Below are 71,765 nucleotides of genomic sequence, written 5' to 3' on the forward strand. Positions count from 1 at the left end.
GAGTTTTATACTCATGCTTTGACATAATTTAAACTCAATTCAAAATTAGATGATTAAGGTTAAAGAATTTGATCCGTTTAATTAAATGGGTCAGATTAAGATTGTTCATGATTCTATATAATTAATTATCAAATCCAAAGAATTAGTTATCTGAACCAAAATGGCTATTGGGTGACGGTGGTTCAAGGCAAGTGTTATTGTTTGTTAAAAAGAAAAACAATAAGGTAATCATAAAAAAACAATAAAGAAAAAGTAATGAAAATAAAATAAATAAATAGTATAGGAAAATATAAACGAATCTATTATGAAGTTTATTTAAATAAGTAAAAGGTAGCTTGATTCCTTAAATTTAGATTGAAACTTTGAGAAACTTCTGTGAGTACTCATATCCTAAACTTATCCAAATTAGTTTGCTACAAATTAGGTTTAGTCCTAGAGTATCTAGATATTGCACTCTCATCGCACCTTATTTTCATTGGACTGATGCAGCAATAGCTATCAGCTTTTTTTTTCTTTTTTTTTTTTTTTCTTTTTTTTAACAATGGTTGATGGACATTGCTACATCAACTCATTGAGATGGAGGTGTAATACGTAGTGTTACTCTTAGTCTTAAGCAACTGAATATTATATATAATATGGATGGACATTTTAAATTAAGTTGTCCGAATAACATAGAAATTTAAGGGTCAAGAAAGGATGTTGCAGGGTTAATCTGGCTCGACAGTCTAAGATACAACTAGCCATCTAGAGGAGATAGACCTAACAATTCTTCTTTCTTAAACTTTCCAAATTTCTATGTTATTTAGACAACGTAATAACAAGCATGTTTAAGATACACCAAGGAAAAAGGAAGAGTTTTTCTTGCTTCCTAGTTCCTACTAACCATTCTCTTTTTCATTTTCATTTTCTATTATGCGAGAAAAATATATTACTAATAAACGCATCTTTCAATCAGATTGCCGTTAATAATTAAACGCAGTAGTTGAGTGAATGCATTTACTACTTCGGTCATTTATTTTAGTAAATGCATTAATTATAAATCCATTTTTGCCAAGTGGTCTAGAGTTTTAACAAATAGTTTCTTAAAGTTTTAAAAATTGATCAATCATTTTTTATGGTAAGAAAAAAATAACAAATTAATAATTATAGTTAGAAAAGTTGACATAGTCTGTTAATATGTTAAATTGGAGTGACCGAACCACCCCATAGTCATTAGGCGGCTATGGAGTTAATTAGTTCGGCTATCTAGAAGTAGCAATAAATAAAAAAAATAATAAAAAAAATTGAGGGGTGGTTCCAATGGCCATTAGTGTGGTTGGCTACTCCCTCTGACCAGCCTGACATATACTGATGTGAAACATTAACAAAATTTATTAACTTTTCTAATAAAGTTGACTAATTTGTTCTTTTTTGCTTATTTCGGGAGTGATTAATTACTTTTTAAAACTTAGTGTACTATTTGTCAAAATTCTAAACCACATTGACCAAAAAGGCATTTATCCATTTTTAAACGATGATTGATCCAATGACCAAAAGGATCTACCACATAAGCCTAATAGTGTATAAATATATATATATATATATATATAAAGTGGAATAAGAATGAAGTTTTAGCATTACTCATAACCAAAATACAACATGTGCTATGAATTCAATTAATTCCACCATGTTTGTGCATGCTCACAAATGCTGCAAATATTCAATTATGATATGTAGGCTTTTGTTTATATTTATTTTTCTTACTTATCAAGGTTATTGTTTAAGCTAAATATGTGACTGGGTGTGCATTGTCAATTATTGTTGTATAATTCAGTTGGGTAAATTTCATTGAGTGCCCCAAGTTTGACAAGGCATGTGAAAATTATAAGTGTTATAAAACCTGTATAATTGGTCTGATGGAGAGAGAGTTTCATCCTTTTCACAACCAAAAATAAAAAAATAAAGAAAAAGAAAGAAGCTTAGGTAAAGAGAAGAATCTCCCCACATTTGAATGGGGCCAACAAACATAAGTGCATGTTTGGGTGGAGTGAAGGACAAGGAAGCAATATAATTGAGAGATTTTTGTCAATTAATTATTTGAGAAAAGTATTATAAAATCATATTTAAAGTGAAAAAAAAAATAAAAAATTGATACTTGAAAAATAAAAGAAAGAAAAGAAAAGAAAAATTCTATTAAGTTAAACATGTATCTAACACATAACAGAAACTCAAGCTCCATCTACCAAAAACTGGACTATTGGAAAGAAATGATGAAGATTGAAGCAACTGTTACAGAAAATTTGGTCCATTCCCAAAATACTGTGGGTGACAGCAGTCACTAGTGGTGGCCGAACAGAAAGAGACTATTATGAATTGGGATTGATTGTAATTTTTCAACGGAATTGTAATTATGATTGATTATAAGAGCATTTGTAACAAGCTCGTCAAAGTGACGAAATCACTAAATTCAGCCAAGTTTCCTTAAAATTGCCTCTATAACAAGCTTCTTATTGCTACAGTAAATTTGGTGATTATCAGATTTGCTCGTCTGGTCTGTGGAGCCAAGTTTCTCTCGTCTTTTCATATTTTCCATGTGTTTATTCGGCCTTCCTGCGTTCTCGATCTCCTGAAGCAAAAAAGTTGAGTTATTTCGCGCCTCAACCCATATTCTCACAGATTACTTCTTGCAAGCTTTTGAATCTCAGGTTTGATTTAGTTTATATATGGGTTTAGTTTGATTTGATTTGTGGGTTTGGTTTGATTTGATTTACTGCGTCTTCTTGCTCTAATGCGTGGGCTTTGTGCTCTGAAATTAGGGTTTCACATATCGTCTCCCTTAACCCCAGCTAGTCCCTCATTTTTAACCCAACCTTGATTAAGAACGACTTTAAAGTTTAACCCTCTCCAAGTTCCCCTTTTTCCAAACCCATCAATGTTTCCACAGTACGAGGTGAGGCTGGTCGTCAGAATGCTGGAGGGGGGCGATCTGGTGTGGGAGGGAGTAGAAAAGACGGGATTGACGGTGGAGATCAAGTGGAAGGGCCTGAAGCTGGCACTGAGCTCGCTGAGTAGGATAGCTGTGAAAAGAAACTTCACAAGGGAGGTGGAGGTGGGGGTCGAGGCCCACCAATGTGAGTCTCTGTGTGTGTTAAGCTCTTCTTTTTGAGAAATGCTAGACCTCCTTCTAGTGTTCTTTTAGTGTCCATCTGGAAGGATATAAATAAAATAAAAAAAAATTAAAAAATTGCATCCATGTCATCTAGAATGACATAGATGTAATTTTTTTTATTATATTTATATCATTCCAGATGGACACCAGAAGAATACTAAAAGAAACTCTAGCATTCCTCCTTTTTATTGGGTTTCTTTGTGGGTCTTTGTGATTTTGATTACTATAAACATAAATTCGTGGGTTTTTACATTTTCAAAGATTATAGGAATTTCATGGGTTTGGATGGTTTTTTTGTGAGTAATCTTGTGGGTTTTTTGTTTGGTTTGACTGTGTTTGATCTCAAGGTGTGAATCTTGAAAATCTTTGTGGCGTTTGGAAGACTAATTTGCATTGGAAGTGGTTATTCAATTTTGGTTTCATGATAGTCGAAAGTTGTTGGAAGTGGTTACTTTAAAACCAATAAAAAAATAGTATTTATTTAAAGTAGAGAATATTTAGAGAGTTTGGTATTTAGAGCTTTTGAAAAGTAGCTAGCTAAAATAACATAAGTGAATTTTCTAGCTAAAATTTTCTTAAACTTTGACTAGTTCACTAAAAATGCTCTAATTTGTTTGCCCAAATTATAACTTGCTGCATGCACTCTTTTATGAAAGAGAATTTTACTGAGACTCACTTGTTGAGAAAAGTGCATGCTCGAATAATCCAATATTTATTTGTATAGAGGGGTTTCATTAAGGCCTCTTCAATTGACTACAATTTCAATAGTCCACCAGGAACTTGATACAACAATTGAAATAAGTCAATAGAAAAGGCGAAATCCGGTTATTAAGCTTGGAGACCTGATACACAGGGGATAAGAAATCGTCCCCCAGCAATCTCTTTTCAATAAAAAAAAAAATTGATTTATCAGAGACAACTTTTTGATTAAAATCAATTTTTTTAATACAAAGAGTGTACTGGGGACGGTTTTGTCCCCCACAAATCATTTCCCTTAAGGTTGATGTAAAATAAGGACACCAACTGCTCATACTTTTCCTTGTAATGAGTAATGACGTGTAAAATAGGTTGAAGTCAGGGTGGAGGGACTTGAAATAATGCTCTGTCGTTAGAAATTTTTTATAATGAAATTATTATTTTTACTTTTTTTTTTTTTTTAAAAAAGATTATTTTGTTGGAAATATTTTTCAGTGTTTGGCTTGTACGAAAAGAATCACCGACGGCAAAAAATGAATGGTGACGAGATTCTGGCGATGGAGGCCTTGAGATATTTTTTACGCCGTTCGATGTAAAAAACCGTTTGAATTCACATAATTTAATAATTTAAAATTCTTTTGAAATTGTAGAGGATCCTAATCCATAAAGAGATGAATGGTTTTATTTTAATCTTCTTAGCAATTAGCATTTAATGCAATATTTAAGAATGACTATAATATTGTTCGATTTCCTTATTTAATGCGATTAACTTTTTTAACATTGTTTCAAGAAAATAATGAAAAGTTGGAACTTGGAGAATCAATTTTTAATGTTGCTGAATTGAATTAAGTTTTCAAGAGAATCAAATGATACTAATACATTTTTTAATTACTTGTTTACTATAGTTAGAGGCCTTAATTAAATAATATTAATTGTAATTAGGGCATTTTTTTTTAATGAAATAAAATTTTGTTCGTAATCATTAATTGGGGGCTTATACAGCCGCATTATCCGCCTAATGGTTATAACAAAAATATTAAATCTTTATAATATTTTTGTTATAAAGATTCATATTTTGAGGTACTGTTCAAAAACAGAGAATAAAAGAATTATTAAATAAGAATTTAAGGCTGACTGACGGGTCCAAGATTGGGAGAGTAATTAATAGGGATAGGAACAAAAATATTAAATGAAAATCATTTCATTTAAGAGAATCATGATAATTAATGATATGCCGTCATTAATTTTGGGAAGCAAGTGCAAGAGGGAATGGATGACTGAATACTCGACCGAATTAAGATCACTCGACCCCGGTCTGTCCCTAAATATAGGACAGAATGTCAAAGGCGACGTCAGATTTCCATCACCTTAGTGGAAAATAATTAATAAGGAAGTAAAAGCATCCACGAGCCATAAATGAAAAGTACGGAAATGCAGGTAATATGTAAGAAAAACGTTTTTATCAAGGTAAGCATTCCATCTCTGGACATACACTCTCTTATTTTCCCTTTTTCCTCCTTCAGAAGAGCTTTAGAAACAATCTTTGCTAATTTGGCTGTCGAAGGAGGCATCACCAGGACACCCCATTGCACCTTTGTTTTGCAGGTTCTCGAAGGAAAGTTTAACCTAGCGGCCTTATCACTCAACAATTTTCAAAGTCGACCCAATCCGCGGTTGACATGTCATCATAAAAAATTCGGCATCAACAATTTATATTAGTGTTAAAGAAAGAAAGAAAGAGTCATGAATTAATCTACGATCGATATAGAAAACTAGTGTAAAATGCCTAATATCTTTGAGGCCTATATGGCAATTACAATACTTATAAGAACTTTTTAAAAAAAAATAGAGATGCTTATCTAAAGTACTCCCAAAAATTAAGATATGGTTAATTAAAAAAATTAATTAGTTTAAATTCTAAAAAGTAACGGAGAGAATCCTCATGCTGTGAACCAATTGATATCATCACTTTAAAGAGTAATGCTACATATCATCCCTTTGTCCTCCTAAAATTGATGTGACTCTTAAAATCACCATTGAATTTATGATAGATCATTATTAGATTTTGATCCAATAGTGATTTTAAGAGCTACATCAATTTTGGGAGGACAAAAGGAGGACAAATGGATGATATGTAGCATTACATAGAAAAATGGTAGATTGGCTCGTTCGAGGAAACCGTGACCTCCAATAGCTGTTTCGAATAAGTCAGGAACTCCCAAAAAAGCACAATAAATTGTATTTCACATAACAATAATCAACTTTCTTTTATTCATTAATAATCCCCTTTAAATAGAGGAGCAATACTAATCGGTTATAAAAATAACTATTAATCAAAATAGGACTCTTAAACTATTTAACTGACCGACTAGGATTAAGACATACTCTATTAAATCTAGACTATGACTCTATTAAGAATTTGACTCAATCTTAAACTAAAAGATTTAACAATTTATTGAACTCTAACATAACTCAAGGCCAAATAATGATGGTCATATCACTTCATTTATATCAAAATGATTCCATTTCTTTAAAAAGATGGGAGAGATAAAACTTTACTCTAAGACGACGACGTGCTGGAGTTAAATCTAATAGATTTAATAGGATTTTTGTGGTGCAATCAAAATGATTAGGTATAGGAAATGAAAGCTCCCAGAAATGGGGGTTAATTTCGGAAGAAGAATAGTTAGAGCTCGTTTGGTAAATCGATTTTTTGTTTTTGTGTTTGAGAATTGTTTTCGAGAACACAAATAAAAAATTGTTTTTGTTGTTTTTTCGTTAAAAAAGTGTTTGGCAAATTGTTTTCGAAAACAGTTTTATAAAATAGAAAACAGTGGTTAATGCGTTTGGACAATTGTTTGCAAAACAGTTTTCATTTAAGAAGAAAATAGAAAACTGTTTGGCATTTCTTAATATATTTTTTGTTTTCAATTTTTTTTTTCACCATTTATTTAGTGATTTCCAAATAAAATTTTGTCAAATTTATGTCATTAAACTTGATAGCCTAAATGAGAATAGTATATTGTCAAAACTCTTTTACACTATTTTTGTTAAAAGTTATTCATGATGTATGCTCTATTTAGGTGGCCAACAAGAGGTCATTTTTAATAACCAAACTTATCACTTTCCTAGATGAAGATAGTAATGAACTAAGAACTTAACATTTAAAATATGATCCACGGGCCACAGTCATTCATACTATCATTTGTGTCCCATATTTTTGGATTAACCTGCCTAATAAAATTAAATTGATAAACCATAACCCATTGTCCCACCTGCTTCTAATAATAACATTAGGAATTCCTCATACAGTCACGAAAGATACAAGATTATAAGAGAATTGGAACAAAAATCTCCAAATAAATATCTCAAACCAGTTTGAGATGGACACTCATGTGTCTTTCAATAATAGAAATAATCTATTTACCTAAATACTAAAAAAGTTGAGGGAATAAAGATTACAAATAACACAAAATATTAGCCTCAATACTTAGTACTAATAATTTCAAGTAGTGTCATTCCCATTACATAAGCTGCATAAACGTGATAGATATTAAACTAGTTAAACATAACTGACTCCAAAAGTCATGCACATCTAATCATTTCGATGCTGCCACATAAGTTGTGCAATGCTTTCCCTCAAGACGGCCATCTCATGCCCGGCTGAATCTGATAGGTTCTGAAGGTTTCTTCCATGCCTCGAACTGGACCCACCAACACTTTCATAATCATCCGTACGCACATCTTCATTCTCCCAATGGGTAAATAAATGATCATCATCCGCAGCCATTCGAATGAAGTTATGCACGGCACAACAAGCTGTAACAATTGTCGGTTGCTTACTTGTTTTATATGATGCCATAACTATCAATATTTTAAAACGAGCTTTCAATACACCGAAACATCGCTCTATAACATTCCGCAGAGATGAGTGCCTGTGATTGAATAGCTCCTTATAACCTCTAGGGGTGCCTGTTGCTCGAAACTCTTCCAAGTGATATCGTTCTCCACGAAATGGTCTCATAAAACCTTTGGCTTGCGGGTAGCCCGAGTCCATCAAATAGTAATGACCTACATGATGGTAAATTATATATAAGTGTTTGTGACCATCTAAGTATGTGGATAAATATCTAAAAAATTAATGCAAATTTAGCATTTTAAATACCTTCCGGTGCCCAAGGGAATTTGTTCTTCACGTTACCAAGCGCATTCAGAAACACACGTGAGTCATTCGCGGTCCCTTCCCACCCAGCATACACAAAGGTGAATTTCATGTCAAAGTCACAGCAACACATTACATTCTGTGTTATAATCGACTTCCTTCCCCTAAAAGCGGTTTGCTTCGATGTAGGAGCATGCGCTTTGATGTGTGTCCCATCGATCGCACCGATAGCATGCTACAATCACAACACAACAAGTATATAGGATCTTTAAATAACGGGTACAACAATCGAGTTAATATGGAAACGGGTAAATATACAATTACCTTGAACCACGGGTAATATTTACTTGAGTTACTAACAAATGGATGCACTCCAATAGTCTGTGTCGGTCGTATGATATGTTTTCCTAGTTTGCTAAAGGCTCGAATAGTCTGCCTAAATTTACGTTGAACTGTCTCCAAGGAGTGCTGGAAACGATCAGCTGCAACTCTCATTCCCACACCATGACCAAGTATAAACAGTGTGATACCAACGGCCTCTTCAACAGTGACTAATTTAGTATCTTCAGCGTAGTTCAATTCCCTTAAACGGGCACACAAGCTTCTAAATGCACCCTTATACATTCGAAACATGTCATGACAGTTTGCAGGGTTGCCTTCCAGTTGTTCATTGATATAGGCTGCTCCAGTTAATATGGATGTGCGCTGAGGCTCCCTAGGCCTATAGTTCATAACAATCACTATCAGATCAAGCATTTCACGCATTTCGGTCTCCTCATCAGAGGAATCACTATCGGTATCCAAAATGTTATCTAAATCCATAAGAATATTGGCCCGAAAGTTGCCTCCACCTACAAACCATACACTCAATAAATTAGTATAGAGATTACTTTATACTGCATATCTCCATGTTATTCTATGCACCCAAAGAAACTACACTATGCAAAAAAAATTTACATAATAGCGTAAAAGCACTTCATACATATAAAGCAACAACATTATTCATAGAAAACTCACAACTAAATATTATATAATAGAGTAGAAGCATAAGTTACCCTTACTTCATATAGTAAAAGCACAACAAGCTTCATAAGTTACAAAAGTGATATCATAAGTCAATGCGTTTTACATAATTAAGTAATAGCATTTTTCATGGAAAAGAAAAACTTAATACTAAATAATATCCTGTCACATTGCACCTTAACCACACCACAAAACAACTCCATAAGATGACAACAATCTACAGTGAAGCTAACCACTCAACACGATGCTCAGGTGGCATCGTAGCAAACACAATCCTCCACCAATCTTCCTTGAAGGTCTGCACTGCCTTCAAATAAGTGGTGCTCGAGACAGGTGGATCCAATTCTGACATAATGGCCATGCAACCTTTTATCGAGCAAGGGTCAGGTGCAACGTTGCTGCTCCCCATTTGTTGTTCCTCAATATTCTTAAGTCTTTCTTGCTTTTTATTATTGATATAGGACCGACTCTGGCACGACTCCTCCATAGCGGCCAAGGTTGCGTGAAGCTGTTCTGACACATTTTGCCTTTTTTTCCTCTCAGATCTTGGTGGTGCAGTACTTCCAGAACGCTTTCCAGAGTGGTTTCTTCCATTGTCATTCGCAGAGGGTGGGGTGTCAACATCAACAAGCTCTTCATCAGCATCCAAATCCACGTGGACACCACCGTTTAGCAGCGCTTCATCTAGATGTCTCTCCTCCGCAGAGTTGGGTGGGTCTTGTGTAGATGCATGTTGCAACACGCCAGTTGCTGTGGTCTTATTGAATATAATCCCCAATAGATTGTAGTTTGCACATCCTTTGGTCTTAAACTGCGTCGCAATAGGGTTAACCTAAAATAAGAAAATAAATTATCAAGCGCTTGAATGCACATATCATAAGCTTCCCATATTACCGCAGGGTTAAGAATTTACCAAGAGATGCCTTGCCCAAGCATCTTCATCAGCAGTGACCGTGCCTTTTTCAGGATCCCAACCGAATCCAGTCGGTTCATTCAAAAGGGTCGAGAAGCTACGGTGTTTCATGCGAAGCCTATTAAACTTTCCCTTTATCTGTTTGTGCGTCATACGTGGATTTACTTTTGCTCTTTTGTTGAATTCATCTGTAATCTTACGCCATTGGATTTTGGAAAATCCCACACTGTCAGATGTTCCCTTGTTAACCTCCTCAACCAAGATGTCAATTAAAATCTTTTCAACATGGGGTGGCCACTTGGTAGTATCTTCAACTTGTTCTTGGGTAGTCATCTAGTTAACATAAAAAGTCTAAGAGATCCGTATATCTTTCCTAATAATTGGGTTCAACATCCGAATATTAATAATGATGAGTTTTTATACCTTTCGACGCGTGGGCTTGGGCTTGTACTTCAGAAAAGAGTTTCTTAGCGATCCATGACTCTCACGTGGCCTCAATAAGTACGCCTATAATGTACTTTTAGAGAAGTTTATTAGCAACAAAAGAAAATTGCTATTTTTTTTTAAAAAAAAGTAGTAATAGTATTTTTCATGACTTTTAATTTTACTATAGGTACTAGCCTATAACCCAGTTTTTTTCATTGTATTATTAGTATATTAGTACCTAATGTGCTATTCTATATTCGATATCCACATAAAAGCACATATGTGTACTAAATTATCTAAAATGTTTCTATTTTATCTACACAATTGAGTAATAATATTCACAAATAGAATTACAAGAAGCAAATGAGATCTACATTTGCATATAGGAATTTCACAAGTGTAAAACATTTAAAACACTAAACCTAGTGTCAAACAGGGTCAATTACTTGAAATTACAGCATACAAATAAACAATTGTAGATAAGGAAGATTATTTTCACAGCAATTGCAAATAAGCACCAACCATCCATCCAATTCAAACTGAAGAACAGAGACTTATCTTGAACTATTCAAACTGAAATACTCACATGCTACAAACCACAGTGCTCACAAAAGGAATTGGAGGTTTGTATACACATAAGCACCAGCTTTAAAAAAAAAAAAAAAATATATTACTATATAACTAACTATTACACATACAACAATATTTATTTAGATAGACTTCTTGGGCACTACTTGGTTGAAACAATCAGGTCTGAAATTATAATGCACAAAAAATAGATTATCTCTAGGGCACTACTTGTCCTCTTTTCCCTCGTCTCTAGATTTTTGTCCCAACCACAAGCGATTGTGAGCAGGCCTAGAAAGAAAACCATCTTTGATGATCTTTTTGTGGGTGTAAAAATTTAAAGCCATCTTTGATATCTTGGCTACTTCATGCTTACCAGCAAAAGAAAAATCTATTTCCCTTTGATCCTTAAAATCATACAGATAGAAATTCCTTAACAGGTCAATCAATTTATGGCAGTAATTTAGAAATGTATGAATGGTGGGAAGGAGATGGGATACCGCATGCATATGCCATAACCAACATGTGAACTTGAATTCATAGAACAAGTTTCAATTACCCTTTTTTGTGCTTTTCAACTACAATGTCTGTTTGCTTGGAACTAGTACATGATATGAGCATGCATGCAAAAAAAAACAGAGCATCAGCTCCGGCAACATCAATCCAAGACATTAAGTGGAAGTAACCCCCAATGCAAGCTATCATTCATTATAAATTTGCAGCAACAAGTTTTTTTGTAAAAGTACCAAACAAATTCTACCCAAGTAGAGAAACTTGAAACCTAAACAGATTGTAAGCCCATTGAATATGGAAAACTGGACGTCAAAAACATTCAGTACCATACTTATTTTGTGTAGAGAGATATTCTACAACCAATGATTCACCTAACACTGGTTCTCATCTGTGTTTCCACTTAATCTTCCTGTTCAACAAAATTACTTAAGTAAAAAAGCCATATATTTGCAATACAAAATAGATAGCCATCTACGGCTCTGCCGCAGCCAAGTTGGGCCAAATGATCCACAGGGGCACTAAAACATAGCAACATAAACTTATGGTCCTGCAAATCCTTCTAATAAACACAAAAAAACATAGGATATAATTTCTAACAGAGGTGATTTATTAAATATATTTATGAGCTAGAAGCTACAAAACCATCAAGGCTATTCAAGGAGTCAGTGGCAGCAACCCCTCAAAGAATACAAAAAAGCTAATATTTTGGAACAAAATGAACTTGATGCTCATCAATACTTAACCAGTAAGACCAAGTATAAAGATGGAAAGGCACAGTCCAGATGCACACAGCATCACACAACGAATACAGCTATACATGCAGTGTTGAAACTTGAACTAATACCGAAAAAAACAATTAACATTGACTGTGCCAAAGAAGGAGTGTTAACACTTGAACATATATTCCGTTTATTCTAACATATGCATGAATGGTAGCCCCCCCCCCTTTTTTTTTTTTTGTTTGGATGAATAAATGGGAGCTTATTTACCAAATTAAATTTTTTAGATTCAGTGAACTATTATTTTATTACTTTGTGAACGACAAAAAATATATTTATCAAACTTGGCAAATGTATATATAGACAATTATATTGGATATCTTTTCCATACATATATCTGTGATCATTATATGCAAGTGTTCAGAAATCACAAACAAAACCCACAAATCCAAGAATGCTCAAACATAATATAGTATAGAAATCACAGAAAGAGAAGAGGATAAAGGAAAAAAATTACCTTCTTTGATCTTGTGATTGGAGCCGTTTTGATAGATGAGGCGCAGATTTCTCTTCTGTAATCAGATTTTCTTCTCCAACACATTAAGGCCTTTTTATAACACAAAACTGATGAGGGAAATTACTGAAGAACAAAGGTTGGTAGGGTTAGTTGGGATGGAAGGAAACACAAATTCAAAGCCAAAATTGAAGATGATGCGATGGCCGAGTTATGGGGTAGATGCAAGAATTGAAGAGCTTGGTGAAAGAGTGATGTGAAGAGAAAGGTGCAGTGAAGGCAGGGGAGAATATGGAGAGAAAAGGAAGGTGTGAAAAGATGGAGAGTAAAGGCAGAAAACAGAGAGAGTAAAAGCAGGCGTGAAGGCAGAAAAGAGAGAGTAAAGGCAGAAAAGATGGAGAGTAAAGGCAGGCAGGCGTGAAGAATGAAGATGCAGAAAATTAAAATAGAGAAAATTCATGAGGTGGTTCGAACGGTGGCCTGGGCACTGTATACTTAAAATGAGAACTGTTTCGTTAAGTTGTTCCGCGCGTCTTTTCTGAAAAAATGAGAACAGTTTTGTCAAAACATCTTGAGCCTGTTTCCTAATTTCGTGTTTTTTATTGTTTTCTGTTTTGCTTGTTTCTGTTTTAAAAACAACAAACCAAACGCACATATCATGGACCGAAACATGTTTTACTGTTTTGGAAACAGAAAACTGTTTCCAAAACAGCTAACCAAACAGGCTCTTAATTTCACGTAAAAAAAAAAGAAGAATTCTTTCATGGTAAAGAAGTGTCATTAATTACTTTACAATGAGATAATTTCCCTTCTCTACAAATGGACAGAAACGAAACCCCATTTTGATTTGATAATTTTTTTTTTTCTTCTTCTCTTTACAGAATTAATTACTTTACAAAAGAAAATGACTTGCTTTCCTTAAATAAAGGAAAGTGACTCATTATACGTGGGAATTGTATTTAATTAGATTATGATTGTCTTTAGATACTGAATTAATTAGACTTTCCAATTCAAAAATAAAAAATAAAATTAGACTTTCCATTTTTCGTTTTTTCATGAATAAAAAATTAAAATCTGACCTATATAAAATATTGAGTAAGGAGTTGAAATATTATTAGAAAGCAAATGAAATTATCAAGTATCGATTATAAACTCTTCGACATCAACATTCAGAACACTATGGAGAAGGCTTCTTTTAAAATGGCATTTTTTATTGTCTTATTCGTTACAACTTGTCGATCATTCTCTCAAATAATTTTATTTTTTCTTTATTGTTTTAGCGGATATAAATTTCCTACAGTCCACATATAAAATTGACATGTGTCTTTTGACATGTGAGAAGCACATATAATTTAAATAGCACGTGTTTCTTACATGCTTTTTTAATAGAGCCCACTTATAAAATTGACATGTGTCCTTTGGCATGTGAGAAACACATGTAATTTAAATAGCATGTGCTTCTTACATGCTTTTTTAATAGCATGAATAAAAAAATATGTGATTCTCACATGTTTAAAGGACACATGTTTTTTTTATGTGTGGGTTGTAGGAAATTTCCTACAAACCGGTTTGTAAGAAATTTTTATTCATTGTTTTATATGAGTCTTTATCTCTCTTAACCAAAGTTTTTTTTAGGGGGTTTATTTATTTATTTTTGACATGTCCACACACAAGAGGGGATGAGGAATTCGAACTAGTGACCTCCGCTTCATGAGGCGTGGTCTCCAGCCGATTAAGCTACCCCTTGGAGATTAGAGGGTTTTTTTATGATCATATATAGTGACTAATGGAATAATAATGACAGGTGTATGATTCTCAATGGTACTAAGAGCTGAGACAAATGTGTTTTCATTGTCATTGTCATATGGAATGTTTTCTACAGTTGAAAAATTGTCCATTTTATAGAATTTGTGGCTCACAAGATATTTGCATATGCTACAGAAAAAAAGTAGCTACTCGGAAGGTCGATGGAAAATGATCCTCTCTATTTAGTATAATAGTGAAGATATAGTTGTTTTTTCATGTGTTCATGAAATGTAAAAAGGCAACTATACCTTACTTTTACACTAAATGAAAAAAAATCTAAATTCAAGATTAACGAGGGTGCTCCCAAATAAACCATAGTTGGTACTCATAAATAAAACGAAAAAAAATAAAAAAATTATATATCAATGTTACGAAAGTGATAGACCACCTCCTCTCAACTAGCGATATTGTAAGAGTTATCTTTGCATTTCCTCCTAATAAATTAAAATTGAATGGCTTATAAGGTCTTGTTAATGTATTTTTATCGAAGTTTTTGTGAAGGCTAACAAAGAAGTTAAATTCTTAGGATTAAGCATTTTTTCTTTTATTATCAATTAACAATTTTTTATTTTTTTTTTATTTTGTTTTCTCTTGATGACTAATTAGTAGAAGTCGGAATACTTTTACCACATTATCATAAGTGTAAAACAACGTTCCTTTCTAATTGTGACGATCTTTTTTATATGCCATGTAAAATTAATGCAAATGGTTGAAACATCGAACCGTGTGCTAGAATCAAAGGATGAGTTAAAAGAGAGAGAGAGGGGAAAGAAACGAAAGTTAATAATACCAGTATATCAGAACTGTCAAATTAAGGATGTTATTCTTGAAATAGAAGTAAATTAATGCTGCATACAAGCAACAATAACCTGGGATGTAATTGATTGTGCTCAGCGTTTCTTTCGAAGAAATTAAAGAGCAATTTTTTTGAATTTGACATTAGTTGGCTAAAAATCCTGAATCTCAGGGCATTCGTTTGATCATTTTTATCTAATCACAAGTTTTTTTTTTCTTTTTTTTTTTTTTTTTTTTTTTTTTTTAAGGGATCTTGTAATACCATTAAAATGCTGATGAAAAAAATTCAGAACTTAAAAGTCACAACAGACATGTTGAATAAAAATCAAATCACACTTGGAGTTGCTCCGATGAAACGGCAAACAAATAAAAACATGTAAATAAACATAGAAGGGCTCGGACCAAATCCCATATATCCAGCACCTAGTCTGTGTCGAAGGAAGTATGGAATTCCACGACCGAGACCCTTCCAAATTCCCAAAACCGCACATTCCCCCGCAAAATGTCTTTGAATAACCATAAGATAACCTTAAACAAATCTCGCCGATTCCGGACGAATAGGACGATACCAGGCCCAAGTCGGTCTCTGGGTTCTTCACCTCCTCGCCTAAAGAATTCCCAGAAGGCGGTAGACCGAGCTCCGGTTGAGACTCTCCGGAGTCCGACATCAGGTCGACCACCGGCGCCGAAGAAGAAGTACAAGCCTGAGATATTTCTTTCTCAAAGCTCTTCACGACCGAGTCGATTTCCTGAATCGTCGGATCGGGCTCCGTGTCGTCCAGGAACCCCAGAAGGTCTTCCCTGAGACGCTTCACCTCGGGGGAGTCCGACTCGGAAAACTCGTCCGAGTCGAGTCGGACCCGCTTCTTACCCTTTCGGGCCTCCACTAAGCTAGACGATGTAGTAGAAGTTATAAAAAGATACCGAAACAGAGAGAGAAAATAAATCGTTGAGATAAAATGTGAGGAAATGGTGATGAGGTGCGGTGAAGTGAAGCGAAGAGGAGCTTTATATAAAAGGGGACAAGGTAGAGAGAGAAAGAAAGAGAGCGTGGGGTGATGATGGTAAAGTAGGCGCGTGGGAAGGAGCGAATCCTTTAGGCCATCACGGACGCCTTGCCTTTTTTCTAATTTCGTGTAGGGGGTTTTCACAATTAAACTGGTTTGAATTCCGTCTTGAAGTCCGGGTAATTGAGGGGGCTGACATTCACATGCAATCTCATGGTGCAGGGATGATGGTTTGGGTGTGGACCAAAAATTTTACATGTTAAATAAATGTTTATTAAATAATTAAGTAATTTTTAAAATTATCATTAAATATGTAATTGATTAAATGATAAATTTAATTATATAATAATTTTAAAAAATATTTATATTACATATAGAATTACTTGATTTGGACACGTTATCGATGTGGTGGTTTTCAATTTTCATGAGGTGCTTGGTGCAATGTGGACCGTAGAGTAACTAACTAGTCAGGAGGATTTTGATCGTACGGTCGAGGGGGAGAGATGAGTTGATCGTTAGGTGGAGAGTGTGACACATTGACTACTTGTTGAAGTTTTCGTTTCGCGAAATAGAGAATAATATAGAAACAGCCTATATGGGACTGGGAGGCCGGACACAGGTATGGCATCCAATGGACGATTCCCTCTCAACGTCTGAGATTGCTTTCTTGAGTTTCTTCTATCAGACAAAATATCAACCGCAGCATTGCCCAAGTCAATTATATTTCACACTGACATAACTTTCCATTTTACTTGTTGACAATTCAAAAGCTTCAATGTACGAAAGAAGCATGCAAATGGAAAGGTATACTTATTGTGCTCACTTTGTTAGGTATGACTCGTTGGAGTTATTTAATGGTGCGTTTGAGTATTGAATTTTGAGAATTAGAATTGAATTCTAATTCTATTTACAAATATCGAGGTAAAAAATTGTGTTTGGATGTTGAATTTTGAGATTGAAAAATATTATATTTTAATGGTAAAAAATGATTGGAAGTTTAAAAAGTTGTGTAAAATAATAATTTAAATAATAATAATTTATTATATATTGATTATTTAATTAAAAAATAAATAAATAATTTTTTTTTTTAAAAAAATAAAATTAAAAATAAAAAAAAAATGATGCAGGGGTGGCTGCCAACCAGTGGCCGGGGGAGGCCGCGCGGCCACCCCCGCTGGCCGGGGGTGACCGCGCGGCCACCCGGTTGGCAGCCACCCCTTGTGTTTTTAATTAAGTTTTTTTTTATTTTTATTTTATTTAAATTTGTATTATTTTATTATTTATATGTGGGACCCACACGCTTTTTGGGAGACAGTTTGTTCTGCGCGTGGGGCCCAGCCAGTACTCAAATTATCAGCTTAAAATTCAAACAAAATTCGGGTCAAATTCGGGTATTCGGGCGGGTGGGAGGGTTTTAGGAAAAATCCGAGTGGAATATTTATTCCACTCGGTTGCCAAACACATCATTATTCTCTCTCATTAGAGCTTGATTAGATGTTTAACGTGTGTTGGTATAGTTTTTGATATGATATGAATTAACACATTGTTTGTTGTTTTTTACGCTTCTCAACATTTCTGTAAAATAGGCAAACTTAAAGGATTCTTTCGGAGGTCCTCTCTGATGCCTAAGTTAGTTTCTGCTAAAAAGAATCTGCTTAATCTCTAAAAAATTCAATCTGAGTTTATACTTGCGGTATGGGCATATTTACAAACAAAGAAGTTGAGTCAAATCTGGATTAGGATTCTTGCTCCTTGTTGATCTAGAACTGCTGTCAGAGTTCTAATTAAACTTTGATAATTTCTTAAACTTTTGATCTGATCTCTTATTTGACTTCTGATCTGATTGGACCTTGAGTCCTATCTCAATTCTACCAAGAATAGGACTACTGATTAAACTATACTTAAACTAAGAGTCCTATCCTGATTCTACCGGGATAGGACTGCTAATCGAATTATGACTCTTACTTCAATTCAATTTGGAATAGAGTCTTAATCCAGATTTACTAGGATTAATGATAGCTGATTTCTCAAGAATAGCTGTTAAGTGTCTATCTCCCGGGAGTTCTGCTGTCTCCTCCTTGGACTGGGTTGAGTGGAATTTATTCTCAACAACGTGGTTTTTATGAAATGAAACAATGTGGTTTAATGCACTAAAAGTAATGAAACAACGTGATTTTTAATACATGCTCATTAATGCATGTAAACCATCGTATTTGTTGTGCAGGAAAAAAACATACTCTGCAAAACCAAGATATAACACCACTTCCAATGGTTATGTATTTTTCAATCTAAAATAGCTAATTAAAACCTAATTTATCTAGTTTAGCTAATGGGTTTTAAAATGCACCATACATCCGATTATCTATTTTTAACTCTATGTTATCTAGATATGCTTTCTTTATTCTTTTTTATTATTTTTTTTAATTATCATGTTTTTTTTTTCTTTAAATGGTCATATTTGTCAACGATTGTTTTGTTAAAACGGTAATTTTTTTAACGCAAATTTGTCGACAGTCATTTTTTCTCAAACAACAATTTTTCTTACAGAAATATTTTTCAACAGTCGATTTGTTAAAACGGTCAGTTTTCTAACGCAAATTTTTCAACCGTCATTTTTTTTTTTTTCAAAAGACTATTTTTCTAACAAACATATTTTTCAACAGTCATTTGTTAAATTTGTCATTTTCTAACACAATTTTTTAAATGGTCATTTTTTCTCAAATGACCATTCTTCTAACAGTCATATTTTTAACAATGTATTTGCCAATGATAAGTATAAATATAATATCCTTATACCAATATCAAGAATATTTATGAAAGTATATATATATTTGTTGATAATTGTAGTAGAATATGAGAGGGTTTTCACGTTTGAGCCATTTGAGGTTGCAAAGGTTGGAGCTAACGAGGAGCTTGAGCACTCTGTCATTTTCCATGAGATAAACAATAAAATAAAAGATAGATATGTGACGAATCTAAGGAAAATGTATTATAGCTTTTGTTTAGATAATCTAATGGAGTGTGTTTTTCACATTTTGTTTAGCTACTTTTAACCTAAAATTGCAAATAGCTAACTCATTGGAAATGCTCAAAGTAATAGTTCACGAGAAATGCAAGTACCTCTTCACCAGCTGGAATTGCGTGTCCTTTTGGTTTTTTTTTTTTTTCTAATTTAAAAGGCTAGGGGAAAAGGGTTAAAGGGGTGGTCTTAGTCCAAGCTGTTAATGACGGATTAGGATCCTCTTTAATTTCAAAAAAATTTGAGATTTTCAAATTATAAGAATTCAAGCCTTTTTTTTCTTCTTTTTTATTTATTTATTTATTTATTTTTTATTTTTACATTGAATGATGTAAAAAATGCTACATATTAAAGATATGACATGTTATCGAGGCAATAAAAAAAAATTCCAAAATGTTTTTTCTTCACTTTTGAAGATACGCTTTTTTTTTACTAAACGAAAAGACAGTTTTTTTGCTTATGTTAAAGTATTGATTAAGTGATTAAATTTACCTCTTCCTATCAGCTTAAGCTTTCGGAACAATTAGTGATTTAACATGGTATCAGAGTCACATGTTTCTTGCGATGATGTGCATTTCCCTCTCGTTGTTGTCTACGCGTTTAACCATTAGTTGCCACACGTGAGGGGAGCGTGTTAAAGTGTTCCACATCGCTAAGATTTCCTTCACTTAGGCACTTTATAAGCCATGGTGTCACATCCTCTCTCAAGGCATTTTTTGAGAGTGTCAATGGATCCATGGACTTTTCACATGTGTTAAAGTGTCCCACATCGATAAGATTTCCTTTACCTTGGCACTTTATAAGGTATGGTGCCCCCTCCTCTCTCAATGTGTTTTTTAAGAGTGTTAATGGGCCAATGAACTTTTCACATGGTATCAGAGCCATAGGTTTCTTGTGATGATGAGTCTTTCCTTCTTGTTGTTGTCCATGTATTTGGTCATTAGTTGCCACACGTGAGGTGGCGTGTTAAAGTATCCCACATTGCTAAGATTTTCTTCACCTGGGTACTTTATAAGCCATAGTGTCCACTCCTCTCTCAAGGTGTCTTTTGATAGTGTCAATGAGCCCATGGACTTTTCACATGGTATCGGAGCCAGAGGTCCTAAGTTTGAACATTGACTCCATCATTTACCTCCCATTTCAATTAAATATTTAACGCGTGGGGTCTCACCTATTAAAAGAATGTCAGGACAAATTTAATTCTATATGTTTTTAAAACTGTATAGAAAGAAAATTGTCAAGAATTGGTTCTTTTTTGTAGGGGAATAAAACTACTTTTTGTTTCTCTATCTAAAAACACTTCACAATAACTTCTCTTAATTTTTCCCTAAACTATATATATATATATATATATTTACTTTTACTTTATTATAAGGAGAGAGATCGAAGAGAGGTGAGAGGAGAGAGAATCGAGTTTATGATTATAATAATCATAGAGAAGCTCTTTTGGTCCCTATACATTGGAAAGTAATGTAGCATTCCTAATGCTTAGGGAACCTGTAGGGAATCTAATGCAGGTGATTTTTTTGACATATTTCCTATATTTAGATAAGGGAACCACCTATAGGATGCTACTAGTGCTCTTGGATCAGAATCTCCTCAAATTTCTTTTGACATTTGAGATTCTCAAATTATTAAATTCTAGACATATATGCTTTACATCTAACAATTCACAATGTGCCAGCTGTTTACATGAAATTAATGCTTTACATCTAACAATTAATAATGTGCTAGCTGTTTACATGAAATAAATGCTTAAGCACGACTAGGATTTAACAATTTGAAAATCTCAAGTGTCAAAAGAAATTTGAGGGATCCTAATCCTAGTGCTCTTAGCCAAGAATTCTCTAAGATTGAACCTAGTATGACGTCACAATCTCCCACCGCATCCACTTGTAAAAAGATCTTCCAAAGTTAACCTTACCTCACCATCAGGTCATTTTGAATAGATCCGAAACCCCGAATCAAATGGTATAGTTGGTTTTTTACATTTTCATAAAATATGAAAAGACAACCACACCCTCACTTTTACAATAAACGGAGAGAATCCTCTCCATTTGAAATTGAGAGGATCAAAATTCTTCATGCCACGGAAGAAAAAGCATTTTTCTTGTAAATTATGGGTAGGTGGCATGCATGAGGTGGTTGGCGGACGAGTCTATAAAAAAAAGCCGAGATCTGTTGGCTTCCACCAAAGATAATTAGGGTTGTGGTGGCTAATGAAGGAGGTGATGATGAAAGTGATCGAGAAGAGGGAAAGGGAGATTAGAGCTACCGGGAGTTGTAGGAATGGGCTATTTGGGATGAACGAAAGGGGAATAAAATTCTTCCCATAACCGCACATTCCTCTGATTTCCGGTGGTTCCACCCTTTCCCTTCCATCTCTACATGGGTTATTTTATATTCTACTGCATGCCTTCATTTGTAACCAGGCCGATCGAGGAGGAGGAGGTATATTTTCATGGTCTATCTTTTTTCTTCTTTTGCATAAATTTACTTGATATCACTACTTCGATCTCATCCTCATTGAGAGAGCTTGAGTTGTAATTATCTGATCCGATCCATTAGTTCGTACAAAACCTCAGTGGCTGGCGGTGGAGCTTGGACCTTTTCCTTTGGGGCCGGGCCGGGACTATGGCAGCTTCGTTCTGTTCCATGCATGCTTTGGCTAGCTGAGATTTTTAGGGGATATAAATTCTTTTTCTCTCAAGATTTTTGGACAGAAAGAGCTAGAAGAAGCAGCAGATAGATCAGATTAGATCTGCTGGCCGGATATACCAAGTTAACGTTGGAAATGGTTTTGTTTCTGATCGAGGAGATTATTAAGGCGTGGTAGGCTAATTAAGTTTAATCGATCACCACCATGATAAACTCCGTTTTTGAATCCATCCAGACGAGTTTACACAACACTGCATCAAATGTTAATTAATTATGCTTTGTCAAATTCAACCATTATTGTGTAATTAATTGATCTGTTGCTTAAAAATTTCATTGGGTGTCACAATTAAGTTTGACAAGGCATGGAAAAATCATTACTTAGTCAAAAAGCTAGCCCTTATAATTGTTCTTATTAATTAATGAAGGCATGGGAAAAGCATTAATTAGTTAAACGCTGCATACAAGCAACAATCACATGCATACTAATTATTGATTGTGCTCCATCAGCGTCCCTCTTGAAGAAAATATAGAGCATTTTTTTTTTGAATTAGGAATTAATTTGCTAAAAATACTCAGTCTCTTATATATATAAGATGTTCCCATCACCAATCTGTTAATTAATTAAGAGATGCACGTACAATTTTATATATAAATTTTTGAAAAGGTTTGGATGCGGGACCCGTGGGTACGTAATGAGAGCGAAGAATTTCCTTTTTCATTATTATTATTATTATTATTATTTTGAGAGAAAGAGACGACATGCAGAAAGCTCTTCCTTCTGCTATACATTTATTTCTCTCACATGCATATCAACCTCTATATATATATTTATGGTATTCCAAGTACATTCAGACTTTATAAAAACCGCGTTTGCTTTTTTCCTATTTTGGAAATTATAGATAACACAAACACATGGGTGCATGCATGCTTTGATAAAAGTCACGAGTGGTCCAATTCTTATTTCTTATCAACACGCACAATCTTTCTGTCTCTCTCTCTTATATATATATATCGATCACCTTCTCATGCTTAATTTAAAATTTTTGTTAGTCTAGATTTGGTAAACCTTCTGCTTAAGTGACTCATAAATCATAATAAGAAAAGGTCTAAAGGGAGGACCTGGTGGCGTTAGCATTGGCTTTCATTATTATTATTATTATTATTATTATTATTATAAAGGGATTGCTTTCATTATTAAGCTTGATACATATTATATAATAACTTTAATTCTATTTGTTCCGGTATAAAATATTTTCTTAAATTTATTTTCCTATTTTTAATTTTTATTTTTGGTTCGACCGGAAATCAGAGTTGACTAAACCAAAAAAACTTCTTTAGTTTCAAAAAATTATTTTCATTTTTAAATTTCGTAAATCATTTTTGAGTTTGAGTTTCTCTTTCTCAAACCGTGGGACCACCACCGGATCACCGTTTGACCATCGCCAAGCCACCCCGACCACTATCGGACAATCGTTGGACCATCACTTAGCCAGTACCGTGTCATTACCGAACCACCTATGAGCCATCCCAGGCCACCGTCGAACCACCACCGAGCCGCCGTCAGACCATCACCAGACCACCGCCAGAAGTCAAATTATTAGGTTAATTTTTATTATTATTTTATATTAATATTTTTATGTTGTCAATAAAAATTTATTTTTATTATAGGCTAATATGACTAAATGAAAATATTAAAAAAAAAAAAAAAAAAATACTTGTGATTTTTCATACACACCAAATATTGAAAAATGTTTTAAGTAAACAATATTTTCTAACAAAAATCATTTTACGCCGAAACAAACAAAGCTTTTGTTAAATAAAAAAATGAATGGATCAAGAAAGAGCTGCCAAAGGGAACTAGGAATTTAACTTTAGGGAGGATATATATATATATATATATATATATATATATATATATATATATATATATATTTCAGGGGACAAAATTAAATAATCGTTTTTAACATTATTTTTTTTCGGACGGTGTATGAGAGGCATAGCCCACTAACACCCAGTTGGGCCCAAGGTCGATTCGATACATTTTAAGGTCTAAGGCAACAAGTAAAAGTGAGGCATTTTCTTTATTTTTTAAATATTAATTAATTAATATTTATTTTAATATTAATATTATATTTTTATTTAAAAACTATTTTTCTCACTTTTTGGGATACAAAATTAGGAACGATCCAATTGGCATTCAAGATCAAAATTTATTGTTGCCCCTTTAAATTTTGATTGAAATTTTGACTGTTTAATGCTCATCACAAGGCCCAAAAAAAATCTTCCCACAACGTAATTGAATATTATTATTATTTTCATTATCTCCGCTATTTCCAATAATAGAATGTTTAAAGTTGAAAAATTAGTTTTATTTATAATATTATTTGACTCTCTTATTTAACATATATTATCAATTTTATAAGACTTATTTTAAGAATTGGATGTCGGAGAATTAAACGATGTTATTGTCTTTTTAATTACTTATTATTATAATTAAGTGCCTTAATTAAATAATATTAACTATAACTACGCCTTAAAATATTTTTTATTACTATTCATTAAGTGAAGGTCTTATTAAATTGAAGGCCTTAAACGACCGCCTAATTTTTTCTATGATCGGGCCAATTCCGTCCTATCGATCTGCTGCAAAGCCTAACAAAGAGAGCAAAATTATTGGACATATCGATTATGAAAGGATCTGCACTAACCATTCCTTGCCTGAATAGATGATCAAGTTCAATCATTCCATTGCTTAGAAGAAGAAAAAAGAAAAAAGAAAAAAATTGAAAACCCAACCATTCCACAAAAAAATAAAAAATAAAAAATAAAAACCTACTTTGCTTATTTTAAAATTCATGTATAATAATTAGTTGTTTAAATTGTCAGCAATATATATAGTTATTAATATGAGAGAGTCTATATAAAATTCAATTGTTCAATAGGTGGTCGGATAATCCCAAATTTAGTTGTTCGGTTGAGTCTAGCATGACCTCCCTCTCTAATAAATCTCTCATAATTAAAACCACAATGGTTTCAATCCCAAAATTTATGTTTACTCAGCCTTACATCAAATCTAACAACTTAATGAGGTAAAGATCAAAATTAGAAATTCATATTTTAGCCTATATTTAATAAACTGATTCCAAATAATGGAACAAAAAATCTACTTAATTAATACTTTTATTGGCCGGGTAATTATGACTTGGGATATCACAGCCAAATTTGCACATTTTATTTTTTTTTGTAAACATTTCAGTTGTTTCCATTGCCAATCCATTAAGAGATGCACAGTTTGTAATAGTTTCTTTACCGACCAAAATTTTGTTCTAAGATGTTCTTTTGGCCACTAGCCATTAGAAACAAAGTTAAACACTGTCCAGAAATTTAACGTCGCACTCGGAGCCGGTTTTTGGTTATTGGGTAATAACCGGGAATCGGTTTCGGGGTTCCTGGTTATTGAATTTCAATAACCGACTCAGGAACCGGGTACGCCAGTTATCCAGACTGAGTAGTATTTTTCTTTTTTTAAAAAAAAAAAAAAAACTTTTTTGGTACCAAAAACGCACTAGAAAAAACGGAATCAAGCTGAGGCTTCATACAAGCCGCAGAAATCAAAGAATCAAACACAACCCATTGATCCTTCCCTCAGTTTCACCAAAACCCACTTCTCAAAACCACCCCCCCCACCCCCCCCCCCCCCAAAAAAAAAAAAAAAAAAAACCCTAGCATCCCAAAGGAAAGCTACAACAGTATCAAGAGTTAAATTAGTTCATAACAAAAATTAAAGAAGAGCAACATACCTAATCGTGATTTGCTCCTTCTGCTTCAAAAACCACCAAATTTGTAGATAAACAGAGAAAGACGAAGTTAGTACTCAGTAAGGGTGATAAAAGAATCGAAAGATCAAAGATCACCGGATCAAAATCAAAATCATATAGAAGAAGAACTAAGAAGTTCAGAAGAAAAAGTGAAGAACTAAGTGAAAAATTCCATGGGTCTTACTCTCAAAAAACGTCCTGAGAGAGTATGGGACACCATGGCTTATAAAGTGTCCAGGTAAAGGAACTCTTAGCAATGTTGGACACTTTGACACGCATTCTCACATGTGGCAACTAATGGCCAAACACGTGGACAACAACGAAAAGGAAATGACAATCATCTTAAGAAACTTGTGACTCTGATACCATGAAAAAGTTCATGGGCCTCACTCATTCTCAAAAAATGTCTTGAGAGATTAGGGGACACCATGGCTTATAAAGTGCCTAGGTGAATAAACTCTTAGCGATGTGGGACACTTTAACACTAAGAAGAAGGAGAAGAAGGTTGGTTACGTGGTAGGCGACGGCTGACGAGTGGCAAAGGAGAAGAGTGAAGGAATATTTAGGGCAAAGAGTTAGTGAAGAGTGAAGGCAGTCGGCGGCAAGAATGAGAGAAATAGAAATTAGGATTTAGGGCGAAAGTGTGAAAAAGATGGAAAGGTCCCCCGTGTTAGGCCGTGTAGCATTAGGGTAAAAGGGTAGGGGGTAATTTTTTTTTTTAATAAATTAATAGACCCAGAGCCGGTTACCGGTTATAACCGGGGTTTTTGAAAACCAATACCCGGCTCCGGCTTCGACTCCGGGTACCAACCCGGTTTCTCAGAGCCGATTAGTGCCCGAAGCAGGTTTTCCCGGCCGGTTATAACTGGTCTGAATGTACACCCCTACATTGCATAAATAAAAGATTAATCTGTTTGGGATGGACCACGTGCACAAATTACAATCCGATGATAATTAATGTACATGTAAATTAAGATTGTCTAAATTGAAAAAGAACGTTGTTAATTACACCATTACGATAATATACATACAAGGAAGTTAACTTCTTTATTAATTAGGGAGCAGATCGAAAAACTACAAGTACATGACCATTACCTTAGTAGCCATTCACTTTTAATTTATTAGGAAGATAGGAGGAGATGCAAAGATAACTCCTCCAAAATCACTAGTTGAGAGGAGGTGACCTATCACTTCCATAACATTGATATATAATTATTTTCTATCTTATTTTTTTGGGTTTTATTTATGAGTACTATCCTAAGTTTATTTGAGAGTATTTTCATTAACCTTTGGAGTAGCTTCTTCTTTTCTATAGCAGATGCAGAAATCTTGTGGACCACAAACTCTATAAAAAATGGACAATTTTTCAAAAGCTCAAAACATGTAATATCTTCACGGCAATGAATTACATTTGCCTTAATTAGCTCTTGGTACCATTGAGAATGACATACCTGTCATTAGTCACTATATATGATCATTCCCCCCCCCCCCCCAAAAAAAAAAAAAAAAAAAACCATGGGTAAGAGAGATAAAAACTCATATAAAACAATAAATAAAAATAAAATAAAAGAAATAGATAGGATTATTAGAGAGAATGACTCACAAGTTGCAACAAATAAGACAGATCAAAAAAGCCATTTCGAAAAGAAGTCTTCTCCATCGTCTTCTGATTATTGATGTTGGAGAGAGTTTGTGACCGATGAGTACTTGAAAATTTAATTTGTTTGCTAATGATATTTCAACTCCCTACTCAATATTTTATAGTGTGTCAGATTTTAATTTTTAAGTAAAGGGAAAATGAAAAATGGAAGGTCCAATTAATTTAGAACCTAAAGACAGCCATAATCTAATTAAATACAATTCACACACACAATAAATCACTCTATTTTATTTAAGGAAAGAAAATTCATCAAATCAAAATGGGGTTTTGTTTCTGTCCATTTGAAAATTATTTCATTGTAAAGTAATTAATGACGCTTATTTTGTATGAAATATTTCTTTTTTTTCTTTTCTTTTTTTTCTTTTCTTTTTTTTGTAGTAACTATTTATTTTCTTTGTAAAGAAAGAAAATCCAAATGTACGTTATGCTTTTTAAAATGAGTAATGATTCACTACCACCTTTTAACACAACTTTTCACCACCTTGCTTATGTGGCAAGGTGGTCCCCCACCTTATTTTATTTAGGGATTTGATTCATACACAACACCATCACAACAACCACACAACAATCCCTCACATGAGAGTGGGCCCCAGTGTGTGGGGTCCACCCTCATGTGAGGGGTTGTTGTGTGGTTGTTGTATTGGTGTTGTAAATTTAACATTTTCCTTTTATTTTTAAAACCTAAAAAGTAGTAGGGGACCACCTTGTCACATAAGCAAAGTGGTGAAAAGTTGTGTTAAAAGGTGGTAGTGAATCATTACTCTTTTAAAATTCATACAGTCAATATGACGTCTCCTCTGCCACGTCAATCCTAAAATAATTTATCTTAATTTTTAGGGTTATTTTTTATATGTTTATATGTAGACTTTTATTTATTTGTATTTAATTCATCTATCTCATTGATTAGGCTTATTTTTCAGTTAAATATGCGTTAGGTGCGCATCGTCAACCATTATTGTGTAATTGAGTTGCTTAAATTTCATTGGGTGTCACAAGTTTGACAAGGCATGGAAAAATCATTAGTCAAAAAGCTAGCCCTTATAATTGGTCTTATTAATTAATTAAGGCATGGGAAAAGCATTAATAATTACTTAAATGCTGCATACAAGCAACAATCACATGCAGGGTCGATAGCCCCCCCTCAACCCCCAATATTTTTTTAATCCCTGGTAAAAGTCCTCCAGATGTCAGCAACTTCATCAGGGGCATCGACATTACGAGCAAAATTTTTTTCAGAGGAAGACGACGCCGTCATGCGAGAGTTTCTGTATTTTTCTTGTTTTACAGTTACAGTTTCAGATATTTAGGTTTAAAGAAGAAGGAAGACGACGACATCAACTTCTTCTCAAGCCTTTTAGATTTTGTACTAAAACGGTTCGTTTAGATCATTTATGCCGACATCACATAAAACTAAAGGTCATATATAACCCAAAACGCGGCGTGTAATTGGAACCAGCTCCAGCACTTCCGCCGAGGAATGATTTTGATCGGGTTTAACCGTATTTCTAAAATTGGGCTTTGGTATTATTTTGAGCCTCACCAAAATTACTAACTATAAGCCCATTCACGCCAATGTTCTTTTTGTCATCAACTGAACCAAATTCTTTTCTGATTTCTGACCAATAACAAAAGCAAAAGGTTTTTTTTTTTTTTTTTTTTTTTTTTTTTTTTTTTTTTTATTATTATTTTTTTAAAAAAAAAAAAGAAAAAAAAAAAAGAAGGGAATTTGAAAGAAAGGCTATAGAAGTGAAACGGTAGTAGTTGTTAATAGTGCTTTGGTATTATGAACAATAAATCGTAAGTTACATTTATACATTTTAAACAATAATTAATTTTTTTTTATAGTCACATTTTTTATTTTTTTAATTAATTTTTGTTCAATTTTATTTTTAAATTTTGCCTCCTCTAAACTAAAATCCTGACTCCGCCACTGATCACATGCATAGTAATTGACTGTGCTTAGCGTCCCTCTTGAAGAAAATAAAGATCATTTTTTTTGAATTAGGAATTAGTTTGCTAAAAATACTCGGTCTCTTAATGAGTGATCTCGATCAAGATTGGAAATATTAATTAGGGGCATCCATTTCGTAATTTTTATTAAATGAGATATGATGCATTGCCATCCCAAAACACAACTTCTAACCACCTTTGTCTACATGACAACTTTTACTTTTAATTCTTTTTTTTTTTTTTTTAGAAAAAAAAAAAGAAAATAAAATAAAAAACCCTAAAACTAGCTAGGGGACCACCTTGCCACATGGGCAAGGTGGTCATTGATCAATCACGTGTATTTATTAACAAATAAAACATGTAAATAAACATACAAGTAAGGGATTGGGAGTAGAGGTGAGCACGGGGCCGGGGGAGGGGGGCGGTTTGCCATCCCAAAACACAACTTCTAACCACCTTTGTCTACATGACAACTTTTACTTTTACTTCTTCTTTTTTTTTTAGAAAAAAAGAAAAGAAAATAAAAAACCCTAAAACTAGCTAGGGGACCACCTCGCCACATGGGCAAGGTGGTCATTGATCAATTACGTGTATTTATTAACAAATAAAAACATGTAAATAAATATACAAGTAAGGGATTGGGAGTAGAGGTGAGCACGGGGCCGGGGGAGGGGGGCGGTTTTCCATGAACCCATGATCCGTGTTTTTTTGGAGAAATTCGGACGGTGCGGTTTTGAGCGGGGCAGGGAAGAGCGGGTTTGCGGGGCGTCGCAGGTTGATTCCGTGGAGCTCTGAGCCTCTAATCCTCCGAAAATACCTCAAACCCAAACAATAAACACAATGAATCACCAGAAAAACGATAAAACACAAGAAAATTCGCCGAATATTTGAAGAGTCTAAACCCTAGGAATTACCAAAATGAAGAAAAAAAGAACTGAGGAGGGAGGGAATCCAGACTCGAGGGTTTGCAGGGTGCTAGGGACTGGTAGGGGGTGACTGAGTTAGTTTTTTGGTGAAGGTTGAAGAAGATGAAGATCGGCAAAACTCGGAAGAGAGGAGAAAAGGGGAAGATCGGCGCTAGGGTAGGGAGTCTTGTGTCGCCTGTGTTGCTTAAAAGGATAAACAAACTATAAGACTTAATAGATAATAAGGTGACTAAGTACCTAGTTCACCTATCCATGTACACATGATATTTATGGGTATCATCGGATTAGGTTTAAGCATTGTATGTGTATATGTATATATGTATATGTACATATGCATGTATATGGGTTAAAAATATATTGTTAACTTAGTAAATAAGCAACACGCTATAAAAATGGTTAACATAGATAATGAGGTGCAACAATAGTAAATAAGCTAGTAAAAAGGGTAAATAAATTTTATGTTAATAAACAAGATACAATAGGAATCAAGAACCAATGGTAAACCTAATAATAGTTTAAAGTACCTAGCTAGCTTTAGAAGCGGAGAATGTGACGTGTGAGCACGCGGGTAGTAATTTTGTCATAGAGTATAAAGTTTAATAGCATAGTCTGACGTCATAAGTGTTTGCAGGATAGTGTCTGGATTGGAAACTATTGGTTCTCTAATGTAAAGTCCAAGTGACTAGAATCAAGTGAAAGTTCGAGTCAAGAGTCTAATGTAGCCAAGGTGAGTATTCTACTTACTGAGAAAACTACTTTTAAATATGTTATAGAAATGCAAATACTATATTGTTTTATAAATTCGAACCAATTGTATGTTGAATATATATGTTTTTGATGATTTTAGTAGTTTCAATTATGTTAAAATATTGCAATGATGTTTATGAGAATTGATGCATGAATGAAAGGTGTTTGAATTGATTTAAAGGGTATGAATGTGTGCTGTGGTTGAGATTTAAGTTACGCAGATATTGATTAATGAATTGATGTGTTAAACTGTTTATGGAATCTTATTGAAAGCATGTGTTAAAGCATGATCATGGAATTGAAAAAGATATTTATTGTTTTATGGCATGAAGCATGAGCATATAAACGTTGAACATAGAACAAAGTGAGGTTTGCAACCCACGAGAAACGGTAATCTTAAAGGGACAAGTCCCAAGGGTGTGATTGCAAGCTTTCACTACCTAGTTCACTACCTCGGGGCATGCCCCATACAGTTCACTATCTCGGGGCAAGCCACATACAGAAAAACTTGCATGAACATGTATAGTATTGTTTTTATGAATGATGTTTTTATACTATGAGTAGTTTTGTTAGACGTATTAGTATGCATAAGAGCTTTAATGGGAAAGAGCTTATGCATATTTCTATCGGATGGTTGCATGATTTAAATGCCATTATTTTCCAGCTTAAGGTCTACGTGCATGTGAATGCCCTCAGGTGTATGTAAGCTTAAGCCACTGAATCAAAAGTATTATAGTAGGTGAGAATGTATGTAGTTATTTCCATCAAGAAAACTTCTACGTATAATCTTAGATGCGTAGTATGCTTTAAATATTTTCTATTAGTCGACGTTTGCTACATCAATTATGGGGGATTTCAAACAAAAGTTTATAAAATTGGTAGCTGTTATAGTGTACGCAAAACTAAAAAGGAAAAGTTGGTTCTTTGCGAAAACTCAGTCAATTTTATATCACTGAGGTATCGGTATGTTTCATGCTGAGATGGTGAACTCATTCTTTCACCTATACAGATATGGCAACCCCCACAACCGTATAGATTAGGTTTCTTGGCTACAGGTACCGTGAATGTAGAGGATGACTAGTTTGCTTAGCGTGTGGATGCTATGATTGGAGCACATCGCGACAGTCATAAGTCACGGACTCATGGGTAGTCTGCATTTTGGGTATTTTGATGTGGCTTGTGTCTTGCATGACACGTGTATTGTTGAGCCGGTATTTTGGTATGTAATTATAGTAATATGTTTTATAAACTTTAAACAGATAGATGTCAAATGGCTCTTTATTGTAATTAATTTGTGATAGATGTATAAGATATGATTTTCGCAATTCAGGTTAATGTTTTCCGCTGCATAGTTAAATAGAAGTTACTCTGATTATCAGGTGTATGTTATGGGGCATGTGCCATATGTTGGCTAAGTGACATGTAGTCGTACCACTGTGAAGATCCATTTATATTTTATTAGATTAATGTTTATGCAAATGATTTGTATAACAAAAAAAAAAAAAAAAAAAAAGGTCGTCACACCGAGAACCCAAGAGGCACCATCATTACAATTCCTTGAAAACTGAAGTGCCGGCCGTCAGAAAATTTTGAAAATCAAATCCTCATTTAAGGCGGCGCCTCGAAAATTGAAATTTCAAAGTCATCATTAGTTATGAAGATTCGGTCATTATGGCGCCAAGGATGTGACCGCTGACAAGTACAGATGCCAAGGAGAAAATTAATTTTGTTACATTCAAAATTCAAATAAGAGAATTAGGGAGTAACTGTTGGGAAAATAATCAACTCCGAAGACAAGTGGACCCAAAGTCGAGTCAGGGGTCCAACACATTGATCTGACTCGGCTGGGTTATCTCAGCCACTACCGTCTCGGAGGTATGTCACAACTTCATATGGCAAGATCGTCTCAGGAAGAATACCTCGGACTAAATCTCATTTCAATGCCTAAGTGCCTTGGACCTAAAAACTCCACAGGGTGCGAACTATCCTGAGATCTCCCGGTCTCGGACAAAGACATCTCGAGATCACTCTGCCTCGGACACATGGCCAAGACATATTACACCGCCTCAAAGATATCTTTTCAAACTTAACAAGTAAGTGTTTGACTACGCTTAGGACACTATGTCCGAGATTCATGGGCTCAGACCCGAATCCAGGACTCTGCATGATCTCTAAAAGACTCTTATCCTAAATATCTCGGGATAGACTCCTATCCCATAAAACATAGGATATGGTAGCTATTAACGTGGAATCGACTGAAGAGGTAGTGTCTTATCTGACTTGGACTCTACTACCGAATTCAAATTCTATGAAGATGAGTTTAAAGCCTATGCGGTCTAGGACTCAAACTCCTAATCCGATTAGTCCAGGACTCAGACTCCTAATTGATTACGCTCCAAGCACTCCAGTAGTATCATAACTGTGAAACTACGAGCCTATAAATAAGACTGCTACGCCAGGTATAAAGGACACATTCTCTAAACTTTGAAATCATTGATCATTCTCGTTACTTCCAAAAATTTGTCTGTCGAATTGACTTAGGCATTGGAGTGGGTGTAGTCGGTACCCCCGACGAGTTGTTTGATATTTTGCAGATCTAGAAGGAAGTGAAGTTCATTGGAGAAGATGAATCACAAGACGACACGTCACCACACCGAAACTGTCTCAACAAGCCTGGAACCCAAATTCTAGTGTGTTTGAGGTTTTCCTCTCATAACAGCTTAAATGGGTTATTTTGTTTTAGGGTTTAGGGAAGGTATATAGAGCGGACTTTGTGGATTTCACCAACTTTTTGTTTCTCTTGAGTTCTTGTTGTTGTGAATGACTTTGGTGGTTTAATTGGGAATGGCTTCATGGAGGAATTATGAAAAATCATTTAAAGAGGCTTGGCACTAGAATTGGACATAATTCAAATATGATTGATATGGGAGTTCTGAGAAGCTTTTGATCTACATTCCGGGGTTATGTAATCGAAAATATACCTCTAGATTAATAATATTTCTGAAAATTCTTTTTTTCCCAGGTTTAGTTTGAAACCAGACAACCAACGAGAACATTTAGGTTATCTATAAATAGTGTGCTCTGATTGACATGCCATATATAATGTCAAAACATTTATTTTATTTCATTCTTTTGTTTTGTTTTTCTTTGTTTTGGTAGAATTTTATACTTTCTGGTAAACAGCTTATTACTTAGTTGTCCATTATCATCCTCTGCAACTGTATTATTGTTCATGGTTAGGTTGCAAGTTAAAATTTATTGTTGGAAAGAAAAGGTTTTCGATTGTTCCTTGATGTGCGAATCAACAAAAAAGCATCAATATTAATCAAATGAACTAATACTCTTTATGGAGACAGTTCAGATATAATATTTTTTTTGTTGCTTTTTTCCCCTTTATTTATTCATTTAGTCCATGTCTTACTTATTATGTCTTGAGTCTCTTCATATGCGAGTATGACTTTAAATTTGCTTCTTTGTGGTCATTATTAGAGACTATGTGAACCAGGTTTTACAAAATAGTCTTATAGTGCATGTTTGCATATAAAAATTCTTTAGATAGAGTGATGAAAGTGTTATGTATGTTTTCGGCCCATTGAAATCAATATTAAGCTTTGAAAAGGTTGAAACTAAGGGTTGATGGTTGAAATCAATATGAGTTCTAGATTTTTATGCATTACTTTCAAATTTGATATTCCATTGTTGCTATTGTCTAAGGTGTCCTTATATGTTATTTCATGTGATATTATTGCTCGAAGTTGGTACCGTAAGTTGAAAGAGGGATGAAAGTGAATATTGCTTTATTGAATTATGCATACGATACTGGAATGTTCTAGGTTTTGTAAAATTTGTGTCATTGAGTTGGAATATATGGTAAACTGATATATTCCATTTTGATGTATAAATAAATATGAAAATAGATATATTCCATTTTAATGTGTAAAATGACACTCTAATTGGATTTTTTCTTTAATGCACAATGCTCTCATTGCTTAAATTTGCTTTGAATTCCATTACATCAACAACTTCTCTTCAAGTTGTTGATATGATTTCTCTCATTGCCTTGAAAAACAGAACTTGCTTGTGAAGCAGTAAAAATAGTATCTGTAGACAACTCATAGATTAGTCTAAACTGTCTCACTCTTAGTGAAGGCATGCCTCCCAAAGCAATGCATACAAGAATGTCTATTTCAAGGAAGGGATCCCCTCCTCCACAGAAGAAGGACTTGCACAGAAAGGGATCCTTCCTCATTTTTATTTTTATTTTGTTTTAAAAAAGTTTTCTCCCAAAAACGCCACTATTCAAAGGACACTAACAGCCACTTTTTTTTTGTAGTGCAAGTTTGTTTTCCAATCCCACAAAAGTTTTATTTGATTTTTCCTATATGAACCAAAAAACAAATTTGTTTTATGCGATTTTATCTCAAAAAATCAAACTATCCAAACATCTTTTTCAACTTTATTTGCTTCGGAATTCGCATACTAAATTATAGTTGAATTCAGATTTCAAAAATTCGAACACGTTTGCCAGAAAGCAAAAACTTGGGTACATCAAGTTACTATATCCTCCACAAATGATCATTTCTTTAACTCACTAAAAGACTAAAGAACACCGCCACATACATGACCAAATTCACTTTGCAACACTCCTTATCGCCTAACACCTAACAAAACCATGCACACAACTTTAAAAATGGAATTTGCTAAACTAAGATTACTGCTTTTCATTGAGAGCCTGTAGCGTCTATGCATCTTTACATTTGAAAGCCAAAGTTTTGATATCCAAAATGAGGCCGATCAAACACATTCCTTTAAATGATCCTCCAATCACCCTTGCCAAATTTCTGCAGCCCAATCAGAAATAATCTGTTCTACTAACAAAAAAAGCAAACAAGCTACCAAAGCACGCAACACATCCAATCAGAAAATCAACAGAAAATCCAACACCCAATTTTCAACTCTCTTTTCTCCCTCCATTTTCCCACCAACCAAACTAAGGATAAAAAGAATCATTTTCTAGTACCAAAGAGTTCAAATAAAAAAGGGATTAAAAACTAAAGTCAAAGGCAAGACTCTTAAAGAGAAAAGAAAAACAGGAACATAAAAAATACAAATTCTGTGTTTTTCTTTCATCTTCCCCCATTTCTCAACCATCTAATAGGGAGTAAAGAACATTTTATTTCTTTAAACAAAAAAAAAAAAAAAAAAAATCTTTCTTAAAACCCTGCCCTGTTCTTAGTTTAATTCAATTCTCATCTGTAGATTTTGGCTAACCCCCTTTCACAGTTTATCCAAGGAAATGACAAAAATGACAGCAGCATTGAACAGAGTCTTGATCCTTAAAAAAAATTCGGTACCCTTTTTTTAACCCACAAATTTACAACGTTTAAACTTCCATAGAAACCAAGTGAAGTTGCATTTTTTATATAACGGTAAAGATGCTGCCACGTGGGTCGAGTGGGACAAGAGCCGGACTCTTGACGCATGTATAGAACAACTCTTGTAATAAAAGTTGTACCCATAACAATACTGAAATTTGCTCATTCATTTTTCAAGAGCTTCCAAATATCTGCCTACTTTGTGACCAAAACTAAAAGGCTAAGGGTTGGAAGTGTTCATACTCGATGACTAACAACTACAATGCACAAATGCTAGACGGAATGGAATTGCTACATAACCTCTAATGAACACACAGCAGAACATGATCAGAAACTTCTAAGTTTCATGCGAAATAGAACTAATCTTCCATTGAAAATGGAAAGATTGGAGGTTAAAAAGATTTGGTGAAGGTAGAGTTCTATTAGTGTATTCATGACGTGTTCAATAGAAGGAAATGCTATACAGCAGCTTCCGCCGATGCTGTTTTTCAAAATCAGCCACTATATCATCAATCGAGTCTTCCCATGATTCTGTGGCTTCAATCTGTGTATACAGGATACCCTTAGAAAGTCTATCATTATATATAACAAACCATATATAGCTAGCATAAAACATGGCAGACACAGACCTGTTGGCACAGATCTAAAGTAAGCCGAGCTCCTATGGCCGCCTCCTCATGGTTGTCTTTTACCTCCAAGTTGATCACTAGTACAGTTTTCATAAGAACATGATCCCGGTTGTGAAGATCTGCACATTGTTACATAGTGGTCAGACAGGCGTAAGAAGAAGAATTATTCACAGGAGCTAACATGTGTCTTTGTAGGTATACATATTTACTATATCACTCTAAAATTAATTAGCATTTGAAAACTTCATAGGGCAGTACTATCCACCAATAGTTTTTAAGAGCTTGGACTAAAAGTTCAAAGTTCCAAGCAAAATCTATATGCTTCTGTGTGATTATAACTAAATTCCAGCACAAAGGATTAATGAAAGTCAACATTCTCCAAATCTACCACTTATGGCGTCACAAAGAAATGACATTAGGCATGATAATACGCCTAGAACTGAAGAAAGAGTGATGCTTGATGTTACTTAGGATGTAAAACATAGAATTAGAGGTCAAGGTAAACTTAGGAGTGGTTTGAATGTGGATATCTGTCAGCAGTGGGATTTGTCCACTGAGATCCTACATTGATTCTTTGTTGTCTGGGTTCTTTGCTTGTATTGGGTTTTAGCTGGGTAGCAAGTTGCTGTCAGCTAGAAATTTTGGGAGTATTGTTGGTTTGGAGATCTAGCTTTTTGCTAGATTTTGTGTACGTTTGTTTTGTGTAATGAAATTTTAATCATCCAAAAAAAAAAAAAAACATTCTCCGAATCATATGCTTCTTGTTGCTCTTTTGAAAGAGAGAGGATTCAACAAAGTGGCCATTAAAATATAGCTTACATAATTCGACGCCACAATTAACAAAATTGATGCAGAGAATGAGCAGATCATTAAAGAGCAAGATTTAAAACCAGAATATATTAGAAGTTAAAGTTGAAAATTGATACAGGGCCTATGTTTTGTCTAGTTAGTACTGAGTCTTATTTTCAAGTTCCTTTCTGTTAAAAGGCCAACAGTACGTTCTGTTTAATTGTTCTCAACTTTAGAGTCTTGGGTAAGTTCCACGATTTCTGTATATGGGCAGCAGTAGGGGTCCATGGGTCTTATTTGGATCTACACATGTTCTTGGACTTGTTCTTTTTTCCCAGTCTCCACTAGTTTTAAATTGGTTTTGGTAATCAAACGATTCCAAATTCCTTGCTTCTGACATTTGGACCCCAGCCTATTAGAATGAGGAGTGCCAGAGACCTATATGTATCTATGCAACTCTACTCGCACAACGAGAACAAGTTTTTAGAGAACTTCTCTAGCAATCTATGCCTGTTGAGGATTGTGTGACACAATTTTAAATTTGGTGTGATTCATAGGGAGTCTAGGTCTGATGCCCACAAGGCCATCTAATTCCTGTAATTTACTTTCTTCCTCTCCTTTTCTTTTCCTACTCTGAAATTTTAAATCTGCTGTGAGTATTAAAAAGATTCTGTTAACCTTATTTTATATATATAGTGAACATTATAAACCTTCCATTTTCTACCCTAGCCTATTTTTGCCTGAAGCCTTCCATCCTAATTCCTAACAACCAAAACTCATAAATTAATTGCAGTCGCAAATTCCTGCTACACAATTCTCCCTTTTCTGGTGAGATTGAGCCTAAACTGTAAATCTATTCTTCTACACTTCAAAACTTAAAACCAAAATTTTTCCACACCATCAGCAAATCATGCAACAAATCCAAGGAAACTACACTTGGAGTCAGTTTGGGAGGGCTGAAGCTTCTTCATAATATGAGACATTGCAGCTGCTTTGAGAAATAGCCCAAGCAGCTTCACAAAATTGGCAGAAAGCTAAAGCACATTTAGTTTACTTAACAAGATACTAGCTTCTGCTTTTTAAAAGCTAAAGTACCCCTAAAAAAGCCCCAACCATAATGGAGCTTTAATCTATAAGCCATCCTGCATCAATTTGGTGGCAGAGCAATCCATCCTACATCAACAAGTTACTGAATCTTAATCTGTGTACTTTACAATTAATGGAGTCAGCACATTAGCTCATCTGTACAAATGAAGAACCTAAAAATTCAATACACCTAAGTACAAGATGATTTGGCAACTTATTATACAATGGAAAAGAAAGGTCTTCTACAAGTCCCACATTGGACAATTCATCGTGCAATTACTAGATTGGAACCTCAAAATTTCAGTAACAAGACACAGATTCACAATTTCCTTTTTACAAAATTTCCAAGCCAAGAAATACAACTTAACAAATAATTCTAACTGCATTTTCATTTTTTTACATCTCCAATGGAGATCAAACTGATTATATTCAAATACGAGATTAACTTGCTCGCTTTATCACGTGGTCTTTGTTCTACAGTATAGCAACATTGAGTCTTATACAAATATAGACAAGGAAAACGATAAAAAGTACAGCTGCAATCAATATTCCGACAGGTCAGAAATAAATGCCAAAAAGCAGAAAAGAAAACAAAAAACGATTGGAGAAGCAGTAGACAATGTTCTAATCATCTCATCCATTCCATTATCATATCATTCATCCATATGATGCAAGTACCAAAATGGAAAGGGAATATACGAACCTTCAACGACCATATCAAAAACCTTTTCTTCAAATGCAAATACCACATCAAAGGAACCATCAGCAGCATTCTCTTGCCAGCGCTGAGGAGCCAATTTGACTGCTGAATTTCTTTTTAGCATAGGCAAAATGCCATTACGCTTATAGCTGTACTCTTATCAAGGATCCACTTTGTTTACAAACATTAACATGATTTAGAATGCAGAATAAACGCATGCAGTTCAATTCTTTAGTCCTATAACTCAAGCACTGCACTCAGAGCATTCTACAACTAAAAGAATTTGAATCAAAGCTAGAAAACGATGACTTATTAACAACTTTTGAGCTCCCATAAACATGTTAATCAAATAACGAATGAAAACTAACAGAATAATTTTGGCATGTTCTTTTTCTTTTCTTTTCTTTTTTTTTCCATAAATAATATAATTTAAGCATATTCCACATAAAGTTTCGTGCAATTTCTCATCAAGTTCCAATGCCATACAATGGTCTATACTAATATTTCGTTTTCAACGAAATCTCGCATCGATAAAAAGGATTATTAAGAAACGTTTCAATCCAATTTCCATAATACCAATAGTTCATCTTAATTTTTTTTTTTCTTTGAATTCGTTAAAGAAAAAAAAATCCGGAATTTGCATAAATTAAGGCCATTAACATTGTCAACAAGTTCTAATCAAAGCGTTGTAAAGCCTAAAATGGGTCAAATTTCCACAAACTACCAAATAATTAATCAAGCTCTAGTGAGAGTAAATTTAAAGCAGGAAAAAAAAAATTCACTAATTCCTTGAAATTATTCAATCTTAGCCTTACCAGCTGAGTACACAATACACAAACAAAATTTAATTTGCCATGATTTTCTCAGCAACCAAACAACGACAGGGAAACTGAAGAAGTAAAAGAGGATACAGCTCGGAGTCTTTGCGCCTGAGATCGTCGTACATCTGCTTGTACGGGGTACCGAAGTCGTAGACGTTGGGTTCTCTGAGGGAGGGTCCAGGGAGCTTTACGTGAGCCCCCGTCCCGTACGACGACACCTCGAAGCCCTCCCTCTTGAGGAGCGAGTGCGCCTCCATGCTCCGGTTCTGGTTTGACGAGCACACCATGGCGTACCGGGATTTCATGCTGCTTCGTCTAGGGGGGTTCAACCTCTCACTCACCCAGACCAGGGTTCAAACAATTTTTGTATAATCAAACCCTTTAAATTTTATTAGTAGTAACTCATAGTTTATTTATAGGAATAAATACCCCATTGGTACCTGAGTTTTACGTGTTTTTAAATTTAGTACCTCAGTTTTTTTTAGTATCATAGGTGGTACCTGAATTAAGGGTAAAAACCCATTTGGTATCTGTTAGATTTTCCGTCCAAATTTTAACGCCTCGCTACGTGTCAACCGCTGAGGTTGACACGTGGCACTACATAAAAAAAAATTAAAAATTAAAAATTAAAATATTTAGAAAATGATTAAAAATAATAAAATTAAAAAAAGAAAAAAGAAGAGGGGTGGCTGAGCCACCCCCTTGGCCGGTCTGTCCGGTCTGGGGTGGCCGAACCACCCCATAGGGGGTGGTTCGGCCACCCCACAGTTAAAAAAAAAAAAAAAAAAAAATTTTGAAGGGTTTTGGCCCTAGGGGGTGGCCGAACCACCCCCTAGGGCCACGGGGGTGGTTCGGCCACCCCCAGACCGGCCGGACTGGGGGTGGCCGAACCACCCCCGTGGCCCTAGGGGGTGGTTCGGCCACCCCCATGGGCAAACCCTCAATTTTTTTTTGAAGGGTTTTGGCCCTAGGGGGTGGCCGAACCACCCCCTAGGGCCACGGGGGTGGTTCGGCCACCCCCAGTCCGGCAGGTCTGGGGGTGGCCGAACCACCCCCGTGGCCCTAGGGGGTGGTTCGGCCACCCCCTAGGGCCAAAACCCTTCAAAAATTTTTTTTTTTTTTTTTTTTTCAACTGTGGGGTGGCCGAACCACCCCCTATGGGGTGGTTCAGCCACCCCACACCGGTCAAACCGGCCAAGGGGGTGGCTGGGCCACCTCCTTGGCCAAAATGGGGGTGGCCGGCCACCCCCATGGTTTAATTTTAATTTTCTTTTTTTCTTTTTTTAATTTTCTTTTTTAAAATTTTATTATTTTTAATCATTTTTTAAAATTTTTAATTTTTTTTTATGTAGTGCCACGTGTCAACCTCAGCGGTTGACATGTGGCGAGGCGTTAAAATTTGGACGGAAAATCTAACAGAGGTACTAAATGGGTTTTTACCCTTAATTCAGGTATCACCTATGATACTAAACAAAACTGAGGTATTAAATTTAAAAACACGTAAAACTAAGGTACCAATGGGGTATTTATCCCTTATTTATATCAATAATTTAAATTCTATAATTTTGGAAAAATGAGTGTGAAAGAGAAGTGTTGTGTCTTTTTTTTATATATATTATTTTAAGCTTAACAATTTTGACATGACCCGCAAATCTGATACGAACACGACACGAATATATAGGATTTGGGTTTAGGCTATCAACCCGTTTATGATACGTTTATGACCCGTTAATGACATGTTTATGACCCACCAACCTGTTTATGACACGTTTATGACCCATCAACCCGTTTATAACATATTTATGACGCGATAATTACACTTTTTTACAAAATTAGTTAAATGGGTTAACACGCTAACCGATGGGTTGACACGGCAACTCGAATTGCCAATTACATATATATATATATATATATATATATATATATATATAGAGAGAGAGAGAGAGAGAGAGAGAGAGAGAGAGAGAGAGAGAGAGAGAGAGAGAGAGAGAGAGAGTAATTAAGAAAAATTAAGAAAAAAAAAAAAAAGAAACAAGAGAGTTTGGAGTGACTGCTCCGGCAACCCCACCTCTAAGGGTGGTCGCTACTGGGGAGTAGCCGCATGAGCTACCCTACGCTTGGCACGGTTGCGTTGGGCACCCCTAAAGGTGGGAGTGGTTTGAGTTATGAATTGATATGACGTGACAACACCGATATATATTTTACTATATTCAAAATTATGAATACCAATAAAATTTGCGTTTTAAAATTATGTTTGACTTGTTTATAGAATTTGAAAAAGATATTTGGGAGTGTGAATTGAATTGAATATAATTAAGAAAAATATATATATAAATGATTTTATTATTATTATTATTATTATAAAACAAAAATACTGATTTTTTTTTTTTAAAAAAAATTGAGATGGTTTTTGAACCACCTCTAGGGGTGGCTTTGCCACCCCACAAGAGGTCGGCCAATCCCAAACAATTTTGAGGGTGGCCAAGCCATCCCCTAGGGGATGGATCGACCACCCCCGAATCTAATGGGGGTTGGTCAAGCCACCTTAAGCTACCCAACAGCCACCCCCAAAAATCTTCAACCACCTCCCATTAATTTCGAGAGTGGCCAATCCAGCCTTGGACACCTAGAGGTGGTTCGGCCACCACCCTCAAATGTCCAGGGGTGGTTCAACCATCTCTGTATTTTTTTATTTTTTTTTTAAAAAAAATTATTATTATTTTTGAGTTTGGTTAATTTTTTTTGAGTTACGTTAAAAACAGGTCAAAAAGAGGGTTAGGTAAAACCCGAGTACAATTTTAACTTTAAAAATCGACCCAAATAACATTTTATACCCTCAGAGACTAAATCGACAATATTTAAACATTGGAGAATGATTAGTTAAAAAAGTCGACTTCATGGACATCTAGAATCCATAATACAATTTTACAATCTTAAATAGATGGATGGACTTGAACAGCTGAGATCCCAAATTTTTTTTTTTTGTCAAAATCTATCAACTCAAATTTTTACTTGAATAACAATATTAGTATGAGTAATGCTATATTTTTATAATTTATTAACAAGTGTTAGCATCTGATTAAAGTCATGCCAGTCACTAAACTTTGTTTTAACATTCAAATTTCATGCTAATATGTGTTAATAAGTTGTAAAATAGTTATAAGTGAACTTCCTTTTTTTTTTTTTTTCTACTAGTATATATTTATCGTAGGGCTGGCAAAACGGGTCTGCGGGTCGACCAGTTTACGACCCGTGGAGACTCGCGACCCGTTTAAGGTAGACTCAAACACGACTCGTTTATGTTAACGGGTCAGAGCTCCAGACACGACACGACACGGTAGTTTTCACGAGTCACCCAACACGACCCATAAAACCTGTTTGACTCCGATCATCTCGACTCTGTAGCTTCCTCGCCAACTCGTTCTTAATATTGAAAGAGTCCTCCATAAACTCCTGGTTGAATCCATTGAAGATGTTGCTGCCACTTAGCTGGTTGCCTCTCTCACTTCGGCTTGTAAGGGTTTGAATGAAGAAAGAAGCTGAAGAAGAAGGTTGAAGCTGAGAAGAGAGAAGCTGAGGAAGAAAGAAGATAGAAATTAGAAAGTGTACATGGAGGAAGGATTGAAACTTTGAATGATCTGACATTGAGAAGTGCGAAGACGTGGCTTTGAGCAAAGTGTAGACGTGCGGAAGTGAAGTGATGGGATGGAAGCTGTCGACATAAGTCTTTTGAGAAGCCTAGTGCATGATAGTTGGCTTAAAGTAGAAACGCACCGTTTTATTCTGCTTGTAATGCACCGTTTAGACTTCTGTGTATTTCTATTACAAGTCTACATTAGAAAAGATAAAAGAAGCTAGTTCATTACACGGCTCTGGCCCTCTCTCTGTCTCTATTTGTGTCTCTGTCTGCCACCTTGTTGTTGTTGTGGGTTCCCAGCGAGGTAGAATTTTTGAAATCAGAAATCAACAAAATAAAGACATAACTAGTTAAAAGGCCTCAAAGAAGAGCAGTGATTAATTAATTCTTGGTACTGACCCTTGCGTTCTTGTCCAGCTGGTTGGCCTGATTGGAGGTATCGAGGAGTGAGACCAAAACAAGTTGGGAATCGCCGCCATTATAGATCCAATGAGCCACTTCGGCCGGATGCGACATCGGCGAAAGAGAGAGAGAGAGAGAGAGAGAGCGACAGAGAGACGGGGAGAGCGTTGCGATATCGGCAGTGAGCGGAGAGCAAAGATGAGAGAGAGAGAGAGAGAGAGAGAGAGAGAGAGAGAGAGAGAGAGAGAGAGAGAGAGAGAGAGAGAGAGAGAGAGAGAGAGAGAGAGAGAGAGAGCGTTGAGCAGGTCCAGGCATCCAGTGGGAGGAAGTAGAAGGGGCGTGGTAAACGGGTCATAAAAGGGCTCGACCCGTTTATGACCCAAACCCATTTAAGGTAGACCCAAACTCCTTAATTTCTTGTCGTGTTCGTGTTGAATTGTTGAGTCGTGTGTTGGGGTTTTTTTTGGGTTTTTTTTTTTTTTTTTTTTTTTTTGTGCTGGCTTTGGTTGCTCGTGTATACCCCCAGTGTACTTAGGGGCGCCTTACGCTTTTTAATAAACTTACTTACTTATCAAAAAAAAAGAATTGTCGGGTCGTGTCAAAATTGTCAGCCCTAATTTATCGAAATTCCAATTTTTTTTACATTGGTATATCTCAAAGGAATAATTTTACACATTCAACTCTTTTACAATTTGCTTACATATGTCAGTATATGACTTGAGCCACGTCAACAACTAAAAAATAATTGTAACACCCTCCAAGTACATGAAAACGTTTTTTAACAAATGGTAAAAGAGTTATAGACCTACTATTTTCATCTCAAAATATTTTATAACAATTTGCAAAAAATAGCTGCCTTGGTTTCCAAAAGTGTCACGGTTGATACCTGTCTTTAATGAAAAAATCAATTGGTACTTCCATCTGGATTTCGTCTAAATTTTTAACAGCATGCCACATCACCCCCACCAAAATCTTGACATCAATCTCGAATCCTACGTGACGGTGTATTACAAGTGATACCCATGCTTTTACAGCTACGTAGACGAAAAAATTATTAAAAAATTACATTTTTTATGAAAAAAAATTAAGAGGAAATTATTAGGGGAGGCTGAAATCACCCCCAAGGGCAACCCTAAAAAAAAAATAATAATAAAAAAAAAAATAAAAAAATTGCTTTGGCCTTTTTGGGGTGGCCAAACCATACCCAAAGGCCATGAGAGTGGGTTCAGCCACCCAGATTGGCCGATCTAGGGTGAGGGTGGGTTCAGCCACCCTCAAAACTAGAGGATTTTTTTATTTTATTATTATTTTTTTTTTTTTATTTTCAGGGTTGGTCCTTGGGGGTGGTTCAACGTTTATTTTGTTTTTAGGATTGGCTCTCAGGCCAAATAGGGGTGGTTCAACCACTCTCAAAACTAGAAGATTTTTTATTTTTTTATTTTTTTTAGGGTTGGTCATTGGGAGTGGTTCAACTTTTATTTTGTTTTTAGGATTGGCTGAGCCAACCCCAGGCCAAATGGGGGTGGTTCAGCCACTTCCAATTATTTCCTCTTAATTGTTTTTCCTTTTTTTTTTTTTTAATAAGAAGGTAATTTTTTTAAATAAATTTTTCGTCTACGTAGTTGTAAAAGCATAGGTATCAACTTTGATATACTGCCACCTAGGATTTGAGACAAATGTTAGCATTTTGGTGGGGTGATGTGACCAGTCGTTAAAAATTTGAACGAAATCTAGATAGAAGTACCAACTGAATTTTTTCATTAAAAACGTGTATAAACGTTGACACTTTTAGAAATCAAGGAGGCTATTTGATTCCGTTCCAAACCACATGTACTGTTGGAGCCTTTGACCCCAAATTTTATAGTTGGTCTGAAAAGTTTTTGCATAACTTTTTAAAAATTGTTGTGCTAAAGTGCAAAGTTTGGATTGTTTTTATTAGATTATTATCTTCTACTTCTATCGAAAGACATCTTCTGTACTGTACTAGTGAATGCCAGGTCTATGGAACTCGATATGCTTAACCCTTCCTTAATATATTCTTAATAATTATTATTATTATTTTTTTTGGTAAAAAAAAAAAAAAAAAAAGAGCCCATATAATGATATAAAATAATCTACAAAAGGAAAAAGAAAAAAGAAAAAAAAAAAGGCTTTAAAAACCAGAGTAATAAAAAAATTGGGGCTAAAAATGATAATGCTAAAAAAGCTCATACACTTCTGTGGGCAGATAGAAGGAAAAGATCGTCCGCCCATAGGTGGTTATAAGCGAAATCTGCCCGTCCTAGGTAGTTACTCAACGTCAATCTCCCCTAAGGGCGAAGACCTAATTAGTGCACAACAATTAATCCCCGTAGTAGATTTTTTGTAACAATATTAATCCAACGAAAAGTATTGAGGGGATATTAACAAAAATATATACCGAATATTCTTGGAGTTAAGTTTGTTGAGAAAATATTAAAACTTTTTATTTATTTATTTATAAATAATATTAGATAATATCAAAATATCATGCCTTTGATTGGTTGACTGGGTCTGGCTGACCACAAAAAATGCCCCATTTAAAATGGGACGCGTAAGCCTTTCGATTGGAACCAAAGGATTTTTCAAAGGCCAATTTCATGGCCACAACAAGCGCCTTGCTGTACAAGAATTCAACACGTAAACGCCAGATGGGTCCCATTACACAACCTAGAGATCTCTCCAACAATGACTTAGAAAAGTGTCTTCTACTCCCAGGCTTCAATGACCAAACAATCCCCTTGTTGTTTGAATAACATAATTCTTTTCTTTTTTAAAAAACAATCTTACTTTTTTTTTTTTTAATATTTTTTTAATAATATATATATATATATATATATATATATATATATATATATATATATATATATATATATATAAGTTTTTTTTTTTTGAAGCAATAATATATATAAGTATTGATATCTTATAAGTTTATGACTTTTTGTATAAATGACTTGCTTAATTCATCATATTTGTTTTTTTTTTTCAAATTACCATAATAAGATTATAGGAATTTCCATACAAACTCGCTTCTAAAAGTGACACGTATATAAACCTACTATACACTTCAAGTTCAAGACAAAAACAAAAAACGAAAAATGCTAATGAATAAAGATAAAAGCTGTGGGAAGTTTCTAACAGCTTTAACTATGGTTATTCCACACATAACTGATCCTGCTACAACAGAGTCTTTGGCTGCTTGAAGGGCAGTCAATCTGTGTAGAGATCTGGGCTTCACACAGGTGATCTTGAAAGGTGACTCTCTGCTTGTAGTTTCGGCCATTAGTAAGGATTCTCCCTGTTAGAGTAGTTTCGAACAATTCCTTGTAGACATCAGACTTTGGATGCACGACATCCCTCTAATTGAGGTGCGGTACACACGCAGAGGTGCAAACCAAGCAACTCACATTATGGCCAAATCTGCTCTAAAGTTCATGTTAAATTGTGTTTGGATTGAGAAGAGCCCCTCCCTATATCCATAATATTGTACTTAAGGTTTACCTATTTGATCTTTGAAATAGACATCTTTAAAGAAAAAAAAGAAAGAAAAAAGCTGCCCATTTTACAGTATTTAGTTTGAAATTAATTAGAATTTAATTCAAATTATTTGCGAAACAAAAGAAAAATCTAATTAATTGAAATTAATGAGTATTTAATAAATTAAACTAGCGATTAAATAAAAATTCAGAATAAGAGGCCGTTGCAAAAAATTTCTTTCAATTTAGTTTAATGGATTTTTTTTTTTTGTTCTTCAAAATTTCCTTTTAATTGATGCAACCGACAAACCCAAAAGAAAGTTTTCGCCGTAATAAACCGAAAGACCAGGGGCATGTATTTTCCCACACCTTAACACGTGCATCACAATTCACAATTCACAATGTGTATATAATAATAATAATACTAAAACTTTTCCATTTTCCAGTCGCCCACAGTAACGAGAAAACGCAGACGATACCCATAATTCCATACCCAAATCCAAACGCGTTTACCTTTAAAGTCTCTCTCTCTCTCTCTCTCTCTCTCTCTCTGAGACTCTCTAGGGTTTATCTTCCCCACCTGCTTTTTGCTTCCAAGGTATTGTATTGTCCAATTAGATCTGTTACATTTTTGGGTTATTTTTATAAATTTTTTTTCTCTGATTCTGTGAATTTTTTTGGGGGATTTTTTGGGCTTTGCAGAGGTGAGAATGGAATCGGTGACGGCGACGGTCGTCCGGTCTCCATTCGGCGTATCTGGACTCGCCGGTAGATCGGGTATTTTGACTACGAACGGGCCCGATTTCGTACGTTTCGGTACCAAGTTCCTGCCCTCGATTAAGGTACGAGATCTTTTTTGTTTTGGGGTTTGATGGGTTTAAAGTTTATGCATGGTCATTCATCTCTTCTGTTTAAAGAAACGCAAAAATGGGCCAAAGGAACGCTTTTGCATGGGTTTCTGATTTGTTGTTTGGGGGAATTTTTTTTTTCCTTCACACTTAAATATGTGTTTTTCTGTTTCGTTTTGGATTAAGAGCTGGAATTCTTGTGCTCTCAATTTTCCGTTTTCTTGAAAAATACCAACCACTCTGTTTTATTTCGTAGCTTAGACTCTTAGCTATGAGCGTCTTTACAGAACAAATCTTGAAGCTCCTCAACAGGCTAGAACTTGAGCATAGAAGCCTGTATGCGTTTATCCAACTATAGACACGCCAAAGGGAACAAATATAGTTAGTGCATGTGAAAATTAGAAAATATGGTGAAGATTGAGGTCATGGATACAATCCAATATGAGTGCGTGAGTAAAGTTTGGAGACTTGTTTTTTTCCCCTCTTTTTGGGTGAAACATGAGTTCAATCCCGTATGAGGGTATGCCGAATGTTTAGCCATCCAAAAACAAAAAAGTTTGAATATTCTCTTTCGGATGAAAAACGTGTGCCTTACTTTTACTTATGGAGCCTGCTTGGTCTATCATAGTTGGTTCACCTCACCTTTTTTTTTTTTTTTCGTTTTATTTTGTGCGTCAAAATTTGATTCATTTTTCATTTGATTGATGCTTTCCAGCATTGTGCTTCAATTTCTCACCCGAAGTCAGGGCATCGGGGAGTGGGTTTTGGAAGTAGGAGATGCCTGCTTGTGAGGGCATCATCGTCTCTGGACTCATCAGGGTCGAGTGCTCCAATTGCTCCGCTTCAGCTGGAGTCTCCGATTGGGCAGTTTCTGTCAGAGATCCTAATAAGCCACCCACATCTTGTGCCTGCTGCTGTTGAGCAGCAGCTTGAACAGCTCCAAACTGATCGTGATGCTGAGAAAAAGAAGGAAGAGCCTTCTGCTTCTGGGACCGACTTAGTTCTATCCAGGTCGGTTTAACATTTCACAAACAACTAGTAGTCAATTGCATACGAATTTTGGTATTGCTTTCTTTTCGAGTTCTTGAAATACAAATTGCCCATGTTAATTGTACAAAGTGTAGATTAGTTAAAATTTTCAATTTATTGCTTATTTTTTATATTTTTATTAGTAAGATTGTCCCTAGATTGATCATTAAATTAAACACAGGACATAAATAAAACAGGGGAAGTTGTAACATTCTTTTTGTCTCCATTAATTTCTTTGAGAACTGAATAATGAATTGTAATTTTGAAGAGAAATATTGATTGTGTTAATGGTGTTTTTGAAATTGTCAGGAGAATCGCTGAGGTTAAGGCTAATGAAAGGAGAAAGGCTTTGGAAGAAATCTTATATGCATTGGTGGTGCAGAAATTCATGGATGCTAATGTTTCTTTGATACCCGCCATAGCCCCCTCTTCCTCAGATACTTCTAGCCAAGTTGATATATGGCCAAGCGAAGATGAGAAGCTTGAGGAGCTTCACTCTCCTGAAGCCTATGAGATGATCCAGAACCACCTAGCTCTGATTATGGGGAACCGTGCAGGTGATTCAACCTCTGTTGCGCAGATAAGCAAACTCAGGGTTGGGCAAGTCTATGCAGCATCTGTGATGTATGGATATTTCCTCAAGCGTGTTGACCAGAGGTTTCAGCTTGAGAAGACAATGAAAATCCTTTCAAATGCATCGGATGAGAAAGAGAGTAATATTCAGCCTGCTGTGGGGGGAGACATGAAACCCAGTGGTGAGGAGGTCTCTTTCCGGGCTGCATCATCCCATCCTGAAGTCTCTTCCTGGGCCGGTGGCATCAGTCCTGGGGGGTTTGGTCATGGGTTAAAGGCTTCTCGTCTGAGAACTTATGTAATGTCTTTTGATGGGGAGACGCTTCAGAGATATGCCACAATAAGATCCAAGGAGGCTGTTAGCATCATTGAGAAGCATACAGAGGCATTGTTTGGAAGACCTGAAATTGTTATAACACCTGATGGGACGGTGGATTCTTCTAAGGATGAACTAATCAAGATTAGCTTTGGTGGTTTGAAGAGACTTGTCTTGGAGGCAGTGACTTTTGGTTCTTTTCTCTGGGATGTCGAGAGCTACGTGGATTCAAGGTACCATTTTGTGTTGAATTGAGTATTGTTCACTTATATCCCTGGCAAAGCAAATCGTTAGTGGACGCACAACTGACCTAAACTTGGTCGAGTGTAATTTTGGTGATGGGTACCAGGTAATTTGGAGCTAATTGTTCTGTACATAACAAAAGTTGTTGGACTTCAGGATTATGCAGCTATAGACAGTCTTCTATGTGAAATGTACTTGATGTTTGTGCCTCATTGTTTTATTCTTATAGGCACTGAAAAAAGTGAGTTGTTATGTTGTTAGGATACACGTGGATTGGTTCTCTTTCTTATCTGTTTTTATAGCAAACTGATAAGAGAAACTGGGGCAAACTGCAGTGAAAGCACAAATTGATAAGGGATGAGTTATTACCAAGGGAAATTCATTTATTAAAGATTAAGTGACATCATATTCTGAATATATCTCTACATGGTGGAGTGGAACTCCTTGGATATACACTACAAAAAAAAAAATTCATTTATGGCATTTTTAATCATCAGCTTTGCAAAAGGTTAGCTGGCATATATAAAATATGCCAGTAACTTTTTTTAAACTCTCTGGCGTATGCCCATGCGCCAGGGAAAACACACTGGCGCATGGGCATACGCCTGGGGTGCAAGCACAAACTAACAATGAAATTCCTGGCGCTTGTTGGTTCATTCCGGGCAATAATTCTTGTGCCAAGATTTTCTGGCATATGTGATATATGCCAGTAATTATCAATTTTCAGACACTGCATCTGTGGTAGATGCAATTGCCAGGAATCAAATGCCACCACCACAGATGCAATTGCCAGGAACATGTTTCCTGGCATTTATTGATGCATTCCTGGCATTTAAAAACTGTCAGGAATGGACATTTTTTTTTTTTAGTGATAGGACGAAATTATGCAGAACTTTGCCAAATATGTCATGGAATACAATCTTTGCTTCAGCCTGCTTAAGTTCAACGGACAGAAGTGCTGCTGTCAGGTGCAAGAAGGGATGTAAAAGCTACCTGTGAGCGAGTTCGGGCTTGGCTCGTGCGCGACTTAGTTATTAAATGAGCTATTCGTGAACATGAAACTATACTCGATTATTAAACGATACATACCCGTATAAAACTCGGCTAGCTCGTTTAAAGTTCGCGAACATACTCATAAAAAGGCTCGACTCGCTTATTAACTCGGCTCGTATATATTTATTAATAAATATATGCATATATATTGATAAAATTAACTTATTTAGTATATCACTTATTAATTAACAATAATTAATTATTACTATACATTATAAAATATATAAAAAATGATAAAAGATAATTAAGATGGTTATATAATGTCACATAATTTCTAAATTCTAACCCATAAGTATACAATTCATAGTACTGTAAACTATAAAGATTAGGAACTAGTGGTAACTGGATCACTTTACTACAAAAGATCGATATTTCTTTTTTTGAGTCGAGTTGAGCTTAATTTTTAAAACTTGTTATGAGCTCGAGCTCATGATAAATGAGTTTGGCTTGGCTCGAGCTTGACTTGAGCTCGTGATAAAAAAGCTCGGCTCAAGCTCGTGATAGAAAAGCTCGGCTCGAGCTCAAGCTCGTGATAAATTTAAATGAAACAAACATGGACATGCATTACTCGCTCGAGCTCCGCTCGTTTACATCCCTAGGTGCAGGAAATGAGATTCTGATGTGGTGTTTCTTTACTGATATTCAGGCTCGTTTTGAGGAGAGTTGAGCTACTGCTTTTATCGTAACACATATGACATAATCCAAAAGTAACCAACTCTTGAAATCAGAATGCCACACCAAACGTCTTAAACTATATTGCACTGATGCAAGTGTCTTGTTTTCCGAATAACTGACCAAAGAAATCAAGAGAACAGAGACCATTTGCATTGAATAATCTGTCTGTTTTCCATAAGAAAGCATAGAGGTGTCGCACATCATAGAAGCAAACATATTTTTCATAACTCAATAATCTATTACAATAAAACATTATGCTTAAATAGAGTTATAGACTAAACTCCAACCTTAGTCTTAATGTGACGAAAAGGGCCAAGCCTATTATTAAAGTACATTAAATTTAAAATTTTGGATCAAAGCCTCTTAATTGAATTAAAATAAAATTAATAGTTTAAATAAAACTAAAGGTCCAATTTATTCCATCCTACCGAGCATTGTAATCATTGGTAGGAGCGCCTAGCTCATTCATGTAGCCTCCGATCACATCAGAATCGCTTGGGTCATTCATGATGCTCGCGATTGAAGCATTGCAATCACTGTATGTAGAAGTACCTAGCTCATTCATGTAGCCTCCGGTTACAGCATAATCGCCTAGGTCATAGTCATTCGCGATTGAACCACAGTTATAACTAGTAGAAGCGCCTTGGCCATTCATTGAGCCATCCAGTGAAGGACGGGGGTCTTGGTTATTCATTATTGAGCCATCGAGAGAAGGACAAGTGTCTTGGTCAATCATGTGGAATTTTGACTTTTTGAGGACAGGTTCAGAGTCTCCAGCTATCCAAAAATCTCGATTCCAATTGGACAGCTCTGGCAAATCAAGGGTAGTCAGAAGGCCAGTCCAATCTGAATCTAGGGCATCAGAAATATCATTTGAGTCGGCCTGCAAATCAACGTGATGTTAGAAACATCTATAAATGAAGGAGATTCTTACCTAGTGGAACAGGCCAATCAGGCAATGGTATGCTTACTTCTCTAGAATTGGAAGGTCCAGCTTGGCTAGTGTTTAACTGTCGCTTTCGATCAGGCAATGGTGTAGTTACTTCTTTGCCCTTGTTTGGTCGATAGGATAAGAGAAATGATACTGGTACACAATGTTTACAACAATGTTACAACAGTCCTACGTGAAAAGACTGTTTAAACCTTTTTTCTCATTTTTTTAATATCACACAGCCTTCGTCAAAACTGGTTGGGGGGAAATGAAAAATTCCATTTCCCCCCAAAGCTGAACGAACGCACCCCCTCTCTCTCTCTCTGAAGTCTGTCCGTACAGTCCCCAAATCGGCCTCCGGCGTCCGTCCCCGGTCCTTCACCGGAGTTCCGCCCCCAGCCCCGCTCTCTCTCCCGCCTGATCTGCCGCCCCCAGCGCCGCTCGCTCTCTCTCCCGCCGGATCTGCCGCCCCCAGCACCTCTCCCGCCGGATCTGCCGCCCCCAGCCCCGCTCTCTCTCCCACCGGATCTGCGGCGCCTAGCCCCGCTCTCTCTCCCACCGGATCTGCCGCGCCCAGCCCCGCTCTGTCTCCCGCCGGATCTGCCGCCCCCAGCCCCGCGCTCTCTCCCGCTCGCTCCGGACCGCCCTCTCTCTCTCCCGCTCGCTCCGGACCGCCCTCTCTCTCTCTCCCGCTCGCTCCGGACCGCCGCCCGCTTATAGATTATGTGGCTTCTTATTAAGTTAAGCTAAACCAACACTATTACTATACTGTTGTTTGGATCTTTGAATTGTGAGTAGTATGGATCTGCTTATAGATTATGTGGCTTCTTATTAATTTTTTTTTCCCTCAAATCGAATATCTGTTTCATCTTTTCAGTGAGCTGATTGCCTGATTGTTTTAGGTTAAACTTGAATTCCTTGAATTATATAAACTTATCTTTTCATTTGTTACACTATGTCCCATAACTTTTTCCACTTTCCATCTGCTCCTTTCTTTGATGAGAGTGAAGGACTATTTATTGGATTGGCCTTTCTGGACCCCTTTTGTAATGCCCCTAGCCCGTGCAGTTCGAAACATCTCTTAATTCTGAGATATGTAGATGTTTGTGTTTCTTACTTTTAGCTATGGCTTACCTGAAAAAAGTAAAAAGAAAACTAAAAATTAAGTCAGTTTGATCTTGTATAAACTGTTTGGACCTCTTATGTAGCAAAGTTGTATTCCATTGTTTCTATTGCCTAATGTTATCTTACATGTTTCAGGTAATATTAATGCTGGAATACGTTGAACGATATTCTCTTATGATGTGCCATTCTTGTCGGGCTGTTAGAATATAAGCTATTGGTTATTGTTCTAGTACATCAAGGGATCTCAGATCTATATGTTGGTTGTTATTTACGCAGAAAGTGTAATTTGAGAACTACATGATTGGTGGGATAGAGTGGATGTAATTATGGATGAATGACAAAATGCACAAAATGCAATAATTTTTTTTTTTTTTTTTTCGTACAGGTGCAGGTTTGTATAGTTACACCTGATCTGTTCGATTTTGTAATAGTAGCCTGCTAGCTTGTGTTAAGGTTGGACGTTCTTTGTTTAGTGTATGCTTCTTTCTGCAGCGGGAGGCCCAGTTGTTTCAAACTTGAGTGCTTTGTAGCAAAGGTTTGTAGAAAGTTCGTGTTTCCAGCTTATAATAAAATTTGATTTCTAGAAAGTTTGATGATGCTGTGAATGCATTCTCTCAAATCGGACCTCTTCCTGTATTTTTACAAATGACAGCTTGAACAGGTGTCCACTTTGGTAATCTTTATATTTGCTCTGGTGGCGAAACCATCCATTGTCATGCTAAATTGGTAGGCTGATGTTAATGTCAGTGCTAGGAAGAAATTGAGGAATGTAATAATGGTGGACCTCTAATTCTATTGAGACTCTTACATGTATTTTTGCTCATGAAGTGAGTCCAATTCCATTAAGAATAATATAGTAGACTAAAAAGAAGAAACAGGCTTGAAATTTAAATAAACATATTGTAAAATTTGTTTTGCAATAGCCCAAGGCATAATTGTATAAAACTCAAACCTTAAGCAAAGAAGAATGAAGATTTACAAAGCACCTCATTCTTGCATATCCAATCTCAGGTAATCAGGTCAATAAAGCCTAAAACATGTGTATATCTTGGGGTTGTCCATATGGTCTTCCACAAAAAATGGAGTTTGAGGTTCAAAGGAAAATCCAAGACAAAGAGAAATAAATGAACAATGACAAAGTGAACGTGATTTCATCTTGAACATATTCACATGTCTACTTGTGGTTCTAAAACCAGACTTTGATAATTTTGGGCTCAATGTTGCCTTTGCAAGGAGGTAAAACATTACAGAACAAAACAGAAAAAAGAAAAAAAGCAGCACAAAAGTGTCAAAACACAACAAAATACATTGCAACGTTGCCTTGATCTTCGATTAAATTTTTGCTTTGGTTCATCTTCTTTATGAGCAAATGTAGATGTTCTTTTGATCTTCAATGAAGTTGTCTAGTTCAATTTCATCCTGATGGTGTTCATCTACATCCCAAGCTGTATTGCCACTCTGAAAAACCAAGACATCATTTTTTTTTTATTACACTTCATCATATGATGCTAAAAGTATGGGGATCTCACCTTGTCGAGATGAGCTTCACAAGCATCCAGCAATACTGCAAACTCCCTAACTACTCTCCCATCCTCACTTTCTGCAATCCAAATTCAAGTCAATCACAATGAACATAGATTGAACAACTTCAAGAGTAAATTGAGGAAAAGAATGCTCCTAAAGAGTAAATGATCATCTAGTTGCTCCTATATCGTGTAAAACATTTATTCCATCTCCATAGTTCTACCATCACTGTTCACCAACATCCGCTTCAAAAACCATTTTTTTTCACTAGCGCAATTCAGTTACTAAAAGAGACAAGCCATGAAGAAACTCAAATATGCAAATATCATTTTTTTAAAATCCCAAAGATACTTTTTTCAGTTTAGAGTTTTATAAACTGATGCATGACCATATCAGGAGCCCAAACCAATCTTGAATCAAATAGAGAAACTTTAAATAATTTAAACCATCCACTTCTTGAAAGTATTTTAGAAAATTCAGGTGATGCTTCACAAAAAATAGACAACTCCAATTCTATGATTCTATGTACAATTCTATGATTTGTCTTTCATTAATTTTAAGCTTCCTCGAGCTTGTTCACCTGTTTGAGGACTGGTGGCCTACAAAGTGGAACCAAGAATACAGCTGTAAATCCAAATTAAAAGGAAATTCCATCATGCATTTGAGGGATATGAAGACATCAAAGCACTTATTTATCTGAAATATCATAACTTTGAGCCTTCAATTTATTGTACAGAAAGTCATAAGTCCACACCCTAATCAAAATGGACTGCTCTGCCTCAGTTGCCTTCTTGGAAGAACTGTTCTTTTGCTCTTCTTCACGGCGCTGTCTATCCATTCTGGTCAAGTTAGATACTGAAAGATCAGAAAGACATAATTGCAAACCACACAAAAACTAACATCAAACAATAATTTCAGAGAGAGAAAGAGAGTTACCGGAGGGACAGGGACGACCGGCACCGGAGCGAGCGGGAGAGACAGAGGGCTGCGGGCGGCGGTTTCCGACGGACGGAGCAGGCAGATCCGGCCAGAGAGAAAGAGAGATGTGCGTAGGAGGCAGATCCGGCCAGAGAGAGAGAGAGGTGTGCGTAGGAGGCAGATCCGGCCAGAGAGAGAGAGAGGGGCTGCGGGCGGCGGTCTCCGACGGACGGAGGAGGATAACTCCGGTAAAGGACCGGAGAGGGACGCCGGACGCCGGATTTAGGACGGGGACTGTTCGGAGAGAATTCAGAGAGAGAGAGGGCGGGTGCGTTGGGGGGAAATGAAATTTCATTTCCCCTCCAACCGGTTTTGACGAAAAAATGAAAAAAAATGAAAAAAACGTTTAAACCCACTTTCCACGTAGGACTGTTGTAACATTGTTGTAAACATTGTGTACCAGTATCATTTCTCATAGGGTAAACGACAGATGGCAAAGTTTTTCTACATAAAGTAAATCCGATCTTCTAAGATGACACTATTCATTATTTTGGAAAAAATAGGAAGCCATTAATTAATATATAACAAAAGACGAGATAGGTAGATAGAAAGCCAACCTTATTCGGGTTGACGCGCTCCTTGGGTGTGTAGTACGCATGTATTACCCACTTTCCAATTCCATCTTCCGCATCCTTACACAGATACCTTTTTTTTGCAATCAGCTGCCCTTTGTGCCAGATTTCGACAGGACCACCGGTGTATTTCCAGTGCCCAGGATTGGTCTTTCCCAGCCGATTCCCTTCCTCGTCCATCTCCGAGAAGAAATACATGTCGTCGCCTACTATGAAAAAAGAATGCCGCTGTAATCTACGCATTGATTCTTTCTTTTTTTTTCTTCTTTTTTGGCAAACCGAATGCATCAAAAATGTTCATGCATCAAGCAATTTATATTTAAATAAAGTAAAAAAAATACTTTCAAGTTTAAGCATTAAAATAATTAATACTAAACAGTATAAATTATAAGTGGAATCAAACTTTAATATGAAAACATAAAGTCAAGCTTAATTATAAATTTGAAGGTCCCAAGTTTTTATCTCACATGAACTTAGTTTTATTTTATTTTTAAAAAAAATGAATGGGCGGTACTGGGTCAGCCCTTCATTTTGGTCTGACAGTATACTGTTCTGGCCCAAGAAGGTCAGTCCACTTAATCGGGTCGGATCTATGTACAGAACTGGCTCAAGCGGGTTAACCCAATAACTCCTTTTTAAAATCTTTTTTTTTTTTAAAAAAAAAACCGGATGGCCGGGTAAGATTACCTCATTGGGCTGACCCATCTTGGTGACCCGAAAGCCTGTATGGGTTTAAAACCTACCCGGGATGCCCAAAATGGCGCGTTCAGAACTGCGGCCTTGGCTGCCCGCCGCCTTTATGAGACGAAACCGCCGCTGGTTGGTGGCCAGTGCAGTGGGTCACGGCGGTGGAGTGTGGCAGTTTTGACAAGGGCAACGAAAGGCCCTCCAACCTTAACGGAACTTCCATTCCCACTCTGATCTTCCAAAACCCAACCTCAATAACGAAAACATACAACGAAAAGCCCTCCGAAACTCACCACTCTCTCTCTCCCTCTACTCCTCGAAGCCCAAGAAACCCGTCTCAGGAGCCCCACCCGCCCCGAATCCAACATCCATTTCGGTGTAAACGACCGGTAGCTCTCTCTCCGCCGCCGCTCTTCCCTCCCCCCCCCGGAAAACCTCCCCACCACGAACCCACCTCCCAGCCTCCATATGGTCAGTCCCACCGAGGTTCGAATTCTTCTGGGTCTGAATCTGGGTCTACGAGGAGAAGTCAGAGCAATTCGGGTTCAGTATTGGGTAGGCACGCGCGGAGACGGAGCAGAGCTTGGGTTTTGGAAGATCAGAGTGGGAATGCTGCCGTTGATTGCGATGCTCCGCTCTCTCAGATTTGGATCGTGAAACTGTTTCTTGGTCTCTCTTTCCCTCCAATTCTTGAGCCAAGAAAGCAAAGAAAGCAAAGAAAACTTTTCATCGCTTTCTATTAAAAGCGTGATTCGTGAAGACGACGCGCCTTGTGATGACAAGCTGGCTAGCGTTGGTGTGCGTGTGTTTGCTACTCTCAATCTGGTCCGTTCATCTTTTAACTATGCTGTGATTTGTTAACCGCATGCAAAACTCAAGACTATTGCAAAACTCTCATGGGTGGGGTGAGGTTGGAACCATGCATGTGAGAGTCTTGAGTCGTATAAAAGTAGTGCATTTGAATTGTGCAAAAATTATTTTTTCTATTATAATAGATGCATGGTTTCTTTGATCAAAATATATATACATGTATAAAAGATGAAACCGATGAAATCTTATTATATAAAATAAGTAGGGCTAAATTAATGGTCACCTGGAATTTCCTTGAGATTGATGTCTTTTATATCAACCACCCGAATGAACGAAATGTTTTCATCATTTCCTGCATTCTTCTTCTCCAAGTAGTCGTTGATGAGTTCCTCGTCTCTCGGACTGAACCTATACCCCACTGGCAGATCTCTCAGATAAGACCAAGAAGCATCCATCACACGGACACGAAAGGAACTAAGAATATATGGTTTTATTTTTTGTGAGTGACTAATAAAAATGGTTTAGATATTTCGGCTAGGCAATGTTGCTATAGCCTATATTTATAGCCAGATTGAGAACATATAAGATCAGCTTTCGGTCTTGATCTCCATCTTTTAATTTGTTAAATATAATTTGTTTGACAATCTCGTTCTTCTTGGTGGACAATGTTGCAGCTGGCCGGTATTATGATCGTCACTTTTACAGTTTTACTTATCATGAACAAACCAAAAAAAAAAGATTCTCCCTTTCTAGACAGTAGTGCTGTATTTCTTCGTAAACCATGCATCCCATCTACGTACGGGCCCCCATGCATACTAAAAAGTCTTGAAGCTCATAAAATCCCATATTTATTATTAGACCTTCTCAAATTATTTAGAGTTATCTGACTATCTCCTTTTCAAGATTTTCTTGTTTTTTTTTTTTTTGATGAATTTTCAAGATTTTCTTGTTTGACAATGTTATTGATCGTACAAGATTTTTTTTTGGAATTTGTACTGATCTTAGAGTACTGTATATCTGGAATGGGGGTGGATTGATATTGCGTGGTTTGTGATAACAAGCTGTCCAACTTGAACCGTTGTCATGAATGCCCGGGTTTTTTTTTCCAGCTAGCTGTTCAATGGCTCCTGTGCGAAATTGCGAATTAATTAAGTTCTTCTCAGCTTTGACAATCGATCTCCATCTTTTTGTGAAATTTGTTTGACAATCTCTTCTAGCTTGTTCAACAATGTTGCAGCTGGCCGGTAGTATGATCGTCACTAGCTTTTACTTATCATAAAAAGTTGTCCGGCCCTTTCTACTTTCTAGACAGTACTGTATTTCTTCGTGAACCATGCATCCCATCTACGTACGGGCCCCATGCATGCTAAAAAGTCTTGAAGCTCATAAAATCCCATATATATATTAGACCTTCTCAAATTATTTAGAGTCATGTGATTATCTCCTTTTCAAGATTTTCTTGTTTGACAATGTTATTGATCGTATGCAATTCCTTGTAATGCGATTTCAAAGCACACAACAAGTCTCCCCCCAACTAAAATTCCAACTTTCACCCAAAAACATATTGAATTGAAAGCGTATATAATTCCAGTATTAGATACTCAATAATTTAAACACTACTAAAAAAACGCATTTTCTGGACTGTTTAAAATCGTCCAGAAATTGGAAAAAACCGTCTGGAAAAGGGTCTAGACGGTTTTTTCTGGACGGTTTAAAACCGTCCATGAAAATGCGTCAGCAATTAAAATTGCGGACGGTTTTACTAAAACCGTCCGCAATTACGGACGATTTTTTACGAACCGTCCATAAGCTATTGCGGACGGTTTGGACAAAACCGTCCGTAAATAATTACAGACGGTTTGGGCCCAAACCGTCCGTAAAATTCCAGACGGTTTGAGCCCAAACCTTCTATAATTCAGATTGTACAGACCAGAATAATTCTGGACGGTTTGGGCCCAAACTATCCAGAATTTTTTTTTTTTTAATGTTTTTCTCATACATATATTTCAATTCTGAAAAAAAATCCCTAATACAACAAAATAACAAATCCATTTCCAAAATCCTAAATTCATATCCAAAGTCAATATAGATTCAAATTCAAAAATATTTGGAAATTAGAACTATTCACAACAACAGTCAAAATAAATACATACTTAAAATGAAAAAAAAACATAAAACCTAAATTCCATACATTAATAATTATAATCATCAATGTATGTAAGCCGACCCAAAGGAAAATTCGGTTTACGACCTTGTGTGCATCGCTTGCTTCAACCATCTTCTTCGTTTATGCTTTTATGTGTTCGCTGCAATAAGTATACAAATCCCAAATTGTTAGCTAGGTAAGAATCATCTTTATGAAGCTAAAATTAACATGTTACAAGGTGAAAATGTTACACAAGTAATGATTATAATATAACTGTCTAGATTAACATTCATCCTCAACCGTAAATTACCATAACGGCATAACCATAATACAACTTATAATATGAAACTAATTAGAAAACAATTTTTGCAATCAGATACAAGTTTGTAGATGTTTGAGACAAACAAGAACAATAGAACGAAGTGAAATAGCCATCTACTCGGAGGGCTGAGAGGTTGAAGAAAAAAGGACAGGTTAATAGCTAAAAACCCATGCATTACTTCTTCTTTTTTTATTCATTTAAAAAAAAAACAAGCATTTCATCACAGGTTTAGGCATGTTGTATCTGTGGTAGATGGTTGATTAGATTTATACCATAATGGGTACAGTTTTATACTTTGAATTCAAAAATTGTATTACATCGTGTACAGTGAAAGCATACGTGGGTATTGGAACTTTCCTGGGTCTGACTCCCTAAACATTGAACTCTTTTTTCTTTTTTATTTCAGGCAAGATAAAAAAAATTCCCGGGAAATACAAGGAAAAACCAAAAATACAAAGAGCAAGACTTCCTACAACCACCCCAAACTAACAAATACAATACCAATGAAATGCATTAATTGATTGTCTTATAGGGACTTCAACCCTTGTTTCCTTCATCATGGAAGGCTAAGAAGTTGCTAACTATCGAGTCAAAAAGTAATAATCCCATGTATCACTACTCACAAACAGAAGATCAAGATCTCCTTCACAGCTTCTGTGAAAAAAAAAATATATATATATTCTTTTTCTTATTTGGGTTTCACTCACCATTTTTTTTTTTATATAATTATTATTTGTTTCACTAACCTGGTCTCGATTTTAATAGACCAAAAATAAGAAAGTTTACTTGAAATTTGTAACTTTTAATTTGTTAGAACAATTTTCAGTCTAGTAAATTTTAAAAATTAACACTTCATACATTTCTATTTACTTTTGAGAGATTTTTTGTCATATCATACTAGGCAACCACAACGATGAAAAATGACTCATGACCATAAATAGTTTAAAAATAAACCAAGTCCAATAAATTTGAAAGTAACACAAGATAAATCAAGTTCAGCTCACCTTCTTGGTTGTTTCCCATTGATGATTGTTTTTTTGCCATAATCATTGCTACCATACGTTTGACGGCTGCCAGCTCTTCTTGTTGCGCTTCATACTTGTTGTTTTGCTCTTGCAGTTTGATGTTTGTCACTTCGTACAAATTCTTCAAACGTTCCATCTCAGCAGCCATCTCTAGTTCTTTGGGAGTAGGCGCACTAGAGATCGATTCTTGTCCGGAGGTATTGTAAGAGCTTGATTTCTCGGGAGTTAGCCCTAGCCCCAAGCCACGCACACGACCGGAATGTTCTCGTCCTAGCACTTGTGCACATGCATCATTATGCGACCAATGGATTGACCCCTGTGAACACACTCGTTGCAGAGGCGACTGATTCTCGATAATCTCTCTCATCTTCGCCTGCACATAATGTCCAAGGGTGAAAACGTCCGTAATAGAACTAATTTAAATTACGTATTTACCACTTACGATAGCTTCCCCAGCCACTGCATTCACAGGGTTTCCATCTTTCTTGGTATGCGAGACAATGAACATATCATCTCGGTTCGGTGTTTCTCCCATGTCTTCCTCCTGCATTATCATTAACATTATTAGTTACAAGCTTATTATCTTAATACAATACGTACATGTCGTAAACGTTTATCTACTATACGTACCATTTCTCGTGCAACTTGTGCGATACTCTTTGATCCCAGAGTGTGAAGAAATACATTTTGGGCACGGCTTGTCTTGGCCTTCAACGCTCTCTCCTATAAATCGGGTAATGTTAATATGTATCATATTTCTTCAACAAATTTAATAAACAAATAAATAAATAAATGTATATATCATATCAGCCGAAGATAACCACGTATCAACTTGCATTTCAAAGTCTTCAGAATCGAAGACTGCCACTGCCGAAGCCCTACTGATCACAGACTCTAAGGTATCACCCTGTTTCAAATTTAGACCGCGCTTGATCTTGTATCTGTATTGCCTTCTTTTCTTTGCTTGGTCCTTCAATGTTAATTCCTTAATGTGATCAACTAGGTGGACAGACTCAAAATGAAATTTTTTCTACACCAAAAATGAAATCAACGCAAGTTAATTAAAAGTGTAGGACTACAAAACTATAAATAAGTGATAGACATGAAAATAAATCGTTTCATACCGTTAGGGTGCGCCACATATCTTCCTTCCCTTCCAATGGTAATTTCCTCCAGTTAGCATGCAATTGTACAAATCGACCATTTCTTCTGATCTTCCCACAAATCCTTCTAAATTTCTCGACCCCCGGGCTGGTTGGTTGGTACAACGTGTTGAATTCGATCACCACCTTTTCTCCAACAGGTATGTGCCATATGTCCTTAGGACTACCAACAGTCCTAACATTCTTTCTACCCTGCTCATCTGCAAACCACTAAAACAATTTATGTCACACTTGATTATCACTAAATTGGTAGAATATTATCAAAGTAATTGATTATCATCAAATATAAAATTAATTCATACCTATTGTGTAAACTTTTCCACCCCGTAACATACGTGGCACCCGAGTAGTACCATTATGATGTGAAGTATCAGGTCCTGATTGTACTGATGATCCAAAATCCATCTCAGGTGCTATACATTGTTCGGAATTTACCGACCCTTGTGTCTCGTCAGGGTCCTGTGTCGTTTCGTCTGACCCTACAATCAGTTGCTCATGTCGTACATGCTGAGAATTTACGTTCCCTTGTGTCTCGTTAGGGTCCTGTGTCATATCATCTGACCCCACAACCGATGGCCCCTCTGATGTGCAGTCCATAGGCGTCCAAAAATCATTTCTCGATTGCGGCTTCCATTTTTTAGGGGCCATGTCTATCTGCAAACACATTAAAATGAGTCACATTTAATACAATATAAAATATACAATATGCAGCATGCAAAAACGACATGCTTAAAAAATGAAATTGAGACAACTATAAGTAAGTCCTTCTGGACACACCATATATTTGGATTCTATTTAATAGTTTAACCATATTCATACATACAATTATTATGTTGCTTCGGTGGCCGGTACATTAGTACGTGCACAATCAAAGTCATCAAAACCAACGTCCCTTGTCACGTTGACGTTGAAAGGCTCATGCTCATGATAACTATCAGCCTCAGCCCCGTCATCACTTTCACCACTGCCAACATCGTACACATTTCTTGGTTTTGTCCTTACAGCAACAGCCCAATTTGGATTTTTGGGATCCTCGACATAATACACTTGCGATACTTGATTAGGTAGTACGAACGGATCATCAGTGATTCGCGCACCCGTGTGTATTAGGTTCTTGAAATTTACCAGATCGAATCCATATTTGTCCTTTTTGTATCCCTTATTCGGTTGAATGTCGGCCCAATCGCACTTGAAAAGGACATACCGCGTCAAGTCGTAGTATGTAACCTCGATTATTTGAGTTAGCCTATCGTAGTAGGTGGGACCATCTTCAGTGGTGACACACAATCCACTGTTTTGACTTTTTTTCTCTTCGTCGACATCCAGGGTGCGGTACAACACGCCGTTAACCACATTCCGCTTACATTCGACAGCATCGAACATTGGGCCTTTGGCATGACTAACAAGTTTCTCTCCTAATGTCATTCTCTCCGCCTCGGTCAACTTATCAACCTGTGATTTGGACACCTTATTTAAAAATCAAAGTTTCATGATGTTGTTATAGGTAAATAATTATTCGAACCAACAATTTTCTTACGTATGACTTGTACCAGCTACAGAATTGGTCTCGCTGTTGCTTCAACAAAGGTTGATGCGAGGTACATTCCCTATTGTTTTGTTCCATTAACGACTCCATGTGCATCCTATACGTCAACAACAGATGATGTTGATTACTTTTCATTGTATTTAGCAACTAACAATATCTAGCAATAATCTGACTCACGTGCGAAATTGGAGAAAATCATCAGAGTTCAATAAAATATATCGGTGTACTTGCTCCAACGTGCAACTGTCAAGTTTTAACCAATTGGTCGCCCCTCTTGATTCATCTTGGTATCTTGGGGTCTTATTGTGAACCGTTGGCGCGTTGACTTAATACCGAGAGCAAAATGTCAACAATTCGTCTACAATGTAACCCTCTACAATAGACCCTTCGGGTGCGCCCTTATTACGAACAGTACGTTTATATCTACCAAGGCACCTACATTAAAGTTAGACCATGAGACTGCCATATAAGAACAAACCTTAATTTAACAAAATTTTAACATTACCTCTCAACGGGATACATCCACCTGTAGTGTACCGGTCCACCCAATTTGCATTCACGTATTAAATGTATGCTTACGTGCACCATGGATGTAAAAAAATCCGGAGGGAATATTCGTTCCAATTTGCACAATATTATAGGAATTTGATTTTCAAGACGATCCAGATCTTCCACCCGCAGTGTTTTTGAACAAATATCCCTAAAGAACCCACATAGCTCGATTAAAGGCCTCACAACATCATCCGATAAGGTTCCTCGAAGTGCAATTGGCATGAGTTGTTGCATGATTATGTGATTGTCATGACTCTTCAAACCCCCAACAGTATATTCCTTGAGCTTTACACCACGTGACACATTTGAAGAATATCCATCTGACACTCTAACATCATGTAACACTTGCAGAAAGTCAGTCTTCTCTTTTTTCGTCATTGTGAAACAAGCTGCGGGCAATAGTGTTTTGCCGTTTTCCGTGGTAAATGGATGAAGTTCTGGTCTCAATTTCATCTTACGCAAGTCTTGACGTGCTTCGTGGTTGTCTTTGGTTTTAGCACTCATGTTCAATAGCGTGCCAAGTATGTTATCAACGATATTTTTTTTTCTGTATGCATCACATCAATGTTATGGCGTAGTAACTAATCTTTCCAATACGGCAAATCGTATAATATACTTCGCCTCTTCCAATCAACTTCCCCAACCGGTAGCTTCTGTCCGGTCCTTGCCCGATTGACAACACATTCTAATTGTCGGATGATCTCATCGCCATTCGGCACATTGGGAGGACTACCCATTTCCTGTGCACCATTGAATCGTCTCTTATTTCTTCTCCATGGATGATCCAGAGGCAACCATCGCCTATGTCCCATAAAGCAGAACTTTTTACCATAAGTTAGCCACGTTGATTGCGTTTCATGCATACAACAAGGACATGCTTTTCATCCATGTGTACTCCAACCTGACAAATCACCATATGCCGGGAAGTCATTTATCGTCCACATCAAGGCCGAACGCATTGTAAAATATTTTCTCGAGGTTACATCAAAAGTTTGTACTCCTACTTCCCATAATTTTTTCAACTCACTTACAAGGGGAGCTAGGTACACATCTATATTCTGTCCTGGTGCACTCGGACCAGGGATAATCAAGGTTAACATAAAATACGGCTGCTTCATACACATCCAAGGAGGTAAATTGTAAGGTACTAACATTACTGGCCAAGTACTGTGACTAGAGGACATGTTCCCAAAAGGATTGAAGCCATCTGTCGCTAAACCTAGCCGAACATTTCGCGGGTCTGATGCGAATACTGGGTAACGTGAATTGAATGCCCTCCATGCTTCTCTATCGGCCGGATGCCTCGACACACCGTTTTTTGTACGGCCTTGAGCGTGCCACTTCATATGTGGCGATGTATGATGTGACATAAACAACCTCTGCAGCCTTGGTATTAGAGGAAACCAACGCAACACTTTGACTGGCTTTTTTTTTCTAACATTTTGTCGACCCATCTTCATTAATTAAGTTATCCTTCCACCTGGACTCATTGCAGAATGTACATTTGTCTAATTTTTCATTTTCCTTCCAAAACAACATACAACCATTGCGACAAGCCGATATCTTCTCATACTCAAGGCCCAAATCCTTCAAGTATTTTTTTGCCTCGTATGTGTCTTTAGGCAGCAAACTTGCATCTGGATGCATCAGTTCATTAATGAATTCAAGCAACATGGAGAACGATGTATTGCTCCAATCGCCCATACACTTAATACTAAATAGGTGCACAATAGCTCCCAATTTGCTATGTTTTGTATTTCCATGGAGTGGCGTATCGGCATCCTTTAGCAATTCTTCTAACTTATTCGGCACCCTGTTAGAGTCTTCAATTTCAACATCCACGGGCTCAGCTTCGGCTTCGACTTCAACTCGCACTTGAGACCCACCGGCTTCTACACAGACATCATGCATCGCGAAAACATCATTAAGCATGTCTTGCATCTCACTGGACCCCCCATGAAGTGGAATGCTATCCACTTGAAGCCTCCTGGGAACTTCATGTATTGTCTCGCTCTGAACAGGAGGGACAAGTGATTCCCCATGCATTATCCACTCAGTGTAACCCTCAATAATCCCAGCACCTGATGTTAAATGAGCAAATACGACTTCACTGGACCATGATTTGCCCAACAAACACTTCTTACAGGGGCACACAATGACCCCTTTTCTACTCTCATGTTCACGTGCAAATTTCACAAATTCCATAACCCCGCGAATATACTCTCGCGAACTTCGCGGCAACTTCATCCAACTCTTGTCCATCTTTCTAACTACAACATGTGAAGAAGAAAAAGATATTGAAAACTGCAAAGACATGGATACAATCATTGGTGGTCTTTGTGGTATGACAAGTCCAATATGGTCCAATAATTGTAATTTGTACCTCATGGATTTATATGGTGGTACAACAAACAACCTTTTTCTTTTTACTTGGAAAGGAAATTTTGAAAAGGTTTAAACAACCATAAGATAAACATTAAGGTTTTGGGCAGGTTTTTTTAACTTTAGCCTAGAGGAAAGAAGAATGAACAATTTTAGCCAATTTTACTTATTATGTTTGAAATATATGTTCCAAAATCACACATTCTAACAATAACCAACATCCATTCGGTCTACCACCGAATAAGAATATTTGCGGAATTGGTTGTAATCTTGGAGATTGAGCATCTTAAATTGTTCATATCTTTTCAATATAACTTTTCTATCAGTATATTTCTATAAACATCAAAAACATTCCATCTATAATTTTCTGAACATTCATTCATCCATCATCATACAAACCAAAAAGATACACAAAAGCAAGAAAAATACTTAATAAGGATAGAAAATCCTTTACATTGGGATTCCTAATTCAAAAAAAGACCATGAGAATATGCCAAGGCCTGAAGTTGATGTTTTAGGATGTTGGCAATGATGAATAAGTTTATTGATTGTAACCTATATGCAGAAATATTTCCATGATTGATAATGAATAAAGTTAAAAGGGAATTTTATTACCTTGTTATGTTTATGGTTGAAAAAAGATAAATTTAGCCATCTTAATCATACTTTAACAGAAGCTAATTAAGCTTGAACCAATAATTTGAAAGGAAAAAATGGGGATCCCAAAACCATGTTCTCTATATTTAATTGGGCCGAGAGACCACAGCTTAGACACTTTTGTATTCATAAATGCTTTAAGAAAGATAACAAATCGAAGTATGTTTTGAGGTCCACTGCATAAAGATGTGGAGTTTAGTGAAATCAAAGCCTTCCAAAAGCAAATTAACCTTTAACCCTTAATTTACAAGAAAAAAAAAAGGGGGACCCCAAAACCAAAAAGCATGTTCTCCTATGGCCTATGGAAGCAACCCAGGAAAATTTTAGCATCCCAACCAAATGAGGATTGGGTAAACGAGTCCTTTTTAAGTACCTTGTTATAATGAAGCCAAAAGAAAGTACCATAAAGAGGCTCTTGAAGCTAGACAAGGAGTCATTCACCAAGGCAAAGCTTTCTTTGGATAATATACAAGAAATTATTGGAAAAAGTAGGACTGATGAGGAGTCATCTGGCTTTTTAGATCGCCAAGACATGGAAAGTGAAGAAATGGGAATGGATTTGGATGCTTTCATCAGTGAAGTATAAATTCCGTAAACAATGAAAGGATAAATGTTGATGCGACAAAAATTTTCACCATTTAATTTAAAATTATGGTTGAGATTTGACATGCTTAGCGTAAGCCCCCCCCCCCCCCCCCCCCCTTTTTTTTTTTTTTTTTTTTTTTTAATTTTAAAGAAAGATAAATTGTGTAGGCACACTAATCACATAATTATATTAAGCTAATATACCCGAGTAAATTAAAGCTAATATCCCATTCAAGAAACAAAATTTAATAACTATTATTTGAAGGGAAAAACACATACTATCTGCATTTTTATCTCTAAAAACTCAAATTACAAAGGATTGTTTGTAAACTGTTCTCATTGTGCAATTTGTTAGCAAATAATTAAAAAAAGAAAGAAAATCCGAAGCGAGTTTCTATGGACCTTCTAGACCGGCCATTTTTTTTTTTTTTTTTTTAATTTACAAATAAACTATTAGATTGGTGAAATATAACAGTTTTAATATAACAATTTTTACTATAAGTCTTTTCAAACAAATATAACAGTTTACAATCGGTGAAATATCAGTTCTAACCTAGAGTACTTGAAAGCATAGCGGTAATTGGAAATAAATCTCCTAATGTGATTGTGCATCTACGCCTAAATTACCAAACTTGAGAATCAAAGGGCCAATCGGCCATTCACAACCTAGAACCATAACCCAATCGGTTTGAACCAAAGAGGACCCAATCAATTCAACAGAAATCAAAGGAAAATGACATCAATTTTTGTTGAAAAGTAAAGAGGAAGCTGGGAAAAAACCAACCTTTAAACCGCTGGAGAAGATGAGGAAGCTAGCTAGGCAGGCCGGGTTTGACTTCCAGAGGGAGAGGCCGGATGGATCGACGTACAAGCTAGCTGAGCTAGCGAGAGAGAGAGCTGACGGAGGCAGAGAGCGCCGGCAGAGGGAGAGAGCGCCGACGGAGGGAGATAGCACCGGAGATAGTGCTGGTGGCGGCCGGGTGTGAGAGACTCTGAGAGGGAGAGAGTGGGGATGAACTTTCTGGAAAACGCAGCTCTGTACGTAGATGAGCTGCGTTTTTTCCCTATTTAGATCTAGGTTTTCGACGGCTTTGAGAAAACCGTCCGGAATTAGAAATTCCAGACGGTTATTTTTAAACCGTCTATAAATAGTATAGACGGTTTTTATTAAAACCGTCCGGAATTAGTAAATTCCAGACGGTTTTTTGAAACCGTCTATACTATTTATAGACGGTTTTAAAAAAACCGTCTGTAATTATATAATTTCTGACGGTTTTAGTAAACCGTCCGTATATTTTCTTTCCCGACGGTTTAACCAAAAAAACGTCCAGAAATTTTTTTTTATAGACGGTTCAAAAAACCGTCTATAAAAAAACCGTCAATAATACCCTTTTTTTTGGTAGTGAAAGTACTCTTGAGATTTATGCTTGAGGAGATAATAAAAAAAATGGTTAAATATCTATTTGCCCCCTATGCTTTACGACCTTTATTTTTTGCCCCCTCAGTTTCATTTTTTATCAAATTTGGTACCGGTGGTATATGAAAAGTCGGAAATGGTACCTTCTTCTGATTTTCCGTCCAAAACTAACGTCCAGCCACGTCATCCTACAAGTGTCGGCGTGCATGCGCGATACCTGTCCCCGTGATACACTTCAGTGCTAACGTGGCTATCATTTTTCTTTATTATTATTTTAATGATTTCTTTTATATATATATATAAATTCTTAGCCACCCCCTTGGCCAAAATGGGGGTGGCCCCAAGGGCCATGGGGGTGGTTCGGCCACCCCCAAGGGCCAAAATGGGGGTGGCTGAAACCACCCCCATTAGGCCTGGGGGGTGGGTCGGCCACCCCCAAGGGCCAAAATGGGGGTGGCCGAAACCACCCCCATTTGGCTTGGGGGTGGGTCGGCCACCTCCAGACTGGCTGGCCGCCCCATGTGGCCTAAAGGGGTGGCTCGGCCACCCCAACAATTTGTTTTTTTTTTTTTTTAAAAAAAAAAAAAAAAATCGTTAAAATAATAT

At 36.1% G+C, this 71,765-nt stretch overlaps 6 protein-coding genes across 6 annotated transcripts; 1 reads left to right on the forward strand and 5 right to left on the reverse strand.

Moving 5' to 3' along the window:
- Positions 1-7,284: 7,284 nt before the first annotated feature.
- LOC133867235 (protein ALP1-like) lies at positions 7,285-8,155 on the reverse strand. The gene is made up of 2 exons (XM_062303953.1): positions 8,010-8,155; positions 7,285-7,915 (listed from the first exon to the last, which is right to left on the reverse strand). The coding sequence occupies exons 1-2, from the start codon at positions 8,137-8,139 to the stop codon at positions 7,440-7,442; spliced, it is 606 nt and encodes a 201-aa protein (XP_062159937.1). The 5' UTR covers positions 8,140-8,155; the 3' UTR covers positions 7,285-7,439.
- Positions 8,139-12,961, reverse strand: LOC133866274 (uncharacterized). Its single transcript, XM_062302802.1, has 4 exons — positions 12,685-12,961; positions 8,331-8,857; positions 8,186-8,241; positions 8,139-8,145 (listed from the first exon to the last, which is right to left on the reverse strand). Exons 2-4 carry the CDS (start codon positions 8,826-8,828, stop codon positions 8,139-8,141), a joined length of 561 nt encoding a protein of 186 aa, XP_062158786.1. The 5' UTR covers positions 8,829-8,857; positions 12,685-12,961.
- On the reverse strand, positions 9,198-10,275 carry LOC133866275 (uncharacterized protein At2g29880-like). Its single transcript, XM_062302803.1, has 2 exons — positions 9,943-10,275; positions 9,198-9,861 (listed from the first exon to the last, which is right to left on the reverse strand). The coding sequence occupies exons 1-2, from the start codon at positions 10,273-10,275 to the stop codon at positions 9,247-9,249; spliced, it is 948 nt and encodes a 315-aa protein (XP_062158787.1). The 3' UTR covers positions 9,198-9,246.
- Positions 12,962-15,567: 2,606 nt separating the features above from the next.
- On the reverse strand, positions 15,568-27,242 carry LOC133866276 (uncharacterized). Its single transcript, XM_062302805.1, has 4 exons — positions 27,236-27,242; positions 27,072-27,129; positions 26,566-26,654; positions 15,568-16,408 (listed from the first exon to the last, which is right to left on the reverse strand). Exons 1-4 carry the CDS (start codon positions 27,240-27,242, stop codon positions 15,576-15,578), a joined length of 987 nt encoding a protein of 328 aa, XP_062158789.1. The 3' UTR covers positions 15,568-15,575.
- Positions 27,243-36,522: 9,280 nt separating this feature from the next.
- LOC133865422 (uncharacterized) lies at positions 36,523-40,860 on the reverse strand. Its single transcript, XM_062301826.1, has 4 exons — positions 40,558-40,860; positions 39,650-39,795; positions 37,072-37,190; positions 36,523-36,986 (listed from the first exon to the last, which is right to left on the reverse strand). Exons 1-4 carry the CDS (start codon positions 40,770-40,772, stop codon positions 36,885-36,887), a joined length of 582 nt encoding a protein of 193 aa, XP_062157810.1. The 5' UTR covers positions 40,773-40,860; the 3' UTR covers positions 36,523-36,884.
- A 7,574-nt stretch (positions 40,861-48,434) lies between these two features.
- LOC133865504 (UV-B-induced protein At3g17800, chloroplastic-like) lies at positions 48,435-51,295 on the forward strand. The gene is made up of 4 exons (XM_062301930.1): positions 48,435-48,598; positions 48,703-48,842; positions 49,564-49,859; positions 50,187-51,295. Exons 2-4 carry the CDS (start codon positions 48,711-48,713, stop codon positions 51,019-51,021), a joined length of 1,263 nt encoding a protein of 420 aa, XP_062157914.1. The 5' UTR covers positions 48,435-48,598; positions 48,703-48,710; the 3' UTR covers positions 51,022-51,295.
- The last annotated feature ends 20,470 nt before the right edge of the window (positions 51,296-71,765 follow it).

Source organism: Alnus glutinosa, chromosome 4, assembly GCF_958979055.1.
Source record: "Alnus glutinosa chromosome 4, dhAlnGlut1.1, whole genome shotgun sequence".
Taxonomy (NCBI): Eukaryota; Viridiplantae; Streptophyta; class Magnoliopsida; order Fagales; family Betulaceae; genus Alnus; species Alnus glutinosa.

Excerpts from the sequence above, each read along its gene's own strand:
- LOC133867235 (XM_062303953.1), bottom strand. The coding sequence starts at position 8,139 with ATGTGTTGCTGTGACTTTGACATGAAATTCACCTTTGTGTATGCTGGG. Across the intron at positions 7,916-8,009 it reads ATTCCCTTGGGCACCGGAAG|GTCATTACTATTTGATGGAC; the intron begins GTATTTAAAATG and ends ACCATCATGTAG.
- LOC133866274 (XM_062302802.1), bottom strand. The coding sequence starts at position 8,828 with ATGGATTTAGATAACATTTTGGATACCGATAGTGATTCCTCTGATGAG. Across the intron at positions 8,242-8,330 it reads AATATTACCCGTGGTTCAAG|CATGCTATCGGTGCGATCGA; the intron begins GTAATTGTATAT and ends TTGTGATTGTAG.
- LOC133866275 (XM_062302803.1), bottom strand. The coding sequence starts at position 10,275 with ATGACTACCCAAGAACAAGTTGAAGATACTACCAAGTGGCCACCCCAT. Across the intron at positions 9,862-9,942 it reads CTTGGGCAAGGCATCTCTTG|GTTAACCCTATTGCGACGCA; the intron begins GTAAATTCTTAA and ends TTCTTATTTTAG.
- LOC133866276 (XM_062302805.1), bottom strand. Across the intron at positions 26,655-27,071 it reads AAGAAGAAGCTACTCCAAAG|ACCAGTTATAACCGGCCGGG; the intron begins GTTAATGAAAAT and ends GTGTACATTCAG. Across the intron at positions 16,409-26,565 it reads GGAGTCGAAGCCGGAGCCGG|AAAAAAGGCAAGGCGTCCGT; the intron begins GTATTGGTTTTC and ends ACACGAAATTAG.
- LOC133865422 (XM_062301826.1), bottom strand. The coding sequence starts at position 40,772 with ATGAAATCCCGGTACGCCATGGTGTGCTCGTCAAACCAGAACCGGAGC. Across the intron at positions 37,191-39,649 it reads TTTTGATATGGTCGTTGAAG|ATCTTCACAACCGGGATCAT; the intron begins GTTCGTATATTC and ends AACAATGTGCAG. Across the intron at positions 36,987-37,071 it reads CTTTAGATCTGTGCCAACAG|ATTGAAGCCACAGAATCATG; the intron begins GTCTGTGTCTGC and ends CTGTATACACAG.
- LOC133865504 (XM_062301930.1), top strand. The coding sequence starts at position 48,711 with ATGGAATCGGTGACGGCGACGGTCGTCCGGTCTCCATTCGGCGTATCT. Across the intron at positions 48,843-49,563 it reads AGTTCCTGCCCTCGATTAAG|CATTGTGCTTCAATTTCTCA; the intron begins GTACGAGATCTT and ends GATGCTTTCCAG. Across the intron at positions 49,860-50,186 it reads ACCGACTTAGTTCTATCCAG|GAGAATCGCTGAGGTTAAGG; the intron begins GTCGGTTTAACA and ends TGAAATTGTCAG.